Source organism: Coffea eugenioides, chromosome 8 (genome assembly GCF_003713205.1).
Source record: "Coffea eugenioides isolate CCC68of chromosome 8, Ceug_1.0, whole genome shotgun sequence".
In the NCBI taxonomy this organism is placed as follows: Eukaryota; Viridiplantae; Streptophyta; class Magnoliopsida; order Gentianales; family Rubiaceae; genus Coffea; species Coffea eugenioides.
In genome coordinates, this window is record NC_040042.1 from 27,496,049 (window position 1) to 27,568,137 (window position 72,089).

The 72,089-nt window shown below is 36.1% G+C and overlaps 2 protein-coding genes across 2 annotated transcripts; one reads left to right on the forward strand and one right to left on the reverse strand.

Annotated features, from left to right (window-relative positions):
• Nucleotides 1-36,962: 36,962 nt before the first annotated feature.
• LOC113780473 lies at nucleotides 36,963-38,099 on the reverse strand. The gene is made up of 2 exons (XM_027326271.1): nucleotides 37,541-38,099; nucleotides 36,963-37,414 (listed from the first exon to the last, which is right to left on the reverse strand). The coding sequence occupies exons 1-2, from the start codon at nucleotides 38,097-38,099 to the stop codon at nucleotides 36,963-36,965; spliced, it is 1,011 nt and encodes a 336-aa protein (XP_027182072.1).
• Nucleotides 38,100-49,198: 11,099 nt separating this feature from the next.
• Nucleotides 49,199-50,651, forward strand: LOC113781323 (zinc finger protein CONSTANS-LIKE 4-like). The gene is made up of 2 exons (XM_027327242.1): nucleotides 49,199-49,998; nucleotides 50,107-50,651. The coding sequence occupies exons 1-2, from the start codon at nucleotides 49,267-49,269 to the stop codon at nucleotides 50,413-50,415; spliced, it is 1,041 nt and encodes a 346-aa protein (XP_027183043.1). The 5' UTR covers nucleotides 49,199-49,266; the 3' UTR covers nucleotides 50,416-50,651.
• Nucleotides 50,652-72,089: the final 21,438 nt, after the last annotated feature.

Below are 72,089 nucleotides of genomic sequence, written 5' to 3' on the forward strand. Positions count from 1 at the left end.
GAAGCTTGTAGCTTCATGTGGGTAACTTTGGTTGGTTGAAAATTACTTGAGTGGGTTCTATGAAATCCCACAATGGACATGTTGGACTGATATGATGATTTTGGATGTTATTTATGTTGATTAAGTGTTAAACTAGTGGTTATATGTTGAAAAAGTGGAAAGAAACTCAAAGGAAACCAAAGGGAAGAAGTGTCGGATTCTGCCCTGTTTGTACAGAGGCCTTGGTTCGATTTTTTGTGGTTAAATTGCCTTGATTTTGATGTAGATATGTTGTATAGGTTGTCTGAAAAGTTTTCACCAAAAATCACTTGATTTGGTTGGATAAAAGTTACATTTTCGAAACATGTTCAAATCTGGAAAACGTGTACAGAGGTACTCTGACAGCAAACTTTAAATGATCATAACTCTTTGCTCCGATGTCAAACTTGAATGTTGTTTGTGAAATTTGAAACTAGACACTTCCAGTTTTCTAATGGTGTAAAATGCATCCCCTGATTTGACTTGAGTGAACCGTACCAGTTCTTTAAATTTACCTGTCCTGTTTCACTCATGTGTTAGAGAGTCAATGAGGTGCTGGGACTTGTTGCTTGAATTTGAGCTAACTATGGATTGAATTTCGAAACGATTTCTTCTGATGAATTGTAGCTTTATGAATTTAGTTTCCAACACCATCAATCATATGTAATTCTAAGTTGAATTGAATGAGTTATGGCCAAATTACAGAACTGCGTCAGTGATTGAAAACCCTAGTTTTGGCTAGCCGATGGCTTAGCTCGAATTGTGACTTGTTATTTTGAAACTTTTGGTGTTAATCACCTACCAAATGTATTTTGGATACTCCTTAGACCTTTTTTTTATAAATGAATCATGTTTGAGATGATTTCATTGGCCAAAGGTTCGAAAAAAGGAAAATGGAAGCATAAGGCAGAATAGCCTTGTATATTCCTAGAACTTTAGTGGTCTTGTTAACTGACTTTCCGTACGAATTTTTGCATGAAATTTGACAGAGGAGTAGTCCTTATATGGTAGTATAATCATACCAAATTTGGTGCCATTCCATGTCTATTTCGATGCCCAACTGGGGTCCCAAAGATTGTGTTTCAAATCTGGAAAATTGCCCAATGGTCGTCATTTTGAACCAACTTTGAGCTGCTATATCTTGACGCTCAAAACTTTGATTCTTGTTCCGTTTGTTTTGTTTTGACTTTGATTGTAACTCTAATTAAGTTTCAAATTTGAGAGACTAGTTCACATTCTGTGAATTTTTTCGAATTTCCAAAGTTTGCCAAAAATCAACCCCGAATCTGTCTTGGGAGTCCAAATCAGCAACTTGAGGCCAAAATTTGAGTGTCTTCCGTTTGAAACATGGAAAAGTGCCTTCTAGAAACTTTTAGTACTTTGGAAGTAATTTCCAACGGTATAAAGTTTTTCAATTTTGGACCTACAGAGAGTGAGATATGATTTTTTCAAAGAATGCACCTTAAATCTGAAATTTCTGAACTTAAAGGAAATTGAGTTTTAAGTGTAGACACCAAATTTTTTTTTTACTTTATTTTCCATTATTTTTAGTTTTTATTAATAATTATCTATTTTATTTATTAATCTCATGTTTTGTTTCAGGCATTTTTTAGCATTTTGTAGCATTTTAGATTATCATTATTATGATTTATTTTATTTATTTTATTGCTTATTTCCGCTCATTTAGTCGTTTAATTTTATCATTTTTTAAGACTTTTTAGTGTTGGAATTTGTCAGAAAAGAAAATTGTTCACAAAAATATGTTTTTTTTAGATACAAGTTTACTGTTTATTAATTGAAAAAGGGGGGACAAGCTCACGGACCATGAGAAGCATAGGATCCTAACCCTTTCTTCATGTTATATTTCAAGCGGAAAAACACACGAAAATTTCAGAAGTAAAAATGCAGCTTAACTCCATTATTTTCCACCATTTTTCCTTGTTTTTTGTTCACCATCAGATGATCCATAGACTAATTACTTGGCTTCTATCCAAGAGCCAAGAAGGATCTAGATGAAAAATGAATCCAAGGGGGCCGAGAGGTGAACAGCTGGAGGGGCTTTCTATCACAGCCATTAGGTTAAGGGTTTTAGAAGTCTTGATTGATATAAAAGGAAGGGGGGCTCTGGTGACGGCGGGGGGAGAGGGGAAAGAGAGAGAGTGAGGCAGAGTGAGAGAGAGAGCCGAGGAAGGCAAAGGAAAAAGAACCGAAGGGGAAGAGCTACGAATTTGATGACGCCTGAAAATTTTGGAAGAGGGTAAGAGAATCTGGTGCGGCGGCTGGAGTGAGAGATAGAAAGGTAGCTACGGCTGAGGAAGCTTGAAGAAAAGGGAGAAAGCTGAAAGTGGCGAACTAGAGGGAGAAGGAAAAGGCTAGGGAAAACTGAGGAAACCGGGGAGAGAGCGAGTGAGATAAGGAGAGAAGGGTTGGAAAGAACAGAGAGGAGCTGGGGTTGGCGGCTGAGGCTATGCGAAAGAGGGTTTGAGAAGCAAGGGGAGAGTTTTGTGACGACGGAGAAAAAGAAAAAAAATAGCGGAGAAGGTAAGGAGCTCTGAGGGTTGGTCAGATAAAAGGAAAAGCAAGAATATAGGGCAAGCAACTAAGAGAGGAAGAAACAGAGTAGATTGAAAGACGGTGAGCTAGAAAAAAGAAAAACCAGGGAGCAAGTATTCTGCTGAGGCAGCCAAAGAAGGACAGCTTGCGAGCCGGAAAGATGAGACTTTCGGATTGAACGAAGACCCCCTATTCCATCATCCCAGACCTTGATTTTCCCTTGAAAGGGATAAAGGTAACATCTTCCACTGGGTCTGTTCTTAGCTCACTTCATATGGGACGTACTGAAGTTCTCCTCCTTATGTTTATTTCTGTGTGAATCTGGTCGGAGGGGGGAGAAGTAGAAGATTTGATGGGTTTTTGAGGTAGAAATCTAGGGTATCTATGAGGTTGTATCATCGGTTCTTGCTTAAGGTTCATGGTTGTTGTGCATATGACAAACATAACCCAGAAGGATAACATGAAGTTCCGGCAAAATCTATTTTTTCTGTTGTCTCCCCAGTCACAGTCGCCTCCTTTTTGTTGTCGTTTGTGTAGTTTGATGTTTGATTTTCAGCAGTAAAAGGCTAAGTTGTGCATTTCGCTAGCTTGGAAACTGATTGACATGACTTATCTGTATGATAATGAAACCCGGAAGGTTGCAGAATTTTTTTTACAGAAGATTTGCTTGCTTGAATGTTCAATTTCTGTGATTTTGATTGCTCAATATCATGCCTTTGCTGTTTGGTTGAGAAGCTGTCCGTGTTTGAATGAAAGTTTGCATCTGATGAACATCACAAGCGTAGCTAACTGTAGCTGAAAAATTGCAGAATGCTATTTCGATGCTGGCATGATTTTTTTTGTCTGAGTTTTCTGATGTTCAAACATAATGATCTTGCGTCATTGCATGGTCTCTTGTTGGGTTGAGTTTTGTAGGATTGGTTGATGAATCTACATGTTCATTGGAATTCATGAAATGTTTTCATGTGCATGCTATTTGCAGCAGAAAGAAACCAGCAGAATGCATGAGTTTCTTCATGAGTTAGCATGGTTTCCTTATATGATTTTTGCTTGCTTGGATTATGGTAGTTGTGCAGTTGTTAGTTAGTTCAAAGCTTGGAGGATTGATTAAAAAATTTTCTAACCTATTCTTGGTTGCCGAAGCGTCATAGCCTAGGAAGTAGTTGCAGAAGTTCTTTTTCCTTTCCTTCGTTACTTGCATTTTCCTTGTTCAAAAAATTCTGTTTACCAAAAACTAGGTGGGTTGGTTGATGTTTTGTTAATCATGTTAGAGGATTAGAATGTTTGTGTTATAGAAATCATAAAGAAAGGTGCAGATGGCCGAACAAGCAGGTTACTGAATCATTTTTGAGTGAAAAGGTTTCAAGAATTTGCATGATTTTTTTTCTAAGTTTTCTTGTTTGTTTGGATATCGAAGTTACGGGTTGTATTACTTACTTTGAAGCTTGGATGTTGAAGCCTTGTTTAAGTTTTTTGGTTGCCAATAAGCTGCGAAAATTGTAGAAATAGAAGTCAGCTATGAGGAAGTAAAATGCTTCGTAAGCTTTGCAGCAAAGGATAATGAAGTTTCCGAATCTTTGTCTGCATTTCCAGATTTTGCATAACTTCATGATTAAGTTACTGGCTTGTTGAATTTTGTATTTGCTTTGGGTTTAATGTCGAGGCTTTGTTTGATCGGCTGAGATGTTAGCTGCATTAGGATTTCACTTGAGAAACTCAGTATATTGTAGAAACAAAGAAAGCTTGGTTCGGTGGTTTGCTTGAAGCATTTGCATGTTCTTGCATGAAAATCTTTCAATAATTGCACTTTGACCCCTTGGCTTCTAACTAATGCTGCTATGACCCAACATTTGCATGTTCTATGATCCAATCAATTGAATAATTTCCTCAATTTGGTCCTTGGTAGTTTTAATTTTACAACTTCATTGCTTGTTTGCTTCAATTAACTACTATGCTTTGTTTCAATTGCACTTAATTCATGATTTTAGGGGCTTTATGATCAAGTGAGTTTTGTATTTGCACATTTCTTTTAATTTTTCTCAATTAAAGTGATGCCTTGACCTTTTCTTTGTTTTTGGAGGGTAAATAAGTAATTTCACTCCATTAGGGCCCCAACTCAAGGGAGGTACACTCTATCCCTTATTTTTACTTTATTTGACCCTATGTGTACTTATGAGATTTATGTGTTTAATTGCATGCCTTTTGAATGTTTTCATTTTATTTATTTATTCGCTTTAGTCGTCTTAATTTCGTATATTTATTTTAGCTTCATTTTGGTTATTTAAAAGGCATTTAAATGCCAAGTTGCAATAGTTAGGTTTATTTTATTTTATTTATTTATTTTCATTTCCCCCGTTAGATTGTAGTAAGGCCCCCTCAAATGTAATAGCTAGGGTTTTATTCGTTTTCTTTTTGCTTGTGTGACTTGCATGCTTACGTGCTATGTGAAACTATGTGTTTTGCATGCCTACTTGCTTTTAGTATTATATCTATTTATGTGAATGGAATGTACGTTACCATGGCTAGTCCAATGCTAGTCTTGGTCTTCCCTTCGAGCTCTTACAAGTCCAATGCTTGTGAGAGAACGTTAGTTAAAGGGCTAGTGCAACGCTAGACCCTTAGGAGCCCTTCGCGCGTTAGATCATGATTGCATGATAAAATCACTTCATCTCATGCATACTTTTCACTTTCTAGGGTCTTTTATCATTTTGTATGATATTCCCCTTATACGTATAGCCCTTATCCCTAATTTCCCTTATATGTAAATTACTTGCCCCTTTTGTATGAAACATGACATTAGACTTGCATTTCATATAAGCATTAGAATTAGGTTAAACCATTTGCTTGATTAGATAGGAAAAGCCCCTTGAATATGGGATATGGACGAGTTTGGCTTTCTAACCTTAGCACGCTCGTATTCCCTCTATTAAAAGGGAAAATTGAGTCACGAACATTAGTCCTCCGTACCCGACATGATGCACTCCTTTAAGACATGTATATTTGCATAATTATTTTATTCCTTTTCTTTTCTTAGAGTCTCATATGTTTGCATTATTCGTGACTTCTTCGAAGAGTCTTCATTGGGCATCACAATTAATGTGATTGATGCCAAATAAGCTTTGAAGATACATTTCGACCCATCGACACCCTCCTAGGTCTAGGGTTTGCATTCATATAGTACATCCAAATGTGATAAATTTTTATGTTAAATTAAGAAAATCTTTGACTAAATCACGCAACTAGCCTTGGCTAGGTTGAAAGGGTGCCTTGGATTTTTATCCTTGCCTTCCCTTTCTTCAAATGTGACTCCCGAACCTTTTTCTTTGATTTACGTAGACTTGGAGTCGTTTAAAAGGGGTTTTTTCTATTTTTTTCTTCTTTAAAAAATTTATTTTTAGGTGACTTGGTACACCTTAACTCAATACCAAGTGGCGACTCCGATTTTTATTTCAAAAACCCTTTTTAAACTATAATTTGGGCCCAAATCGTCGCATTACAAACCCCATTTAGGCCCATTTTCTTTTTAAATCAAAAACTCATTTTTTCAAAAATCAAAAATCCATTTTTCTAAACTCATTATTTATTTTAAAAAAATGGGGCACGACATTAAGGACTCTTCATTTTCCTTCGATATTGCTTGATCGTTTTACACTTGATTTCAAAGATGAAAATCAGATTTTTCTTGTATTATTAAACCCCACTTTTGAGCCTCGATTTACAAGAAAATTAATGCTCATTTTCGTGATATTTTCTTAGATTGTACAAGTGTATAATCTTCCTTGATAATTGGGGGGTTTTAAGTGATAGTGAATGATAGTTAATTATTGTTTGCTCAGGCACTCGAGGAGACCTTCAAGAGGATCTCACTGAGGACGTCTAAGCACTTGAATTGCGCACTACTTCCTATCTTACTTGGTGAGTGTCAAGTGTGAGAAAGTGTTACGTGCTTAATTGTCGTTAGTGATTAAGTATTGTGAAAATATCGAGTTGAATGTGTACTTTATCGCACTCGTTCTCATTTAAGTGAAGTGTATTTGAATTACTTGAAGTGAATTGCTTAAAGTGAATAGTTAAATGAAGTGTTTCAGTGATTAATTATGTTATGGTTGCATAAGTCGCTTGGAGTGAATCTCCTCGACTCTTAGTGATAAAAGTGGGGGACGCCCAAATCTCACTGGCCGACCTTGGACTCGAGCCGGCATGGGTTTGGTCAGGAACCTTGGTAAGCCATGAGAAAAATATAAGCTTGATCTATCAAGAGATCTTACTTGGCATACTCGAGCAGTATCGCCTTATAACAAAGAAGATCGGGCCCGGTACTGGGGTATGTAATGGTGAATGGGGAAACGAGTAAGTGAAGTTTCTACAGACTAAATACCGACCCAGTTGACGGAGTGTCATTGCGGGGAGGTAATCGATCGAGCAATAGCAAAGCAAGTGGAACTTAGCTCCTGAGAGCTCTTATATCCTTAAATTGTTTCTGTTTACTTTTCTTGCCCGAATTGTTATTTTACTTGGATATAACTGTTTACTCGTTATATGGGATTGTTAATTGGACAACGTGCTTGCATGTGTGTTTCTTGGCCTCACGAACAATTGCTCACTCCGTAGATTTGTTTTCCTTAACAGGAATGGATCTGAGGTGAAACTCGGAGGAATCATTGGGATGAACTTTTGTAATAAGGTTTCGATTGTAATCGAATGGACATCTTTTGGGCAGTTGTAGGTCTTTTGAAAAATTGATGTACTTTGTACTCATGGTATAAGACTGGATATTTGGTTATGGAAGTGACTTTTCTTTATTAGACTTGTATTAACGGTTATGTATCGTTAAGATTGAATCGAATTGTCTTGAGTCCTGGCGAGAGTTGGGCAGGCGTCCTGCGGATACCCTTTGGTTCGCTTTAGGGAGAAATGGGGGCGCCACAAAGTCCGGTTTACCTATTACTTATTTCATAGTTGCCACTCATTTTTCAAGGCATCCCATTTGTTTTTCAACTTTTTATAGTCATAATTTTTTTCTTTTTTTTTGCCAAATTTTTCAATCACATTTTTCCATCCAATCCTATTAAAATGAGTTGTTAGCTTATTTCCAGCTTCAACTTCTTCAATACAAATATCTATAAATTCTTCGCATGCCTTTCTCAAGAAGCTTTTGACATTTTTTATTTAAGATTTAACTGATCTGCATTTCCATTGCTTTCCATATCTTTGAAATATACTTAGTAACAACAGTATTACATCAGGTTCAAAGAGTAACATACACATTTGAACTAATAAACTTGTATATATGGACGAAGTCCCTGAAAACTTCATAATGTGTTTCTCTATACTATTCCAATTGCAAAACTATTATCAAAAAGGGGAAAAAAGAAAAAAAAATTTCTACTGTAAAATTATCAAATCTAGGCATCTTGAAGTCTATACTAACTAACAGCATTTATCCAATATTTTCACCAAAACAACCATGATTAACTCTAGCCAAGGGGCCTAGGAAGTATCTAGCATGCATATATACTACTGCCATGTAAGATAGAATAATATTTGAACAACATAAATTAGCACAAGTAACTACTATTAAAAAATTATCTATGTAGTTTCTTTCCGCCAAACTGTAAGTGTGTAAGTTGATTGAATATTCCAAAATTACTAAACTAATATTTTATTTCATCCCACAAAAATAGTTGTTTCACTTAATTTTATCCAAAGGGAGTTGGTATTGATTGCTCATTTGTTAATCGTCAAAAGGTGGAAAGAAACATTTCTTGTTTCTTATCTCTTTGGCTTTATTGAGTTGCTATTGTATATTTTTATGTGACTTCAAATGAAATAAGCATAAGCCATGTTAAGTTTCAATTGTAAATGGCAAGTTACAAAATTTAGAACCTTTCATGTTTATCATCTACATTAACTGCTTGAAATTTAGAAATTGAAAACAACCAATGATTAGCAAAAAAATTAGAGAAACCTAATCTAGAGATGAAAGACTATTGTTAGGATATGCAAATTCAGCTACTAGTTCATTTGCAACTTGCACAGGAAAACAAATATTTATTAATCAAACATGCCATCTTTGGTTGATATAGTTGAATCATCCAAAAGGATGCAAGCAAATCATTTCTAGGAAATTTGGTTTATAAATCTCCAGGCAAAACCTAAACATAGTTCCAATGCTCAAATAACAAAATATCCACCAATCCCCAAAATAACTTTCTCTATAATATGATAGTGTAACCTTTTGGATATTTAAGCTGACGATGTCTCGCGCGTAGCTTTTTTTGACACTTAACAAGGCTATTAAATAACATTAGCAAACTCCTAAACTTTTGTTTTTGATTGAAATTTGTATCTGGGGTTTAAATTCTCACAAGGCTATGAGACAATACTTTGATATTGTTACACAGAATTATCGATTTGTATGATGACCAACCACCAGTTTCTTATCTTTTATTAAAAAGATGACAAATCTATAGCCGCTGTTGGCATAGAGTACTACTACATTAGTGTATGTTTGATTGCATGCTATTTTGGATACATTTGCTTAAGTAAAATCAAAAGTTTCTTTCTCAAATCACAAAATACAACTATGAGACGTAAGTATGAACACTAGAAACATACATACAACTTCAAAACTTTCTTTAAGACAAATTATCAAACAATTGTGCTTCAATAAAAATAGTCAATCTAAAAAAAATAAGAAACAAAAGTTCTGAAATTTGAGAAGAAGAGGAGAAAATTACCTAATATGGATGCCGTAGAGAGATTTCTTGATGTATTTTCCCGAGATGGTTTGCACTCTCCTACACAAAATGCAAGTTTTCAAAAGTGATTTTTGGATAGAAAAATACTTCGAATATTGTATAGATGTGCCGAAAGTTTTTGAGCTTGTGAGTTTTCTGATTGAGGAAAAGTAAAATCTTGGATAAGGTAAGCCTCACTTGTAAATAGTTCTTAATTGGTTGAGTGAGTTTTCAATTGTAGCTAGTTGAGGGTTAATTAGGAGAGTTGTAAAACACCTTGGCTCAACTAAAAGCTTTTAGGGTAAGAATGGAGTGAGCCTTCGCTTGTACAAGTTGGTTAGCATCACCATCAATTGAAGAAATTATTTGGTTGATTCAACTTTAAGTTGGCGAAACTTGGAAGTTTGTTGATTTGCATTTCTATCTTTTACCTTTTCTTTTTTACTTAGAAATTGTGCAATCTTTGTTGATCTTTATTGAATTAATTGAATCATTTACTATATTCTTGTGAGTTTTATTTGAAATATTTTTATTAGTTGAATATTTGCAATTACTTGCTTGATTTGTGAACAACCTAATTCAACCCCACTCTTAAGTTGCTTGGACTTTACAAAAATCTCGAAAATGAATATAATATTGAAATTCCAAAAATATCTTTCATCTAGATGTATCACTGCAACTCAATACATCTATACATATTTTCATCAAATCTGATAAAAACTGCTTCAACTCTAACGAGAAATTCAGATCTGATATGATATATGTAAGAAATTTCATATCTAAGAAACCAGACCTATGAAATCTCTAGAATCTCTAAAAAATGACCTAAAAAAAAGAAAAAACCCTTACAAGAAAATTTTAGGAGAGAATAAAACTTTTACTAGAAGAATTTAAGAGAGCAAAAACTATCACTAGAAAATTCAAATAGAGATTAATATCTCATTAGGAAACCCAAAAGTGAAAACAAATGAAATAAAACTGGAAAGAGGTTCTCTTTTATGGAGAAATACAATGTTTGTCTTGTCTCTCTCCAATAAGAGAGTTGACAAGTTTTGGATAGAAGAGATTTTGGAAAGCAAAAAAGAGAGAATGAGTATAAAAAGTTGCACTAATTTTGACTCCCAAAACTTACCATTTGCTCTGCTAAATTTATTTTTAAAAAACTAACTTGAAAGAGAAATGCTTGACATTTAACATCATATCATCCCTCATCTCTGCTTCAAATAGCTAAAGACAACAATATGATGCTTACATGGTATTAGGATCTAAGCGCGAAATAAACAACTATTGATATATCAAGTGCATAACAATTTAATGAGAAACAAGCCACAAGTATGAAAGATAACCGACATACAATATTTAACGTGGTTCGGCTCCACCATTGACCCTACGTCCACGAAGAAAAAACCCGTTCTTTATTATAAGAGAAAAACTCTATAAAAAAATACAATTTGAATCCAAAACCAACCCTTATATATCATCTCTTATCTCCCAAGAACCCTCTCTCACCATCCATGTATAAGGCTACATGTCATCTCTTATGTGCCATTGTGTGTCTCTTGTATAGTCTGTCAACTCACCTATTTATAGGTAACATTATTTGGCCAAAAAGCCAAATAATAACAGGAAATCAATTCTAATTCCTAAACTTGCATAGAATAGGAAATAACTTTTAATCCTAAACTAAATAAAATATTCCTTGGCTACTATTTCAAGTAATTAAAACCAATTAGAAAATTAGTTACTTCTATACAAAATAAGAATTCTATCTAAAAGAAATTAAATCAATTTTCTAACAAATCTCCACCCTTGGCGAAAATTTCTTTTAGCAACCATTTCCCTTCAACTATCAAATAATATGGTACTGAACTACACACCCGAATCAATATAGTCCGTGCGGCCTAAGGTCCACCGCCTAGCCATGAGGGGCACCGTCGTGTGTTTTTGTTGCCGTGGGTGTGGCATCGTGCCCATGCCTTGGCTAACGCAAGGCAACAAAAACACACGACGGTGGCCTTAGGCCGCACGACAGCAGTTGCCTTGCGTTGGTTAAGGTATGGGCACGATGCCACACCGACGACGTGAAAATCGCACGACAGTGCTCATCATGGCTAGGCGGTGGGCCTTCAGCAGCACGACAGCCATTGCCTTGTGCTGGCTAACGAATGGGCACGATGCCACACCGACGATCTGAAAAAAGCTTATTCAATTGGCAAATGAACATGTATAGTTACCCCGAGTCCAACCTCCAGTTGACTCGTGAGAAAGTATCTCAATTTACCATCTCCCTTTGCAGGATTTCTTCTCACCACCACTTGCAATCTGGGATCCTCTTCTGTGAGTTCTAACCTTAACCATTGAGGCAATCAAGTGGTAAAATCATCATACTTCTTCCCATTCTCAGGACTGTCTCGCCATATGTGATTTTCAAGACTCTACCTAAAATGAAAAACTCGTTACTATCAAAGTCTTCTGGCGCATGAAAATTAGATCTCTTTGTTTCTTTGAGACACGTGCCACACCACCCAAAAAATATAACCAAAATCTAAAATCCACCGGGATGAAGTATCAACCGTTGGAGGTGTAAGAAAGTCTCTACCGATTCACGTTCAAAATCAATATTGGATTCCACCTTTTTCTTGACCCTTGAATCACCTGCTTACATTTACCGTCAAGTATTTTCATGCTTCTCGACTTCTCATATTTCACCATCAATACTTTTTGCCAAACTATTGAAACGAGCATACCACTCATTAAATTGTTCAATTAGTAACAGCTACCAATCCACTTAATCTTAATAGTTAACTAAGATCCAACCACGAACTTTGTTCTATTGCCCAGTCTAGCAACCTAAAACTCTGATACCACTTGTTAGGATCCAAACGCGGAATAAACAACTATTGAGATATCAAGTGCATAACAATTTAATGAGGAACAAACCACAAACATGAAAGATAAATGACACACAATATTTAATGTGATTCGGCTCCACCATTGAGCGTCCACAGAGAGAAAAGCCGTTCTTTATTATGAGAAGAAAACCCTATACAAGAATACAACTTAAACTCAAACCCAACCCTTGTATATCATCTCTTATCTCCTAAGAACCCCATCTCACCACCCATATATAAGGCTACATGTCGCCTCTTGTGTGCCCTTGTGTTTCTCTTGTGTAGTCTGCCAACCCACCTATTTATAGATAACATTATTTGGTCAAAAAACCAAATAATAACAGGAAATCAATTCTAATTCCTAAACTTGCATAGAATAGAAAATAACTTCTAATCTTAAACTAAATAAAATATTCCTTGACTACTACTTCAAGCAACTAGTCCTAAGAACAAGAAGAAATATAGTAATTTTATTGCATAATTGCCTATATGGTTGGAAATAGAGTTTAGGAAAGAGAGCCCAATGTTGCTTTCAAACTTGAAATGAAAACTCCTGCAGAAAGAGGAATAGTGAATTGATGCATTTTTCACAAGTCAATTGGAGGTTGAACTATTTGTTGATTGAATCAAGTTTGTATCAAAATTGTATTGATTCTAGTGTGTAGATAAGCACCGGATTATTTGTTGGTTGAAGGCAATTAGTTGCTAAAAAAAAGAAAATTTCATCAAGACGGAGATTGTTAGGAAATTTGACTCAATTTTCTTTTGGGCAGTTTTTTATTTTATGTGGGAAGTAAATAGTTTTCAAAACTTTCTATTTACTTACAATACTTGCAACGCAATTCTCTATTTTATATAGGTTTGGAAAGTAGGCTAAGTTATTTCCCTTTGTTACTTTGGTTTTATCAAGTAATGTATTCTACAAATAGGTGGGGTTTAGTATACTATAATATACACACAAAGGAGCCATATAAGTCTTTACATGAGGTGAGAAAGGGTACTTTGAATTGAGAGAGATTGTGTAAGAGTATGGTTTCGGATTCAAATTATATTCCTATGTGGGGTTTTCGTCTTATAATAAAGAATAGATTTTTTTCTCGCGGACATAGACTTGGTAATTAAGTCAAACCATATTAAATCTTATTTATCAATTACTTTTCATGCTTATTACTTGGTGTCATTTAATATTGTATTTTTAACTTTTTAATGATGGTTTATTCCGCATTTGGTTCCCAATACTTTTTTTCATGTAATATACAATAGACTCATGCATACAAAAGCGGCATACAAAAGCAGTACTACCATTCTTCGATTTTCGACTTCCATTTCTCACTACACTTTTTGCCACTTTGATTAATTGGATAATCAAATGTTCATGTTAGGAGAAACCAAATAAACAATGTGAGGTTCAAGTTTTAAACCATAACAATAAATAAATAGAAGTATTCATACCATAGATCTTCTCTTCAAATCCTACTTGAGAGATTTGTTGAAGTCTTCCCTATATATTTCAAGCCAAACATAATTAACCACGTTCATATAAACTCTTATAATAATACATTAGACAAATAAAAATCTGTTGTGAAACTAATAAAATAAGCTATTAAAATAGGGATTGGAGTAGTAGAATAAGAAGTAAAACGAGAATAGCGAACTATTTCCTTATTATTTCAACGGATCAAAGATTGTTCCAAAAGAGATTAGGATACCTCTATATATAAGTAATACAAGATCAAAAGTACATGTTTATTTCAATAGTTTATTGTAACGATAAAAGTAAAAAGGAAATCCTTATTTCTATGATTATTTGTAGCTATTGGGAAAGTGAATGTGTAGTAAAGCTACTGTAAAGTAATAAATTCCAAATTAAAGGGAATATTTAAGAAAAATATAAGGAATTTTTCAAGTCCTCACATATTTGACTTTTGATTTATGTATACTTCTGGTAACTTGTTCATGCATATATTTATCTTTAATCCTATATTCGCGTTTCGACTTTAGATTGGTTAAACCAAATGGAGGGTAGATGTAGTGGCCATGGCCGTGGGCGTCGATCTAGGCAACGCTTGAATGAAGAGGGTAATCATGAACTGGTACCTGAACAGAATCCTGAACCGGGGATCAATCCTAATATTCAGGTGACCGTCGTTATCCAGCGTATGACTGATCTTTTGACTCATGTAGTAGAACATCAGGACCAAAATCCTGTTAATCAACCTGAAAACCTTGATAATCATGTAGAGGGTGAGGATAGAACTCTCGAACGATTCCAAAAGTTCTCCCCACCAAAATTTCTTGGAGGACCAGACCCAAACGTGGCCGAGAGGTGGTTAGAGAAGATGATCGACATATTTGCTGCTTTGCATTATACGGAGGAGAGACAGGTGACTTTTGTTGTCTTCTAGTTGAAGGGACAGCCCGTTCTTGATGGAATGTGATAAGAATGAAGTAGGAGAGAGAGCAAACTCCAAGGATTTGGGTAAACTTCATGAGGGAGTTTAATGCTAAGTACTTTTCGCCTCTAATTCAGGGGAAGAATGAGGATTAGTTCATTAGATTTCGCCGAGGAGTTCAAACTGTAGCTGAATATGAGAGCCAATTTATTAGATTGTCTAAGTTCGCTCCCGAACTAATTGTGATTGAGCAGATGAGGATACGGTGATTTGTTCAGGGGTTAAACATTGAGATTCAAAAGGATCTAGTGGTAACCCAAATTAAAATATGAGAAAAATGCAGTTTTGGTACCTGAACTTTGACGCAAGAGCGGTTTTAGTCCCCAAATTTTGGACGAAAACAAATTTGGTACTCAAACTTTCAAATTTTGAACACATTAAGTACCCTTGACGATTTTTTTCCCCAAATTGTTACGAAAAAAGCCACGTGTCCGGCCAAAATGGAATTAAAAAAGGCCAAAAATGCAGTTTTGGTACCTAATTTGACGCACGGAGCGGTTTTAAATCTCCAAATTTTGACGAAAACAAATTTGGTACCCGAACTTTCAAATTTTGAGCACATTAAGTACCCTTGACGATTTTTTTTTCAAATTGTTACCGAAATAAGCCATATGATAGTCACGTGTCCGACCACAATTGTATAAAAAAAAAAGGCCAAAAAATGTCAAATGCCATTATAATACTAAGTATTAAATTTAAGGACTAATAGCGTAATAAAGAAAAAATCCAAGGACTAAATAACATCACATGAGTCAACAAAACCCAAGAACCGATACAAATGAGCTCCAATTTCAGTACATTAATCTAAGAATCAAGTCATATCAAGTCACAAAATTGTCACAAATGAATCAAGTCATATCAAGTCACAAAATAGTCACAAAATTTGTCTGGAATTGGAGTTCATTTGTATCGGTTCTTGGGTTTTGTTGACTCATGTGATTTTATTTAGTCCTTGAATTTTTTCTTTATTACGCTATTAGTCCTTAAATTTAATACTTAGTATTATAATGGCATTTGACATTTTTTGGCCTTTTTTTATACAATTGTGGCCGGACACGTGACTGTCATATGGCTTATTTCAGTAACAATTTGAAAAAAAATCGTCAAGGGTATTTAATGTGCTCAAAATTTGAAAGTTCGGGTACCAAATTTGTTTTCGTCCAAAATTTGGAGACTAAAACCGCTCGTGCGTCAAAGTTTAGGTACCAAAACTGCATTTTTGGCCTTTTTTAATTCCATTTTGGTTGGATACGTGGCTTTTTCCGGTAATAATTTGGGAAAAAATCGTCAAGGGTACTTAATGTACTCAAAATTTGAAATTTCGGGTACCAAATTTATTTTCATCCAAAATTTGGGGACTAAAACCGCTCCTGCGTCAAAGTTCAGGTACCAAAATTACATTTTTCTCTTAAAATATTTAGTGATGTTATGGAGAATGTCCTACGAGTTGAAAATACGAGGTTGCAAGTTAGAACTTTCCAAACAAGGAAACGAGAATTTCCTAAAAATAGTTTGGGACAAGGGGAAAAGAGTATACCTCCCGAGTTTGGGAGGGAAACTGGAGGAGTAAGACTTCTGGAGATGTCAAGAGGAGCCCCGTCAAGAAGTGATTAAGTCGGATGTGAATAAACGTAGTAAGTTGACTAAAGTAACTAAATTCTAATACACCATATACCGAATACACAAATAGACATATACCCATATAACACACCATATATCAAGAAAACAGATGGTCAAATACACAAATACATGTCAACTTAGACAGATAATCATGTACACAAATACTCAAACTAACGTCATGTAGTAACAATATAAGGGCGAATTAAAAGAAAAGGTAATATGTCGACCCAGTTTCAGTTAAAATAACCCCATCTGGTCTCTCACGTCACTTTCTATCCAACTAGATGTCCGTTGACCTCTTGTACTCATTCTAGTCAAACAAAGCCTATTCATGTTCCCAAAATGCAAGTCTCCAGTACTTAGCATCGCCTCAACTCTAGAGTACTCGGGTACGAGAATCAGAAATAAGATAATTCACATCTCGAGCTAGCCAATCTCAAGAGTAAACTATCTATAATCGAGATTCTTACCTGACGTACCTATTTAGTATCCTCAAATATCATAGGAACCATTTAAGGCCTATAACAATTCATGATTCATAACTTATGCTCAAACGAGCACTTAGCCCTTCATACTTATTCACCACTTAGCCCAAGCTCACTCCGCGCAGAGACCACGCGAAACAGGCTCTGATACCAACTGTGACAGCCCCACCTCACCCTAAGGCAAACCAAAGGGTTTGGCAGACCGCCTGCCCAACTCTCGTCGGGACTCACTCACTCACTATAGTCCTCAATTCAATTACAATATAAATCTCAAATATACATCAAATGTTCCTCAAATTAACATATCATAAGCGAAGCGGAAACTAATTCTAAGCGTGGAACGTACCATCCACTTCAATTCCAAACAGTCACACTAGCCCAACTATTACACAATGAGTCCAAATCTAAACTATACAAGATATATGCCATCCAGTCACACGAATAACGTGATACAAGCGCTTCCTTTGCCTCGAGCCCTGTGGAGGGGACATAAAATATTTTTGGGGTGAGCTAGAAGCTCAGCGAGTAACCAGTAAAATCAGTAATCAAATAAGTTTCACAATAGTTCATTTCAATGATGTCATGAATCAGTAATCAAATATACGTTTATTGCTCTTGTGAGCCAGTGAAATCATTGTACTTAAACATCCAACGCTCAAATTGATCCAGTAACAGTGAAACAGTGATGGGAGCCATTTGCTCCAAGTAAACAGTGATGGAGACGTTGGTGTTCAGCACAAGACTTCCCAAGAACTGAACTCACATGGCACACACATGATATGCAATCGAGTAAATAATGCAAGAAACAGTTCATAAGTAGCTTTGAAAATAGTTTGGGGTCACTCACCAATCACGGCTCAGGAACCATCCATCATATATCATTGCCTTGCTCAAGTCCAAGCCTTATATCACAAACTCAAAGCAATCAAACGCTCTTAAAGTTCGGACAGCACTTCCCCTTAATTTCTTCATTTTTTCAACCTACAAACATTCACCAAATCCATAACTATCAACCACAATCACATATACGGTTAACAAGCAATAAAATACATCCAATTAGGCCACAATATCCTTCAATCAAAGCTAATTAGAAGTTTAAAAGCCAACCATATGAAAATCCCCAAATCAAAACCCTAGAACCGAAATTTATCCCCATAAGCAGAAATTTTTCGCAAACAATCGCAATTAACGCATACAAGTTCCATTTAACACCCTCTCAATCCATCAATCCAAAGCCAATCCATGATTATCATATAAAATCAGAAAAATTCCCAATAAATTAGAAATTGGTCCAACTTGACTTAAAATCATGAAATCATCCACAATATAGCATATGTAACCACTACTAAGCACTAGTATACCATTATCAAACAACAAAGGAACTTTCTTAGCAACTCACCTTATAACTCAAGAAAGGTAGGAACTTAAAGCTTCCCTCCCAAAAACAACTTCACTATCACCTTTAACCCTTCTTAGCTAGCACTTGTACGGAGTAGTTTGTAAATCCACCGGTTAAAACTCAAGATTTGAGTAGAAATTGAAATTAGAAAATAAAGAAGTTTCTTGGTTTCTCTCAAGGTGCACGGCTGAACAAGGGAAGGAAATGAAGATATTTTGGCCAAAAAGTGGGATAAGAAGGAAGGAAACAGTCGGTCAAAACTGGTGACCGACTGTGACACGTCACAATCCGGCCGGTTTCTGGCCGGATTCCAGGCCAGATTCGAGGCAGTGGCTGAACAATTTTTTTTTCAAATTCCTCAAGCAATCCGACCAACAATCCAGCCGGATTTGGTACAAAATATTTTCAGCAGAAATTTTTTTTCTTTCCAAACTCACACGCCGCGTTCGTCCGTACTTCCAACACAGATATATGTATATAATCTCGCACAAATACACGTAATATACACAACCACATGCTCACATTGATAATGAAAACCTTCCTTAGAAAACTTGATTAGCAAATTTTCATTTTAAAAAGGGAAGTGAGAAGAAAAAAGAAAAATACAGAGAAGATGTGAAAATTTTAGGGTTCTCACATCGGACGAGGCCAACAGAGAGGTGCCTCACAGAGAAACTCGGCTTCTACTTCCCGTGGTCTCTGAGGATATTGCGTGGGGTCGAATCAGTTGTTAGAGGAAAGAGAGAAAATGTCTACGCTGTGGTAGCGCCGATCATTAGATTGCCAATTGTTCCGCTCCTCTGCGAGTACGAAGTGGGAACCAGCAACCAACAAAGACCAACCCTGGACAGTCCAAGGTGGACGAGACTAGATCGAAAGTGCTAGCTCAGGTGTACTCTCTAAAGCAACATCAGGCGCCTGACTCGTTTGAGATCGTAGAAGATACTATCCCTGTATTCCACTGTTTAGCTAAGATTTTGATAAACATTGGTGCTACCCATTCCTTTGTTAATCCCAATTTTATGTGTGAAATTGATATGAAACCTGTTAGATTGCCATATGATCTAGAAGTTAGTACCCCTACGAGTGACCAATGTTTAGTCACTAGTATGGTTTATGAAAATTGTGAAATTTGGGTTGGAGAGAGGAAACTATTGGGGAATCTAATAAGTTTAACTAGTAAGGGGTACGATGTTATATTGGATATGGATTGATTAGTTAAGTATGATGCTCAACTTGACTGTAAGAGAAAAGTGGTAGAATTTCGCATACCTGGGGAGGCGATTTTAAAACTAGATGTAAGGGGTAGATTAGCCTCATCCGCACTGATTTCGGGTATTTGGGTTAGGAAATTATTGAGTAAAGGGGTGCAAGGGTTCCTAACTTTTCTTATAAATACTCTGACCGATAAATTAAAGGTAGAAGATGTACCGGTGGTGAAGGAATATCCGGATGTATTCCCTGATGAGTTAGAGATTTTACAATTTAAGATTGACTTGTTATCGGGGACATCACCTATCTCTAAAACTCCCTATCAGATAGCACCTGCTAAATTTTAGGAATTGAAATTGTAGTTGCAAGACCTATTGAAGCGAGGGTTCATTCGAGAAAGTGAGTTTCCATGGGGAGCATCTGTACTATTTGTTAAGAAGAAAGACAGGAGTTTAAAGTTGTGTATAGACTACCGGGGGTTGAATAATATGACAATTAAGAATAAATACCCACTGCCTCATATTGATGAATTGTTTGACCAGCTGCAATGAGCAGTGGTATTTTTGAAATTACATCTCCGACAGGGATACTATCAGTTGTTAATTAGAAAGAAGGATATATCAAAGACTACTTTTAATTCTAGATATGGGCATTTTGAGTTCGCAATCATGCCCTTTGGATTGACTAATGCTCCTGCCTCCTTTATGGATTTGATGCATCGGATTTTCAAACCCTACTTAAATCGATTTGTAGTTGTGTTTATCGACCACATTTTAGTCTATTCAAAAATCCAAGAGGAGCATGAGCAGCATTTGAAAATCGTCTTGCAAACCCTAAGAGAACACCAGTTATATGTCAAGTTTAGTAAATATGAATTTTGATTGGGAAAAATCTCTTTCTTAGGACACGTGATTTCAAAAGAGGGTATTACCGTAGATCCGATCAAGGTAGAGGCAGTAATTGAATTGAAGAGACTAGAAAATTTCACTGAAATTCGTAACTTTCTAGAGTTGGCAGGTTATTATCGTCGGTTTATTAAGAACTCAAATCTTACCGATCCTTTAACCAATTTGACGAAGAAGAATGGCCGTTTTATGTGGGACGCTAGATGTGAGGCTAGTTTTCAAGAATTGAAGAAAAAATTGACCATGACACCAATTTTACTAACGAAAAGGATAGTTTCACTGTATATACCGATGTCTCGAGAGAAGGATTGGGGTGCGTGCTAATGTAAAATAAGAATGTCATTGCCTTTGCCTCTAGAAAATTAAAATCTCACGAACAAAACTATCCAACCTACGACTTGGAATTAGCAGCCATTGTTTTTGCCCTTAAAAAGTGGAGACATTATCTGTATGGGATAACGTTTGAGGTTTATTCTGACCATAAGAGGCTTAAATTCTTATTTTCTCAAAAGGAGTTGAACATGAGGCAGCGTCGATGGATGAAATTTTTAGAGGACTATGATTGTACAATTAACTACCATCCTGAGAAGGCTAATGTCGTATCAGATACCTTAAGTCGAAAGACTCAAGTAGCTGGGTTAATGGTCAAAGAGTGGGATATGTTAGAAACAGTTAGTGAGTGGAACCCTCGTCTTGAATGTCAGAAGGTGATTTTTGAAAATATTAGGGTAACATCCACTCTAATAGATCGAATCAAAGAGGTCCAGAAGAAGGATCCAATGGTACAAAAATGGATGGAAAAGGGGAAATTGCATGATTTCAATTTGAGTCCCGAGGAAATTTTGAAATATCGAAATCGAGTGGTGGTACCCAAGGATGAAACATTGAAAAAGGAGATTTTGGAGGAAATTCATTGGTCGAAATATACGATCCATCCGAATAGTAGTAAGATATATCAGGATTTAAGAAAGTTATATTGGTGGGACAACATGAAAAAAACAATTGCCCAATATATGCAAACTTGTCTCGGTCTGCCAACAAGTGAAAATTGAATATCAAAAATCTCTAATTTACTGTAATCTCTTGAGATACCCGAATGGAAGTGGAAAAATATTAGGATGGATTTTGTCTCCGGCTTATCATAGACACAAAGAGGTCATGACGTCGTTTGGGTGATCGTCGATTAGTTAACCAAGTTGACCCATTTCTTACCTGTGAACATGAAGTATACCATAGAAAAACTAGCTCAGTTGTAGGGATAAAATTGTAAGATTGCATGGAGTTTCGGTGAGTATAGTCTCGGATAGGGATTCACGATTCGTCTCTCGATTTTGGCAAAAGTTGCAAGAAGCCTTAGGGACCAAACTAAATCTTAGTATCACATATCACTCCCAAACAGATGGACAATCAAGAGGACCATTCAAACTCTCGAAAATATGTTAAGGACCTGTATCTTAAATTTTGGAGGCAGTTGGGGCCAGCACATAATATTAGTGAAATTTACCTATAATAACAGCTACCATTCGTCTATTCAACTGGTACCGTATGAAACTCTTTACGGGAGAAAGTGCCGATCACCGATTTATTGGAATGAAATAAGGGAAAAGAAGGCATTAGATCCAACAACCATACCTTGGATGGAAGATGCACATAAAAAGATCAAATTGATACGTCAAAGACTTCAAACAGTTCAAAGTCGGCGAAAGAGTTACGCAGACAACCGAAGGAAAGATTTGAAGTTCACAGTTGGAGATTTTGTATTTCTTAAGGTCACACTGTTGCAAAGTGTCACGACGGGTAAAGGGAAGAAACTTCAACCAAGATTTGTATGACCCTTCAAAATTCTCCAACTAGTTGAAAAGGTGGCATACCGACTCGAGTTACCATCGAGTTTGTCTAAGATTCATAACGTCTTCCATGTCTCGATGTTCAAGAAATATCATTCTGATCCGACTCACATTCTACAACCAGAGGAAATTGAGATAGACGAGTCTCTCACTTATGACGAGAAACCCATGCAGTTACTCGACCGAAAGGTTAAGGAACTAAGAAACAAGCAAATTCTATTAGTGAAGATCCTATGGAGAAATCATGGAGTAGAAGAGACAACTTGGGAAGTAGAAGAGAAAAAGCAAAAGAAATATGCTAAACTGTTTGTTAATCAAGGTGAGAAATTTCGAGGACAAAATTCTTTTAAGAGAGAGAGAATGTGAGGACCCGAAAAAATTTTCTTATTTTATATTATTTTATTCTATTTCTTTTCATGTATTTTTTTTATTTTACTTTATTATCTTAATTTCCTAGATATTTTTATAAGTGAGTATAGTTTTTAAATCATTTTTTTAGTATAACTTAGTTCATGTTACATTAATAGCGTATTATGAACGTGAGACCCGCTAGTGCGGTAAGTGCGATAAAATTTTTAACGACTAGGTGAATTTTGCATAAAGGGATATTAGTTTATAAGTTGTTAAGGGATAATTAGAAGTTAGTTAGATAAATTAGTTTTGGAAGACAAGAAGATGAGCATAAATCTTAGAAAGGCCAAGTGTCGCGAACCCGTTGGAAGTTGGACTTTGACCAAGGTTGTCTTAACTTTCCTAAAACCAATTTTGACCAAAAAATTGTCTTCATTTCTTCTAGTTTGGCCGAACCATTGAGGGAGAGAAAGGGAGAGAAACTTCATCTTCAATCTCAACTTTCTTGCTTCAATCTTGAGTTCCAACCATAAATTTTGTAAATACTCCATAAAAGTTACTCACAAGAGAAGATTAAAGGTGTTGGTGGAGTGATTTTGGAGAGAAAAGCACTAAGCTACCATTTTTCTTGAGATTACAAGGTACTTTGGCAAAAAAACTTCCTTTTTCCTTCATATATGTGTAAATTAGTGGCTTAAGGTTGTAGTTTTGATAACTTTATGAGAAAATTCATGGTTTGAAGTTGTTGTGGCAATTTTCAGTTTTATGGTGAATTTTCTACTCATATGTGATGCTTGAGGGTTGTCCATGTTTTGGTAGCTTTGCTATGTAAAATATTGAGCTTTTATATGTTAGTTTGACTTGCCTAAAGAAAATTTCAACTTGTATGTATAAATTTCAGCTTAGGGTTTCCAAGTTGAGCTTGATTGTGGTTGGTTTTTGGAGCTACCAATTGGCTATATATGAAGGGTATTGTGACCCTAATTAAATGTGTTTTATAGTTTATGGTTTGTATGTGCAATTGAGGTTATTTGAGATGAGATTGGTACTTGATTGTAGGAGGAAAAGTAAAGAAATTAAGGGGAGTGCTGTCCAATTTTTGAGACCATTTGGTTCCTTCGAGTTTGGAGTGGTTTTGGGTAAAAATGAAGGGTTTGAGGTTGTTCATGTCTTTAGAACCAACTGCTATCTTTTTCACTCCAAAGCCACATTTTTGTACCTTTGCACTAGTAGTTAACTTGGATAGGCATACGACTCATAGTCGAGTCTCAATTGTGCATTCCGTTCCCTAAGTTTTGGATGTGGGAATCATAATTGTTTTACCTTGGTTGTTTTTAGGACATCCTGATGATCAAGGGCATATTTCGGAAGGAAATTTTTGAAATTGTTTTTGCTTGATCTAGTGAATATACCACTCGCATGACTTGTTGCTTAATTGGTTTACTTGTACTTGCAATTTGTGACTTGAATAACTGTGACTTCTGTTTATTCTGGGTGAAAGGAGGGTGTACTTTATCACACTCGTTTCTCTTGCCGGTTTGACTGGTTATTGTATAAATTTGAATCTGTTATTTGTGCACGATTTGATGTCGTTTGGAGGCTTGTATCCAATGACCTTGCTGTATTATCTGAGGTCAAACTTCATTGATAGTTAATCGAATCGAACCAGCAAGGGTTTGGGTGAGATAGATTGACGAACCATGAGGCAATAACAACCCCTCTGATATTTGGCACACTCGAGTATTATCACCTCTATTTCTATTTGGTGTTCGGACCCGGTAAGGGGTATGTTTAGTGGATGGAAACTGGTGTAAAGTGGGGTCTACTGTCATGGTTGTTTCTCTCAATGTTGACGGAGAGTCAATGAGTTGGGATCAAGTACTGTAACGGGAATTTGGCTCTTGAGAGCCATCTGTATCCTTTCTATTTGAATTACTATGTCTGACTGAGGTGTTTATTCATCTCCCTATTTGGTATTTATATTTTATTGATTACAAGTGAAGTTCCATGATTCTTGACTGTTTGATCTTTTGGTACCTCATTGAGTGAAAACTCACCCCCGTTACCTTTGTTTTCCTTACAGGGGACAATATTTTGGAACCGTGATTTTGGAGAAAAGAGTAGAGCTAGTTATAGATATTTATTTTTTATTACACTCCTCTGTAATAGTAAACCCTCATTATACTTTGATACCTTATGTATATTTTGGCTTGTAATGTAAGTTGAACCGTAGAACATTCTGATGTATAAGATCTTGTTCTTGTATTTTAAGTGTTTTGGTTAAGTACATATATCTCTAGAGTTACGTGTGTTTTACCTTTGTAATCCTAACGAGAGTTGGACAAGCAATTCGCTAACCCTTGGAGTACGCCTTAGGGGAAGGTGGGATTGTCACAAACCTATCGATAAATACTTAAGTTATGGAAATATTTTTTTATGTGAAGATCGACACTTTTAGGTGAAGATCCCTGATTACTCAACACATTCACACTCAAATCACTTGATTACTCTTAATTTAAGTATCTTTTTAAGCGAAAATCAACATTTTTAGATGAAGACTCTCGATTACTCAGTACAAGAATCATTGGAGTAAAACTCTTATTTCACCTTTTTTTTTGAAGAAATACAATCCCTCTTAAAGCAATATCTATAGGATAGGAAGAGTATCACCTACTTGACTGTATCAACCACTTAGTTGTAATTTAAGTAAAAAGGAGAAATCTCATTAAATATGTAAATACAAGTTTAATTCTCCCTACTTTACCAACTATACTTTTTAAAATGCAAAATTGCTAATCATATAATAACTAATTCCAAGTCATATGTAAAATGAATTATTCAAAAGTACATTCCCAACTCCAACAAGTAAAGGAGTTAACTTCTTGAGGGTGATATTTTGTTGACTTTTTTCGAACTCTTTGGGCTTTTGGAAAAGATTTTGAAAAAATTTTGACAGAATTTCCCCTTATAACTAGGCGAAACTCCCTGCCAGCAAACCCAAATTGGAAAAAAAAATTCACTATGGCAAGATTTCCAAAACATAATCCAACATTTCCATCATAAATTCAATCAATAGTCATTACCACATAATCACAAAAATATAGAAAGTATCCCTTAAACCTTTCCCTTCCCACAGTGTTCTTAATGTGAAGGATTGAAAAGATAAAAGAGAAAATAATACTCGCCTTGTTTAAAGTAACTGTCGAGCAAAATCAAGTGGCAATGTCCTCCTTAGTCTTAAAGACAAAAAAAAAGACTAGACAGTAATCAACAAAAGTTAAGGCATTAGTTCAGACTAGATAAACTAAAAAGGAAAAATGAACAGATAAACATTCTACAACTACATCAATGGTCACAAAGTCAAAAGAAGATTGTCTCTCAAGTGTCTTCATTTCCTTGGCGAGGTTGTATAGCAAGATGTCATTCAATGTTTTAAAGATGCTCAGCATTTTGGTAATTCTCCTGAATACTTTGATCTACTTTAGTTTCAATGCACAGGAGTATATCCCAAAGTCGTTGCAACATAGAACGAAAGTTACCTAATGGCTCTTGAGTTGTTTCCTCTTGAGACTGTTGTTGTATGCCACTTGTCTCCCCTCCTTGAACAAAAGCTCCAACAAAATCAGTAGTTATCTTTAACTTCCGGCAAGTAACCTTTCCAAAAATGTCTGTGGGATACATCAATGATTGAGAAACATTATTCAGAGCTACTCGCTTCTTCTCAAAGGTTAGAGTGAGATAACAAGCATATGGTAAAGCATGCTTAGCATCATTACTTCGGGCAACCGTCCACATGTGATTAATAATAATACTCCTCAAGGACAAACCCAAAATATTGCCCAAGCCGTTGACCATCTTATCTAGAAAATAAATATCACTTGCTCGAGTTTCATTGAATCCACTTGACTTTGGAATGATGTTGGAACCACAGAGGTAGATAAATGAACGATGCTCTTCCTTGAATGAAGAAGTAAGAACTGCAGATCGTTGAGAAACTCGAGCAGTAGAATACTCACTCTGCAATCGGGCAAGTGCCTCAGAGATCTCCCAATCATCACCTTGCAAAGGCTGAAATGCCTTCTTAAATTTAAAATCAAACCCTTCATCACTAACATTTAACCAATCAAAGGGATCAGTTCAAGTGAGAACTATATTTTTGCCTCTAACCCAAGTTTTAATCTATCAGATGCCCGAATATGATACTTGGTCTTGTCTACTGCATTTGCATAGAATTCTCGAACTAAATTTATGTAGTAGTAGTTGGGTAGATTAAAGAAACCATCCCATCCAAACCTGGTGAACTGAGCTTTAATGTAGTAATGTTTCTCAACATCCGACGCAATATCCTTCTCTACTAGCACTTTAGTCTTGAGCCGTTGATTATACCAAGTTTCGTTTGCAGCGGAGGTGAATTTAGTTCTATCATATGGTGGCCCCGTCTCTTGTTCTTCTTCCTCAGATTGCTGCTCTTCTTCTCCCTCGGTGGAAGTTGGTTCATCTACAAGCAATTGTCGCTTTGTTTTCTTTTTAGTTCGAACACCCTGAATGTAGATGCGGAAGCGACATTTGATTGCTTAGGATAGCCCGCAGCATTTTTAGAACGCACCATGGTCCTAAGACATTGGAATATTTTCCAAGGAAATTCCAAAAATTAAGAGAATCATATTCCTCCGAAGGAAATCATCACCAAATAACATAAATAATCCTAATCATATATATTATACTCTCAAAATCTCATAATCAAGATAACCTATGAGTTCAAAAAAAACTATTTCAAAGTATACATTTATCATTATCCCTCAAATTCACAATTAACAAGTAGCTTCATATAGTAAAAAATAAGTACTTATACATGATAAAAATTGCTCTACAAGGCTAACGATAAGTATAATGAAACTAAAATCAAGAAGTCCTCATGAAAATTGCCTATTAATCAAAAAAATCAAGAAATAGCATTTTTCTTAATTCCTCTTATTGCATCAATGTCAACCAAAATAGGCAATTTAATATGCTTATGGAAGTTAAATGAGCTCAACAAATTATCAAAACAACAACAGAATTTACCAAATATTCACCAAGAAATTCTTCCAAAAACTCAAGGAAATTAAGCAATGGTGAAATTTAAATGAATCAAACGAAGTCAGAAAACTCACTTACAAAATTGAAAATTGATGAAATACAAAGCAAATGATGTGAGATGCCCCAAAATTCTTGCCCCAAACAACTCCCAATTGAAAGGAAAGAAATTCTATAACCCTAGATTCTTTGGACTCAAAGCTTCAAATTTTGTTGGTTTTGATGATGATTTTAGCTTGAATATTGTTCACAAGATGTTTGTGGCTAATTTGGTGATGATTTTAAAGGATTTAAATGGTGGAAAGTGAGGATTTGAAGAAGTGGGTTTGAAATAAAGAGATTTAGTTGTAATAGCAGAAAAGGAAAATGAAAGGAAACCCTACATATTGTTTCTTAAAACAGGTATCCAGCATGAATCCCCAGGCGGATTCATCACAGTTTCTGCTACGGTTTCAGACCAGTAGCTCAAGCCCTTTTTTCATATCCCCTGTCATAACTGTGAGCGGATTCTCCTGCGGTTACTACCGCAGTTTCATATCAGTAGTGCAAATACAGTTCTTTTTTCACACTTTGCACTAATACTCTCCAAATCAACATCCCTTCATCTAAATAAGATCATTTTACCCTTTTTTAGTGCCAACTCACCTCGTTTACCATACCATAAGCTCAAACACGCATATACATGCATTATAAACAACAATATACTCATAGTATAAGCAAGAAACTCTCTTAATGCTTTATTCAAGAGCGTATATGCAATGTTGGCCAAGTTTGCGACTCTTCTTGACTTTGCGACCTACAAAATAGACAACACACAAATTAAACTATATAAAAATAAAATACAAAAAATACAAGAAAAATATTAAATCGTTGGACTGCCTCCCAACCAGCGCCTTGTTTAAAATCGAGAAGGTCGATTTTCACCATTCATCTTCAATGATTTGGCGAATTTTTCAAGGAGTAAATCACTCCTTTAGGAACCTTCTCTCCGGCCAAATAAAGTTTCAATCTTTAACCATTCACTTTTTTTTCTTGGCAAAGCCCCGTCCACGGGGTGGGGATGCCAGCCCCTGATTCATTAATGAGAGGAATTACAGAGGGGACCTAGTCTGTTAAAGAGTACTCGATGGGGAGCTAGCCCTTTACACTCCGGCAACGTGGAAATGGGAATTCTCTACTATCTAAGCCTATCGATACCCTTATTTGTCCCGGAAGTTGAGTATGTGAAGTGCAATATAGCTCCGACGCAAGGCGTAGGCCCGCTAGATTGTCTGCCGCAGAGTTTGCCTCTCTTACCACATACGAAATAGACGCCGACAATGAAACAAGGAGACCACTTATGTTCCTTAATGTATTGCACAATGGCCACTTCGACACACCGCCTGCCTGCAATAGGTGAACCAGACTCTCAGAATCCATCTCCACCAGTAAAGATCCCGTTACCAACCCTGTGCACAACCGAAGGCCATGCAACAACGCCAAGCTTTCCGCCCCCAACACATCTGTGTCTCCAAATTCCTTGTGAAAAGCAAAAAGTAGGCGGCCATCAGAGTCTCGGAGCAACCCACCCCTATAAGCCCGATTTTGGGTGACACTGCCATCAGTGTTCAATTTGACGCAAAACTGCGGCGGCCGTTTCCAGGAGACCACAGTCACCTCAATGTGACGTGCCAAGCAGATCCCCAACTGTGCCCATGGATCCTCATGATCGCCCCTAAAAAGACGCTTCGAGAGCTTGTTCACCAATCCCAGCTGTTCCACGAAACTAGCAATCGAGGAAACTACCCCGCGAGCTTCAAGACATACGCCATCAAACCGCGCTCTGTTCCTGGACTTCCATATGAACCAAAAGATTAGAATGGGAACAATCGTCTTAATGTGTCCCCGCGATATCACGGGACTCGAGCCAAACCACAATGAAACCACCCTTGACACTGAAGATGGTTGAGGCTCTAGAATACCAAACCTCCTTTGGAAGATGCCCCAAACCTCCATCGCTACCGGACCCGTGACAAAAAGGTGACCTAAGGTTTCTTCGTGTGAGAGGCAACACGCACATCTTGACGCCATTGGTATTCCTCTTTTCTTCAGATTCGTCTCTACCGGAATCAAGTTTCGCACCACCTTCCACGCCAGGAAGGACATCTTGAGTGGCACCATATTGCTCCAAAGCAGGTCATCCATCAGGGTCGGGATGCGTTTCTGGCGAATCAGGTCCCAAGCAGATTTGGTCGTGAACAATCCGGAGGGAGAAGCCGCCCAAACCATGTGATCATCTTGATTGGGGTATAAGTCGACATTTTGTATTTGCTGGACGAGAGGGTCTGGCAACCAGCTCTTCAACAGACTTATTTTCCAACCCCCACCCCCATAGAACTCTGCTAAGAGCATATGAGGCGGGTCACTGGTTGGGACCAGCTCTATCAATGGGGATTCAAGAAGCCATCGATCATACTAAAAATCCACAAAGCCTTTGCCCACACACCACCTAATGCTTCGTTCCGCAACGTCGCTTATGCTCGCCAACCGTCTCCACAACGGCGATGGCTTGGTGACCCGTGCTTGGGTAGGATGACAGCCTTTGATGTACTTGGAATACATAAATTCCGCCCAAACTGAATCTCGCTTCCGTAACCGCCACCAGAGTTTGCAAGCAAAAGTAGAACTAATGTCTGCAAAGGAGCGAAAACCTAGCCCTCCTTCCTCCATTGGGTAGCAGAGCTTCTCCCAAGACACCCAGCGTATTCCCTTGGACCAAGCGTCTTTATCCCATAAGAAACTGTTACAGATCCTGCTCAACTTCATTAGGACGGCTTGCGGTGGGTCCAACACTTGCAGCAGATATATGGGCATAGAGATAGCACATGGCGCAATAGTATTAGCTTTCCCCCAAATGAGAGAAGTCTCGAGCTCCAATGGCAGAGACGGTCCCGTATCCGTGCTACAATAGCGTCAAAGAGAATGCATTTGGACTTTCCTCCAAAGCATCTAGACCGGCCTCCGAGCAGCGGGTGAAAATTAAGATGTCATCTGCAAAGGCAAGGTAAGGAATACGCGACCCCGAAGAGGTAAAGAAAAGGCTCTCGTCCTGACAAAATAAGTGATGCAAGCCCCTCCCTAAGAACTCCGCCACCAGTAAGAACAAGGTAGGGGAAAGTGGATCTCCTTGACGAACCCCCCTTGTTGCCTTAAAGAAACCCGCAGGGCTTCCATTGATCAGAACCGAAAACCAATTATTTGAAAGAGTACGAAAAATCAGGTCCACGACCCACTCATGGAAGCCAAACCGTCAGAGTATAAATATTAGAAAATTCCATTCCACCCTGTCATAAGCCTTCTCCATGTCAAGTTTCAGCATCAAGTTCGGACATCTAACTCTCCTGTCAAGATCCAAGGCTAATTCCTGCGCAATGAGAATGTTGTCAGTGATGCTCCGGCCAGGTACAAAGCCAGACTGCCAGGGAGAGATGAGCTGAGGGAGCAAGAGATTGAGACGGTTCGTAAGAATTTTGGAGATGATTTTCGAGCTGAGGTTGCACAGGCTGATAGGCCTGAACTCTTGCCATTTTGCCGCTCCTGCCAGTTTTGGAATTAGCACTAGCAATGCACTAGAGAACCCCTTGGGCTGTGGAGCCCCCTTGAAAAACTCCTGAACTGCCTCCAACAGCTCTTTTTGAATAATCATCCAGCACTCTTGATAGAAACCCGCACCAAACCCACCCGTTCCTGGGGCGCTTTCCTTTGACATGGAGAAGATCACGTCACGCAGTTCCTGCATCGACAGTAATTGTTGGAGACTGGCATTTTCCTCTTGACTCACTGTAGGCAGGGAAAAATTTATAGTGAGGTTGGTCCTGCCTTCCCGCTCAGATGTAAACAACCGTTCAAAGAAGTGGGCTGCCGACTCCTTAATACCCTCTTCATCTTCAATCCACTGCCCTGTATCGCCGTTGACCCGTGAAATGAAATTAATGCTTCGTCGCTGCTTGACAATAGAGTGAAAGAATTTTGTGTTTGCATCCCCTTGCTGAATCCATTTGATGTTGGATTTCTGCTTCCAGTATTCACACTCTATGGCCAGAGCCCGTGTGTGCCGTGCCCGAGCCTCCCCTAATCTCGCCTTGGACACATCATCGCGGACTTCATCGAAGTCTACATGCCGATCCCGCAGATTGGCTTCCGCTTCAAGCACCGCCTGAAAGATGTTCCCAAAAGATCGTTTATTCTAGTCTCGGAGGCGCCTCTTCACGTTGAGAAGCCTCTGGTGAAAACCTATCATACCGCCTCTGTTAACAGGGATAAGCCAGGCTTCCTGTCCCATTTCCTTGAAATCCAACTTCTTAGCCCAGACATTTGAGAAAATGGAAAGACGAGCTCTTCAACCCTCTCGCACCACACTTTATCAATAGTGGAGCATGGTCAGACATACCGCGGACCAGGTGAGATACTTTAGTTACTTCGAAAACGTCAGTCCAAGTTTCATTTGTTAATGCCCTATCTAATCGCTGCCATACAGTGCCATTTGACCAGGTGAAGGGAGACCCGACAAAGCTGACATCCGAAAGGACACAGCATCGTTAAACTCCTCCATATTATGACCGTTTGGAAGGGACCCACCAGACCGTTCGCTTATATTGGATATCACATTGAAGTCTTCCGCCACTAGCCATGGGCCTGTAAACTGCTCCTTTACCTCCTCCATGACTTGCCATAGGTCCCTCCTGCCTACCCTCGTGCATTTGGCGTATATCGCTGAGAATTGCAAAGTAAAACCCACCCATGAAATCTCCATATGTACCAGCTGATCACCCAACTCGTGGGGAACCAGCGTAATGTCCTCATTCCAAAACACCCACATTTTGCGATCAAGAAAAGATTGGGCGTTAGAAAACTTCAAGTAGCGGCATAAAGACGGTAGAAGATCCACATTCGCCATGGGTTCCAATAGGACTAAAAGGCGAATACCATTTTGAGTACATAATTTGTAAAGAAATCGCTGCGAGCCCGGGCTATACCCCGTATGTTCCAAACTAGAAAGTTGATTGGGCTAATCATGAGAAATGAGAGAAGATTTAACTTAAGATAGAAAATGTTGCAACTTCTTATTATAATTGACCGGGCGGCCAGATTTTTTTAGCTAACCTGTTAAGGAGTTCAACATCCTTTGCGTCAAAAACTGCACCACGCGGCAAGTGAGGGTCGAAAAGTTTATCAATTCGCAGCTGGCCCATGGATCTACACATTAGTTGTTGGGAATCCTCAATCAAGTGCAGAGCACAATCCATTGACATGCTCCTACGCAGAGGTTTTGTCTGCCTTGGCGATGACGGTACCAAAAGATTTGCTGATGCAGTCCGTCACAGCGTCTCACATGTGAGCTGATCCGCGGCTTCCCCCAACACCGCAAAAGCGTTGGAGAGCGATATGGGTTGAACATCGAGTCCAGGAACTATACTCTCACCCTCCTTCATCCTGGTTTGCCCCCCACTTGCCCGTTTCTCCTTCGCAGGCGCACATGCCGCCGCAACCTTATGTAGCTCTCGTACCTCCGACGTGTCTCTCACATCAACTTGGGTCGGCTGCTGCAATTCTTCATCAGGTGCTGGCAGTAAAGGGGCCGCACGTCTCAACACTTCTGAAGCACTTGATGACTCCCCAAGGACCAGGTTGGGTCCAGGCGTTGGCTCAGCGAGCATCAAACCCCCGCGGGACTGCTCCCCAGCAGGAGGTGTAGCTGTCACCAGCAACTGCTGCTGCGCATCAGCTGCTAGAGTGGTCTGAGGCAGCGCAATCGTTTTGCCTTTGTCGACTTGAGGCTTTGGGACGTAGACTTGGCCAGGTTTGGTCGTCTTCTTACTCTTGCGGGCAAGCTTCAGCTATGGGTTCTTCAAATAACAGTCAATATCAAGGTGGCCAATTTTCTCACAGAAGGAACAGTATGCCGGCCATGTTTCGTATTCGATTTTTTGCCATTGTCCACCCTCATCGTCACCTATCCAGACCCTCTTGATTGGCCGCTTGGCCACATCCACCTCCAGCAAGAGGCGCGCTACCGAAGGACGTTTGAGAGACAAGGTCGCAGAGTCTGCTTGCAGTGGCCTCCCAAGCAACGAACCAAGCTTTAGCAGGTATTGCTTCTCGAAGAGGGGCAGTGGTAAACCCAAGAAGGAGACCCATATCGGCACGATCGAAGATTCTTGATTCGCCTGAAAATCCAGCGTCCACTTCAAAATTGTCATTGGGGAGTTCTGCACGAACCAGGTGCGGCGGACGAAAATCCTGGTATAGTCCTCTGCCATGGAAGGCCGAATGAGGACGTGCTTGGGGTCCAACAAGCCCACATCGCAGGTACCCTTTAAGCCTAGGGAGATAAAGAAGGGCTCTAATTTTCTCCATAGGTGGCCTGCTGAAAGCAAATCTTCCGATCAGAGCATTGCAGAAAGGCGCAGCTAATGCGGACATATCTTGTTTCAACAGAACCAAAGCTGGCTCTCACGGTGCAAACCCAGAGCGCCCACTTCTGGTTTCTGAGAGGCCGCCCCTGAAACAGCGGCTGCGAAGGACTTACCTGGGGGTAAGGGATCCCCGGAGGAAGGAACAGGCGGCTAGGCAGCCGCCATGTTGCTGAAGAAAACCTGGAAAACCTAGCCAGAAAAGTCGAAGCAGATAGAGAGGGTTTTTTTTTAACCTAGCCATGTTCTCCTTAGAGAAGAAGTCCTTAATCATTCACTTAAAATGTGGTATTGTTTTCACCCTTAATTTCCACTGCTCCATATGGAAATACTCGAAGCACTTCAAATAGGTCAGACCATCGAGACTTAAGTTTGGCAGGAAACAATTTAAATCGTAAGTTATATAATAACACCTTTTGTCCCTCTTCAAAGTGCTTAGAGAGGATGTTCTTGTCATGCCAAAATTTCATTTTTTCCTTATAAATTTTGGCATTTTCATATGAAGTTAAGCGCCACTCTTCCAACTCACTAAGTTCAAACAATCTCTTTTTACCTACAAGTTTAAAATCAATATTAATAACCTTAATAGCCCAATAAACTCTATACTCTATTTCTACAGGTAAATGATACTTTTTCCCATAAACAAGTTTATATGGAAATATTTCCAATGACTTTTTAAATGTCGTTCTACATGCCCACAAGACATCATCTAACTTTCTTCACTAGTTTTTTCTTATTCTATTCATGATTTTCTCCAAAATGAGCTTAATCTCCCAATTCGCCAACTCTGCTTGACCATTGGTTTGAGGATGATAAGAAAGCGATATTTTATGTCACATACATATTTAAACAATAAAGTGTTAAATGATTTATTACAAAAATACTTACTTTCGTTGCTTATAATAGCCTTTGGGACACCAAAACTATAAAATATGTTCCGTTTAATGAATTTAAACACAATTTTAGCATCATTAGTGTGTGAGGCAATAGCCTCCACCTATTTAGAGACATAATCAACTATTAAAAGAATATACTTATTATTAAAAGAGTTAGGGAATGGTCCAATGAAATCTATGCCCCAAACATCAAATAATTCAACTTTCATATATGTAGTTAAAAGTATTTCATTTTTCCTAGAGATGTTACCAGTTCTTTGGTATTAATCACAACTCTTGACCCAATTTCTAGCATCTTGGTATATAGTAGACCAATAAAAACCATTTTGTCATACCTTTGTTACTATTTTAGTTATACTAAAATGTCCTCCTGTTTCAAGAGTGTGATAATGCAATAAAATGCTATATACCTCTTCTTTGGGAACGCATCTTTTAATTATACCATTTGTACAATATTTGTAGAAGAATGGCTCCTCTCAAAATTAATACTTGGCATCATTTATGAAATTCTTTTTTTGGCGAGCATTCAAACCATTTGGTAGCACTCCACTAACCACAAAATTGACTAAATCAGCATACCACGATGATTTTTTTTTATAGCCAATAAGAATGCAACTGAAAATTCCTCTTTGATAGGAATTTCATCTTCTTGTGGGATATTCTCAAGTCTAGAAAGATGATCCGCAACTAAATTCTCAAATCCATTTCTATCCTTGATCTCCAAATCAAATTCTTGCAATAATAAAATACATCGAATTAGTTGGGACTTTGTATCTTTCTTATTTAAAAGATATTTAAAAGCCGCGTGATCGGTATAGACAATGACTTTAGATCTCATTAGGTAAGATCTAAATTTATTCAACGCAAATATCACTGCAAACAACTCTTTTTCGTTATCACATAATTGATTTGAACCTCATTAATATTTTACTTGCATAGTAGATGACATGAAATCTTTTATCATACTTTTGACCAAGAACGACTTCCACCGTAAAGTCACTAGCATCACATATCAATTCGAAAGGTAAACTCCAATCTGGTGATGCTATTATTGGTATGGAGACAAGTTTCTTCTTCAACCTATTAAAAGCAAATAAACATTCATTATTAAAGTGAAAAAGAACATCTTTGGTAAGTAAATCATATAGAGGTTTAGCAATTTTGAAACAATCCTTAATAAACCATCGATAAAATCCCGCGTGTCCAAGAAAGTTGCGAATGCTCTTAACAGTGATCGGTGGAGGCATCTTCTCAATCACTTTCACTTTTGCTTGATCTACTTCAATATCTTCTGAGGAGAACTTATGGTTTAGAATAATACCTTCACAAATCATGAAATGACATTTTTCCCAATTGAATGCAAGATTTGTCTCTTTACATCTCTGTAAAATTAGATCTAAATTATTAAGGCAATGGTCATAGATAGACCCAAAAACAGAGAAGTCATTCATATATATTTTCATGATTTTCTCGTTAAAATAAAACAAATTACCATTATGCATCCTTGGAACGTGGCAGGAGTATTGCACAATTCAAAAGGTATCTTTCGAAAGACAAAAATGCCTTAGGGACAAATAAATGTAGTTTTCTCTTGATCTTCTGGTGCAATAACTATTTGATTGTATCCTGAAAAATCATTCAAGAAACAATAAAAGTCATATCCCATCAACCTTTCTAAAATTTGATCAAGGAAAGTAAGAGGAAAATGATCCCTTATAATAGCTGCTTTTTATAATCAATACAAACTCTCCAACCCACTATGACTTTAGAAGGAATCATTTCATCATTTTTACCACACACTATAGTTATTCCACCATTTTTAGGCACGACATGAATCGAAAAAATCCAAACACTATTAGAGATTGAAAAAATTATGCTTGCATCAAACCATTTAAGAATTTCTACCCTTACCACTTCCTTTATGTTGGGATTTAACCTCCATTGAGTTTCCACCACCGGATTAGCATTTTTTTCCAATAAAATCTGGTGCATACAAATGATTGGACTAATTCTCTTGATGTCAAAAATTATCCATCCTAAAACCTTTAGATACTTCCTCAAAACTCATAAGAACTTGTCAAATTGCTCCTCGTCAAGGGTTGCATTAACAATCACCGGCATTGTTTCTTTCTCTCCAAAAAATGCATACTTGAGGTGGTTGAGAAGCGGATTGAATTCGAGCTTTAGAGTTTGCTCATAAGATGATGGAGGAAATCTCTTGCTTATCTCTAGGCTTTCGTATGTGTTACCTCTTTTGTAAGGGACTTGTGCTTGCAAATAGTTAATCATTTTTTTAATTTCCTCTTCTTGCAATCCTACATCATTTAAACAAAATTCAAGAGGATCATAGTTAAGATTAACTTGACTCATTTTTTGTATCAGTTCTTCACATATGTCAACGGAATAAACATGATCAGTAAAAAAGAGATACTTTTTCAATTTACTCAAATCAAATTCCACATTTTCTTCGCCAATTTGAAACTTGAATTTATCACGTTTAATATCTATTATAATATCTGCAGTGCCAAAAATAGTCCACCAAGAATAATAGATATATTGATATTCTCCTCCATATCTAAAACAACAAAAATTAACGGGAATGATCAATTTTTGTACTTTATTGAGCATATTTTCAAGTATACCTAAGAGATATCTAATAGACCTGTCAGCCAACTGCAAAGAGATGTTAGTGCGTTTTAATTCATTCAATCCCAATTGCCTAGCAACAGTTAAAGGAATCAATGAAACACTAGCACCAAGTTTGCATAGTACTTTAGAGAATTCTACATTATCAATAGTGCAAGGAACCGTGAAACGCCCCGGATCTTTCAACTTTGGTGGCAATTTATTTTGTATGATGATACTACATTCCTTTGTTAATGCAATAGTCTCGCTATCCTCTAATTTTTTCTTTTTGATCATTATCTTCTTGAGAAACTTTGCATATGAGGGAATTTGCAAAATAGCATCAATAAATAGAATGTTAATATGTAATTGTTTAAAATTGTTGACAAACTTCTCAAATTCTTTGTCAACTTTTAATGGTTTCAATCTATGTGGAAATGAAACTGGTGGAGGAATTGGAATAATCTCAGAAACCGATGGCTCAATCACTTCTATTTTGTCTTTCTCTTTACTTTTCTTACTCTCCTCTACTAATTCACTCCCCCGCTTGTCTTCTTTACTCTCATCTTCTTTCATTTTCTCAACAACTGGAGGTTTACTCAATTACTTACTACTATGGAGAGTTATAGCTTTCATGTGCTCTATTGGGTTCACTCGGTCTTACTAAGTAACTCCCCTTGATTCCTATTATTGATAGCATTGGCTATTTGGCCTAATTGGACTTCAATATTCCAATATATATTGGTGAGTTGGTCCATGCTACCCTCAATTCTTTCGAACTGTTGAGTAGTAGTGCTAACTAACTTTTCAATTTTATCATTGGATGCATTTGTTAGCTTCTCAATCGTCAACTCCCAAGTCGGTCTAGACTTCATAGGTGATTGCTTTGGTTGAAAGCCCTATGGGTTCATTGATCTTAGTTGGTTCCCTTGATCCTTCCATCCAAAGTTTGGATGATTTCGCCACCTTGAATTATAAATATTGGAGTGTGGGTTGTTTTGGGGTGAACGGTTATAATTGTTGAGATATTGAACCTGTTCAATGCTCGCACAAATAGAGTCATTGTGATCTCCTCTGTATATAATACAACATGCAACATTTATTCCTTGATTAGAATTAGAACCAACTTGCTTATCAAGAATCTTAGCCACATTATCCGTTTTGATACTTAACATGTTCAATGTATCTACCTCAAGCATACCTGCGGGTCTCTTTGTATTATCTCGCTCGTTGGCCCATTGGTAATTGTTGACAGCCATTTCCTCAATCAGTTGTTGAGCTTCCTCGGCTGACTTACTCATCAAAGCTCTTCCCGCTGCTACATCTACATGTGTCTTTGTCGGATAGGTGAATCCATTGTAGAATGTTTGTATTATAAGCCAATCGGGTAAACCATGGTGAGGACATCTTCATTGTAACTACCGATAATGCTCTCAAGTTTCGTACAATGTCTCTCCTTTCTGTTGACAGAAACTCGTTATATCCATGCAAAATTTAACAGTATTACCAGGTGGAAAAAACTTATTAAGAAAAGTTTTTGATAAATCAGCCAAAGTTGTAAAAGTATTAGGAGAATGAAATTGTAATCAAACCTTGACCTTGTCCCTTAGTGAGAATGGAAACAATCTAAAATTAATTGCATAATCACTAACATCGTTAAACTTAATTGTATCACAAATTTCTAAAAATGTAGACAAATGAGAATTTGAATCTTCGGTAGCATTCCCTCCATATTGAATTGTTGCACCATTTGTATAAGAGATGGTTTAATCTCAAAATTATTAATATTTATCATAGTTCTCACTATCCTTATTTGCAAACCATCACCTTCCGATAATGCGAAATCCCGTAATACTCTTCTATTCACTTCTTCAGTCATAGGTTCGATTGGTGGAAGTTCAATTATTATTTCTCCTTCTCCTTGAATTTCCACAGTTTCCTATAGTGTTTGCCTTCATTGTCGCCTTATAGTCCTTTCAATTTTTGAATCCAAAGGTACCGTTTCATGTAGCACACGGTGCATGCACTACAAAGATAAAAATGAAAAAAATTTTACCACAACTAAACAAACCAAGTAAAACAAAATAGACAAACTACTCTATCTACTAACTAAAAGATATTCACAATATAACACAATATTTAGATTAATAAAGCTCATTTAGTCTTAATATTGCCGTGATTCCATGACAACGGCGCCAAAAACTTGACAAGATTTATACCTGCGATTTAATTTTAATCCTAATCTCCTAATTGATTACAAGTGCACGAGTCGTGAACTATAGTACAAGGAAATAGGGTCGAATCCCTAGAGAATCACTTTTGAATTACTAAGGCTTTTAACTTAGTCTATTATCTAAACTTATCAAGAATTTTACCTAGTTTAATCAACCAAAATACTAAAGTAAAATAAAAAAAGTTAACAATTTGAAGTAATTCAATTAAACACAAGTGTCCTAGAGTATAGAATCGACTAAATGTGCCTAACTAGGAATGAAATAGCCAATTACTACTAATATTCTTGTCTTGCTAAGATTGCATTTCACTCAAGCTATCGGAACTCGCTCTCGCCAATGAACCGAACTTAGCCTACACTAGAGTTTCCCTACTTTCGTAGTGAAATCTCAAGTATAAACTAGATCAAGCACAAGAAATATCATAAACATCCACCTAAATATACCACTACTTTCGTGTGTCTACTCCTTAAGCTCCACTTATTCTATTTCTATCATTGTTAACTACTCTCATATATTAACAACAGCTAAAATGACTGGTAAATGGTGATCAAGCATTCACAAGTGTTAAAACAAGAATAAGAGAACTAGCAAGTATAAGATATAGCAATAATCAATTAGATCTAACCATAATCTAGGCACAAATAGTTTCATCTAACCCTAGAACAAGAAGATTTAGTTCGACATAATAGATTCAACAACAAGGCTCATGTCTTTAAGGTAACTAAATATTATTGACACAACAAACAGAGTAAAGAGTAAGAAATGCTTATTCAAATGAAGAAACAAGATCTTCAAATTTCATTAATCTTTATTGCTATCAAAAATACATAGTACATCAAGAGTTCTCCAAGTTCTCCAAGAAAAGATGAAAACTAGATGTAAAACTGTCTAAACTAAGCTTGAGAGAGAAAAGAAGAAAAAGTTCTCTTCTTCTTGTCCAATCTTCTCTCTCCTCAATTATATATTTCTTCCTTGCTAAAAGTCAAGAAAAGGAAGCTCCTAGATGTCCCAAAAGGTGATGTACAATTGTCCTCTTTGGGTCTTATCTGTGAGGACCAAAACATTTTCACATTTTCTCAGTATTATTTTATTTCTTTGATTATATTTTATACTTTCCTTGGAAATATTGAATTTTCTATGCATTTTTACAAGTAAGTACAATTTTAAAATCACTTTCCTAGTATGAGTTAGTGTACGTTGAGTTTGAAGTGTATTATGGACGTGGGACCCGCTAGTGCGGTAAATGCGATATATTTTTGACAACTTGTTGGAGTTTGGTTAAGTGATATTATTTTACAAGGTGCTAAGAGATAATTAGAAGTTACCTATATGGATTAGCATTAGAGAGACAAAGAGATAAGCTTAAGCAAGCAAGGTGCCAAGTGTTACAAACCCATTGGATGTTGGATTTGACCAAGACCTTCTTAACTTTCCTAAAATCAATTTTGACTCAATTTTCTCTCATTTTTCTTGTGTCTTGGCCGAACCTCTTGAGGAGGAAAACAAGAGAGAGCTCTTCAATTTCTAGCTTCCAAATTTGCTCAAATCTTGAGTTTCAACCAACCAAATCACAAACCACACCATACAAGTGATCATTAGGGAAGGTTAAAGGTGTTGGTGGAGTTGTTTTGGAGGAGGAAAGATTAAGCTCCTACCTTTCTTGTGGTTTTAAGGTATTTTGCCAAGAACATCCTCTTTACTTCAATTAATTACTTATTAGTGATTTTTAGTTGTTTTAGATGTTGTTTTGTGGAAGATTAGCACTTGAATGCATGAATTCCAGATTAGGGTTTCATTTTTTCACCAATTCTGCCCGGTACTGTTACACCTAGTTAGAGGCCGATTTGACCTTAGCACAAAACATGAAAGTTGTAGAGAATGATATTTTATGGTAGCCTGAAAAATTTCAGCTCAATCGGAGTAACGTAGCCTATGAAAAGACCAAAATACCCCTGCTACCCTGTTTCTATCCGAACATGCTAATCAGCTTTTGTAATTGGTTGTTTTGACCAGGAATACTACTGATTTGGTTGTTGATGTCTGTTTATGACTTATAGACTTATATATTAGCTTTCAAATGGCTTTGGAATCACTTGAATTGGAGTCGTATGTGCTGAGATATGATTGAATGAATCAGGACTGCTAGTTGAACTGCGAACTGGAAAATCTGGGGTTATTTTGGTAAATTTGACCTAGATACATTGCAAACTAGACTGAGTGGCCTTCTTCAACATTGTATCCCTTTCTCTTAGCTTCGAAACGGTGTACATTGCACCTCAATCCGACTAGTGTCGCTTCAGTTGTGTTAGTTCCACTAAGCAACAGCAAATCTGCCTTTTGTTTTCCAACCTAAACGTCATTTCCGCACATGTCCTAGCTTGATTTGGTAATCATATGACATTGAGCCTATTGAGTGGCTATTTATGTTGTGTGTAATGTTGGGATTGATTGAGAAAAATAATGAAGCCATAAATGGCTGGAAAATAGGTAAATACAAAGGGCGTGCTGCCCAAATTTTCGCTCGAGGGCTAAGTTTCTATTTGAACTTGTATATTTTTCGTTTGGCAAATACTAATACTATGACCGTTTTCCATCTTAAAACATGATCCTTCTTTAATTGGAAACTCCAAATGTGTACTTACTCTTACCCAAATAAAGAGGAGTGGTTTAGGATTTTCTTGGGTATTTTGACTTCTTCTTTTTTCATGAATTTCATTAACACCTTTAGTGTATACTATCTACTTGAATATGAGATGATTCCAAAACGATTTCGAAAACAGTATTTCTTAGCCTATCTAGTTGGATTCCGACTTGTCTTTAGTTTGGTTTTACGTTTGGTCTACGAAACCCTAATTATTCTTGTCCACGGGTCCAAATGTTCTCGTTTCACTTTAAAGTCTTTTATACGTTCTACTCATCAATTGTTGAGTTTCTTTGATTTCACCTAATTGTTTGTGTTAGATGAGCTGTAATATTCTTTCTCGTTTAATCTTAGGTTTTCTCGGTGACTAAGGATAATATCCGGAAGAATATTTTGCACGTTGTTTTTCGTACATAGGTGAGTGTTCCTTGTTTGTTATATTCTCCTTGACTTCATGACTTGTTGTTATTGTTTGATAATGTGTTAAGTGTTTCCAATAATTTCCAAAACGAATTTTCTAGGCGAGCGTGTACTTTATCGCGCTCGACCTAAATGAAACGCAAAATTTTCAACAATTTAATGATTGATACATTAGTTGTGCATGATGTAAGCCTTGTAGCTGAACTGGGCCCTGCCCTTCGTTACCGATCGACTCGAGCCAGAAGCGGACTCGATCGGGCGATATGGTGACCCTGGGTGTGAACGTTGGTATACTCGAGTATTACCTTGTAGGTTGGTGGAGCCTGGCCAACGTCCAAGAGGGGGTGAATGAAATGAACGAACGAATACCAATGCAAACGAGGGTTTTACTTACAAAAATACATTTTTAAATGATTGGAAGAATAAGGGGAATGACAGGAGAATGAACGAACGAACGAACAAACGAATGGCTCCCTGTGAGCCCGTATCCTTTTAATGTATGTGTTATTATCGCTTTCCATTGTAAATGTTTCTTGAATTATTGATTATCGATGGTTAATGTATTGGCTTTGTTGTTGAATATGTGTTCGGAACCTCACTGAGCTTTTAGCTCATTCCTTTAGTTTTGTTTTCCTTCACAGGGGAAGACGAACAAGGACGAGAGCTGTGTATCGACTAGCCTAGTCTAGTTTCATTTTGTGATGGTTCTCGCCCTAGTGCTTGGCACGGGCTGGTTGTATAAAGAATGGAGAACCTTTGTATATTCGATGTTGTACTCCCTTTTGAGATAGAATGTATATAAGTTTTGCTTAAGTTTGGATTGTTGTTATGTTGTTCCTGTGGTTTTATTCCGGATTTGTTTGAGAATCGACTGAGTTCCGGCGAGAGTTAGGCAGGCGGTCCACCGAACCCTTTGGTTCGCCTTAGGGGGAGGTGGGGTTGTCACATTATCAAGATAAAGAAAAAGAAAGAATCCATACAAGTTGACAAGCTGCAGCTACCATAAATCCCTGGATCGAATCCCTGCAGGGATTCACCAAGGGATTGAGCAGAGCAACACGAATTGAAGTTCTGACGACAAACTGCGGGAGTAATCGCAAACGGATTCTCTCGCAGTTTGTCTCCCTTCCTTTCTTCTTCTTTGTTTCTTTTTTTGACGCTCAAACCTTCCTTGCGCCACTTCCGTTAGCCAATGTTGTGACTTTTTTAGTTTCGAATCTTTGCTAATTTCAGTTCCAATTAAAGTTGATCATTTTACCCACAAAACAAAAGACGTTTTGCATGTAAATGACAAAAATCATAACTATTCCATTTATTAGTTTAAAGTGCAAGTTAGTGGCACAAAATGGACAATTTATACCAATTGATCTTACAAATGGACACAAAACTAATATGAAATATATTCAAAAAGAAGATAAATTTAGCTCTTATCAGCATGAACAACCATGGAAAGCCATTCATCTAAAGATCCATATAATCAAAGAATTCTAAATCTCCCATTGAGACCATTAATTGACTTTAATAGTGAACATTCACTTAATCTAAACTATTGAGAAACTTAATTAGGAATATACAATTACATACTAACGAGTAGTAGTTTAAAGAAGAAGAAGAAGAAGAAATAGTAGTAAAATTCCTCCATTGAATTATAGTTCTAAACTATATATCCTAATTAGAAGATTGGGAACCTAAGGATTTACAAAGCAACACTTCAACCTAATTGAGGAAAGATCTAAGTTAACAACATGTAGAAAAAAAATTTAATGATGTAGAAGACACATATTAACAGATTAAGCCATATATAGCATGAAATTAAACATTTAAATTACTAATCAAACAAAATTCAACCACTGAATCATACTTCTAAGTTACGTACCCTAATCAGAAGATTGGGAATCGAAGGATTTGCAAAGCAAAACTTCAAGGAAAGATCTAAGTCAACATTAAAATAGCCAATTAAACAAAATTCAACCACTACATCATAGTTTTAACTTCTAAGGTACGTACACTAATCAGAAAATTGGGAATCAAAGGATTTGCAGAGCAACACTTTAACCTATTTGAGGGAAAGATCTATAAAGCTTAAGAACTTTTAATAAAGCAGAAGACATATATTAACAAACTAAGCCATATATAACACAAAATTAAACACTAAAATGTTGAACAAAATTTCACAGATTAAATGAAACAAAATAACATGAGATCCAAATATGAATGGAACAAATAGAAAGTAAAAGCAGAAGTTTTGCCAAAAAAACAACGTTGAATAAAACAACAAATAGAGTTAATTTCTAGCAAAGCATAATTTATAACTAAATAAATGTCCAAGTTACAAGAATATGAAGTTGAATCTATCTCTTGCAAAAGCTTGATTTGCAATACATGTAAACCCTGTAAAAAAGAACGACAAATAGCTATACCAAACTTAAAAAAAAAAAGAGGAAAAATTAAAGAACATAAAAGCGTGATTCAAATGCATAAAAGCAGAAAGAGACAAAGTAGGAGAATGGGTATGAGGGCAATGTAGAAAATTTAGTCGACTTAAAAGGGCAAAAAAGAAATTAACAAGCCTGCATTTCAGCTTAGTGAAATGGAAGAATTTGAAGCAGAAGAGTTACATTTGTAATGGATAGCAAAATAAATAACTTCCCTAGTTCAAACTAATTGCGTCTCAAGAACTTTGAATGATTAGTTTGCATCCACAAAAACTATCTGTCATTTATAGTCTGGAGGTCCAGTCCTATGGACTCGGGGCACGGACGGTTGCAGGTGCAACCGTCCCTGCCAATTTTGGTCATTATCAACACCATGTAACTTTCTTTGTACATCGTGTAACTTTTTTTTCACAGGATGTATTTTCACAACAGATAGTGGTGGGTCCCACACTTGGCACGGAAATCGAGTTACATGGTGTAATCTCAGCCGCACAAAATTTTGAGGGCCAATCTTGGCCCTCAACCGTGCAGGGACGGTCATCAGTCCTATACAAGTTAGTTGGACTCTTCCCTTCCCCTATAGCATAAAAGAAATTTTTTTTTAAAAAAAAAGCTTACATAGACAACTTACCAATCACATTTAAGGGCAAACAAGTAATTCTGCATGAATACTAACCTCTAATAATGCATTGACACGTGCACAAAACATTATATTAGTGCATGTAAGTTGAAAAGGCCATTTTTCACCAACCCGAACATTATATTTTTGTACAATTTACTTAAGCTATTTAACAAAAATAGTTTAAATTATTAAGATAACCCTAAAAGGGGTGGATGAAATCTTGTGAACAATAATCCACAAGCTCCTTTGCGTACGTATAGGAAACCATTTTTCGACAAGAATAGTAATCAACTCAAGAGTATAGATTTAAGCTCGATACCTTTTATCTCCCTTCTCCCGTCCTCCCCCCCCCCCCCCTCTCTCTCCCTTCAAACTTTGGTTATTTGCGCTGCTAAAACCCAACACCTTATAATAAACCCCTCAAAATTCAGCTTGGCAATTTCATTTTGAAGTTACACTCATTTTACCTCAAAATTTATTATCTTGGAACACATGCCTTCTTTCATTTATAGATGTTTATGAAAACATTATTTGATCTTCAAAAATGGCGCCTTTCAATATTGTGAGAAGATAGATCAACTAATTTGATGAATGTATAACAAGGAAGACGAATCACGAATTTAGATGGGGTGTGTGTTCAAGCAACTTAATTGCACAGCTTGTCAATTTATTCGACACATTGAACAACAAAAATTTTCAATCGTTCTATTAGATAATTATTGTTTTGATCATGTTATCAAATTTTATAAGATTCTAATATTAAGTGTAGCTAATCAATTCTATGAAGAAACACAAAATTCTAAAACAGTGATTTCTTACAACGTTTGCCTTCAGTAATCTGTTACACAAGATACTTCTGCAGCAAGGCTAACGTTGAATGAAAAGCCGCTGGCCTCCTCGCTAGTGGATTTTGTAAAGCAAGCTGATCAGGGATGAATGGATCTGAAATTGTTGATTTGCTTTGTCTTTTCAAATCGATTAAGGTTGTTATAATTTGTCATTGAAGTTGAATTGATTTTCAATCAACAAATGCTACTAGATATGTTCTTGAGTTTTTTTTATTTAATATAGAGTATCCCAAATTTTGTTGCGGTTAATAAAAAGAAGAAAGATATTTATGGCAACTTTTTTATTGGTCGAATTTTTAATCTATCAGGTCAAAGTTTTTAAAGGCACATGGATCATGGAAATATGACATAAATCTATCCTACGGTATATAAGGAGATTGAGTGGTGTTAAAACATAGAGTTGGTGAAAGTTGACCATTCCTCAATCAAAAGCTAGGTAAGTTACGGTACGTAATGAATAAATGCTCACAAAAGAGTAATTTAGGTAAGATTCTCTCAATCATGACAACCTCAAGAAAGACCAATAATTATTCGTGCTGCAAGAGTCAAAAAAATTGACGAATTGAAAACATGAGAACCACTCATTGGTACCGTGACTAGTGCCTAAAACTAAGATAACATCAGCAGCATGGTCTATGAGCAGGTTGATATAAGTAAGTGAATAATGACGCCTTCTCAAGCCCAATTTAACTAGTAGGATATTAGCGACATAACTGTGAGGTCTTGATTAAACTATCAAGTCTCTCCTTTTCTTTTTTCCTTTATAAGGTTTGGAATCATTTTTTATACTAATAATAATAATGATGATTATGATGATGCATTAAAGTCAAAAACATCAATATTTATAGGAAATCCACCTCTATGTGCAAATTTTGAAGTAGGTTTATGTCCCAAGTTTTGTATCTAAACATATATACAAGAATAGGGATAAGAAATCTAGTTCTTCAAGAAGCTATCATTTGCCATCAACAAGCTTATTTTTGGTTTGAATTGTACTTTTTTGAGAGCTTTTGTAGAAAAATTTATTGTAATACTTTTTAAAGATATGTATGTAAGGTAAAAAAAAGTGATTAAAATATTTGATAAGAAATATTTTCATGAAAATCAAAAAACTTTTTTCCACAAAAATGGAATCCAAATAAGGCTAAAAGGGATTTTAGAATTTCTAAATTCCATAAAGGTTAGAGAACTAGGAAGGTAATGCATTAATTTGCATTCATCACATATTTGATTTAAAAAAAAAAAACAACATTCCATTCAACCCTTCTCCCCACCTCCTCTCTTCTCCAACTTTTATCCTCCTCTAGTCATCCTCTCATAAACCTTCCTCTAAGGGAGGAAAATCACAGCATGGTCTCCCTCCATAAATCCCGATTTAGTCTGTTTTTCTAATAAAGTCTCTTCAAAATTTTTGTAATGAGAGTTTCTGTTTTTCTAGGAGTTTTTAGTGAGAAATTTCTTTCTCCTAGGGATCCTATGGAGATTTTTGTATTTTTTTTCTTATTATGTTGTTAAATATGAATTTATTTCAAATCTCATCGTCAAATCTGAAATTTTCTTGGCTCTTGAATTTAGTTCGACAAATCTCATTATCATTCTTGGTGGTAAAACCGTTGATTAGTAGATCTGTCGATTGCAACATGTATAGAAGGAAACTGTAGTGATTTATCTTAGAATATAATTTTGAAATTTTTTACATTTTTCAAATCTATTGTATTTGTTAAATTACAGATTATAATTTCTAATGCATGTTTAATCTACCACTATGGCAGTGATGCAAATCAAATTGTGCTGGACAATTTTCAACAATCCACTAAAGAAATTTGCTGTTTATTAAAACCAAAAAAAAATCATACTCTATTCGGTTTTCACATAATGCATCCAACTTTTTATCGTTATTACACCGCATAACATGGAATGTTTCAAAATTACACAATCTTTCTTACCAACTTTAATACGGAGCAAATTTAGCAAATTAAATTCCACGTATTTGTTTATATTTTCTCCCAAAAAATAAATATAGAAGTAGACAAAAACAAAAAAGGTTTTAGTGGTACAATGCGCTTGTAGAAATGCCCCTACAACTGTGGCAAAAGCCAGACCGCTCTAGAAACATCACGCCATTCCGATTTGTAAACACCGGCAATCCCTTGGGACCCACTATAGCAGCACAATCAACTTTTCTGGTTTAGTATTTTGATACAGATTTGACAAAAATCCAAACAGACCCTTCTGTACTAACACGTCTCTTATCTTGTGGACCCTATCTCCATAAAAACGACATCCCCACCTCACACCAAACGACAATCCTCCATTTTCCAACATAATTAAAACGCCCTTGTATTTTGGCTAAGCTTGTTACACTTGTTGAATCTCCATTGGCTATCACACGGATTGCCCCTGCCCACTAGGACATCGTGATTGCCCGCTTTATTGTCCGAAAAAGCAATAAAAGAAAAATTAAAAACAGTCACCACTACACAGCACGTCTTCTCTCATTTTCTAGTGAGAGAAAATTTTTAGATAGAGAGAGTGGAGAAAAAATGGGTGCAGAAGGTTGGAATTTAACGGCTAAGCCGTGTGACTCGTGCAAAGCGACGTCGGCCAGCGTGTTCTGCCGGGCGGACTCGGCGTTTTTATGCCTCGCCTGTGACTCCAAAATCCACGCCGCGAATAAGCTAGCCTCCCGCCACGGGCGCGTGTGGGTTTGCGAAGTTTGCGAGCAAGCCCCTGCAAGTGTGACTTGCAAGGCGGATGCTGCAGCCCTATGCAACGCCTGTGACCGCGACATCCACTCTGCAAACCCGCTTGCCCGCCGCCACGAGCGGCTTCCGATCAGCCCCTTCTTCGACTCGGCCTCGGCTGCCAGGTGTACCGGAGCTAGCGACGAGAAATGTTTGCTCGACGTCGGCAACGAGGCCGAGGAAGCGGAAGCAGCTTCGTGGCTGCTACCTAACCCGAACTGTAATAAGGATTTAGAACCGGATAGTCCGGAGTACAAGACTGCGGACTATTTGTTTACTGATATGGATCCTTATTTGGATATGGATTTGATATCCGGTGATCAAAAGCCTCATGTCATGCAGTATCAAAACCACCATCACAATCATGTTCACCAGCAGCATAACTCCGATGGAGTTGTTCCAGTGCAGAACAAGAATGATCCGACCCATTTACCCGGTCCAGTTGTGGATGGATTCCCCACCTATGAAATGGATTTTGCTGGATCTAAAAGTTTTATGTACAACTTCAGCTCTCAATCCATCAGCCAAAGTGTATGTGATATTTTTTTTTTTATTTTAGGCCAATCAGTTAATATACAGTATTCAGTTTTGACCAAAAAAAATTAATATATTCAGTTTATTTATTTTTATTTTTGGCAGGTTTCATCGTCTTCCATGGAGGTGGGGGTCGTACCGGACCACAATGCGATGGCGGATGTATCCAACAATTTCTCAAGGAGCGATGCCGTTCCGAATCCGGTCTCCGGCGTGGATAGAGAAGCGAGGGTTTTAAGGTACAGGGAGAAAAGGAAGAACAGAAAATTTGAGAAGACGATTCGGTATGCTTCGAGAAAGGCCTATGCGGAGACCCGACCCAGAATTAAAGGAAGGTTTGCGAAGCGGGCGGAAGTTGAAATTGAATCGTTAATAGTTGCTGATGCGTCTTACGGCGTCGTTCCGACCTACTGAATTGTGAAGTAAAATCAAATTTTGGGTGGATTTTACTTTTTAGCTTAATCACCTTTACTTCTCTGCTCTTTTTTGTTTTTTTTTTCGGCTTTTGGTAGCTGAGGCTACTTTATCTTTTGTTGACTATGTGGATTATGGTTAATGTATTGTACATATTTTTAATCCCCTTTTTTGTTGGTCAAATCTAATCAGCATTTTGGTGGGATTTGGCGATGAGAATGAAAATTGGCAACTAATTGTGCCTTGTTGGGTTAAATTGGGAGAAAGGATTATGAGGTGTAAATTCGGATTGCGGTTTTAAGAAGTAATTTTAGAAAAATAATATTTTGCCATCTTTAAACATTTGATATATATAAAACAAAAAGTGATCACAAAAAGTACTCTTAAAAAATTTTCAATAAATATATTTTTTTTGGGATAAATTTTCAATAAGCTTTGGCTCTGTTCTTTTTTTGGGGGAGGCAACACAAGACAGGTTGTGCTCAATTGAAATAGAAATTTTTTATTTTCTATTTAATTTAAAATAAAATGAAGATGTGAAATTTTTTTGAGAATTTCTTCTAGTTAAAATATAATATATATATATATATATATATAAATAAGATAATAGACTCCTGTGTAATGGTTTCTGCTCGGGGTTTACATAGATTCATAATTATTGTTATACCACCATCAAAAAAAGATTAAGATTTTGTTTGGATTGTATTTTTTTAAATTTTTTGTAAAAAGTGTGTTCACAAAACATATAATAATTTTTTTAAAAAAAATTATAATCCAAACATATTCTAAATTTCTCTGGACTAAGTGTGTAAGTCGAGAATTCAATTTTATTTGTCGAGAAAAACAAAAGAAAATAAAAGCAGATGTTAAAATATTCATTTGTCTAGTCATCTTTGTATATCTGTTAATTTTTCATATAATTTTTTTAGACTTCACTCTCAGAGAATAAGATAGGTTAGATTATAAAAATATTATTAAAAAATTTTCAATAAACGACTTGTCTGACTTCCCTCTTATATATAATGTTTTTCTTTCCCTCGATTTACGCAAGCTAGAGGCATGACTGAACTTCTTTGGGAGAATACAAGGAAAAGATTAATTTATTGGTGTAGAATCAAAAGGTATGTTGCTATTGGTGACTTGGATATGCTGTGGTAAGCTGACTATTGTTTATTTAAATACTTAACTATTGGTGACTATTGTTTAATCAGAAGGTATGTTATCTAACGTGTCAATCATCTTGTTGATTTACAGTCCCAGTGAAAATTATCGGTGGAAGCCCTTTTCTTTTCATATGGACAGATTAAGGCAGTAGTTCCTTTGAGTACTTTGACTACGGGGGTTTGAACTAAAATGATTGCCAGCAAATGATAATGAGGATTATTACTCAAAAGAAAAATTGATGCAACGACTTTTAAGTCACCGTCTTCTTCCTCCAAGAAAAGTCACTCTCTTCTTTACTAGCAACCTATTTGATGATATTTCATAATGCATAGGAATTCTGGGATGTTTACGAACGGAAATCTATGAGAAAGTGAGGCACGTGTTGTGTTTGGATTGTATTTTTCATCATTTTTCATGGAAAAATTACTGTAGCGATTGGATATATGTGAGGAAAAATGTGATAGAAAAATGTGATCACGGAAAACGATAATATTTTCCGACGGAAACAAACAATCCAAACAAGGTCTAAGATTATTATCTATATCTGCATATCAAGTTTCTGAAAAGAGGAAATAATCCGTTTAAAGATTTTGTATTCTAATGGACTACAAAGTCGATTAAGACGCTAAATTTTTTTATGGAGAGAAAAAAATTTTCCTTAATTGATTAAAAATTATCCTCATTTTTGCAATTCCATAGACGTATAAACATATTAAAACTGTACCAGCTTAAACTTCAAAATCAACAAAAGAAAAGTGCTCTATCATCAACATGACGTGCCAAGGGGTTGCAGCTTTTCTACCTTTGCGAAGCCAACCAACAATTTCTACATTAATGCAAGAATAGTTTCAGAAACCTCCCTTAAGGTCTGTTGCAATATTACTTGATACCCCTAAATTTTGAAAAAATTTCACTTACCTTTCTCATTTTCAGCTTTTTGTAATGTTATCAACCCAATTCAAAAAATATTATTAAGAAACTCATATTTGGAGAGAGGAAATGCTTTAATTCTAATAGAAAAAATTATACAAGTAGGTGTTTTTAAGGCACAAAAGATTACTATTTAAGCGTGCGTTCAAGCTAAAATATTTTTCTTTCACTATGAAGTGTTTTCATTAATTTGAGGAGTTTTATGAATTTTAAAAAAAGAACTTTCTAAATTTTTTGTATAGACAGATGACTTGAGTATAAAAAACAGACATAATGTTTTTAACTCATTTGAGGTGTTTCCAAAAAATGTAAAAGTAACTTTCTTTATTAAAAAGTATTTTTAGATAAATTTAGAATTTTATAAAACTTATAGAATTTTGTTTAGTATTTTAACTTTTTGTCCAAATCGATGGCTTGAATATAAGAGAAAGATAAATTATTAACAATATTTTTAGAAACTGATTTGAGGTATTTTCAACATGCAAAATGTATTTTTTTCTAATAATAACAATTTTTCTTTTGTATTTCTTGTCCGGACCGATAACATAGAAAATTACAAAAGGTCTTTCAATTTCATTAATATATTGTAATTCTTAAGGATTTAATTTGATTTATTATGAAAAGTAATGGTGCACAAGCAACGGGTAGTTTTTGAAAAGAAATGTTTTATATCTCTCAAACTAAGTTTTTAAATCATATCTTTTGAAATGGATTGATAAAGTTAAAAAATGCTGAAAATAAGGGAGGTAGGTGAAATTTCTTAAATTTTAGGGATCTCAAATGATATTAATATAAATATGAGAGGAGGTTACTAAAATTATCTCTTAATGCAAAATAAGAAAACCAAAGAAAAACCAATTTAAAAAAATATTTTGGGTCTTTGAATAATTAAGTGTAATTAAGAAACTAAATTTGTTAAATTAATGAAACTGTTTTGATAGGTGTCTATCAGTGTGAAACCCACAGTGTCTGTCATCCAATGGCAATTCTAACCTATAAATACAAAAATGTTTACGTCATGAATGACGTAACGAAAATCAGAGAAACGTGAACCACAAATTATCACGGATTTGACTTCAACTGTTCAACTCAACTATTAATGCTCTGGACCCCACCATATGCTTCTCAGTCAATTTAGAGAAAACCCAAGAAAGTTGAAAAGGGCAATTTTATGCGAAAAGGGCATAATTGACAAAAAAAAAAGAAGCCATCAGCTTCAGCAAATTGACAGGTGGTATTTGACTATTCGGTATCTACTATCCAGTGTAATAAATTAATAACACATGGTCCATGGATACATAAAATAATATTACTAAGACAAAAAAAAGTAGTTTACTTTCAAAAAAATATACACCACAAGCATATTACATGGTCCACAGATTATAAATTGATTGGTCCACGAGATCTCTCATCTCATATCCTTAGTGCTTATCCTGTTGTGAGTCACTACTCATCAGTCATCAGTAGTTCAGTACTGAGATGCATCAACTAGGGCTGCTTGATTTCTCTTCCGTCCTTTCTAGGAAGAAATTCTACGAAGGGTTATTGTGGATAAAGACACTTGGGATAAAGATATTTGGGATAATTTCAGCGGCTTTCCTTGAGTTCCGCGACAATTCACTTAACCTCTTGAACTTTAAAAGATATCTCATTTGCCTCCTTTATTTTCATCTTTTTTTTTTATAGCAGTGTAAACTCATTTTAAAATATATTATTAAAAAACTTATATTTGAATAGAGAATTCGTGTTCATTCCAATGTTGCCCTTTTCTTGTACATCTTTTTTGTTTTCATAATAAAATAGTTAATATCTTAAACTTTTAAAACTTTGCCGTTATAATTTTGTAGCCAAGAATTATAGGATGTTAACAAGATTGAAAAATATTTTAATAGTTTTCATATCATTAGTTGACACAATATATATTAAATTTAGAAATTCACAAACATTTTTCAGTAAAATAATAACTCCTTTTGGTCTTCGAAAACATATAAAATGAGTTTTTAAATATAATATAAATTTATTCTATTTTTCAGAAATTCTAATAATTTAAAAAACTTATCAAATTGATGGTAAACACTTTGCAGTTAATAATATTTTTTGGTTTGAAAGCACCTCAAATATACTCTTAAAAATAAATTATTTATACCTTAAAACACTTACTGTTATATTGTATCCCACTAAAATTGCACATTCAAACAATATGTCTATTAATTTCAACCTTTTCTTAATACACTTTTAATTTTTTCAAAAAAAAAAGTAGGATGAATAAGGGCACGTTTGGAATGAAATCATCTTCTTTATCCAAAAATGAGTTTTTTTAAGGGTTATTATCATTTTATCCCTAACCTTTATAGCTACTATCACTTTACCCCCTAATGTTATCCTTTAGTCAGTTTACCCATTTCCGTTAGCCAACTCATTGTTACTAATTTTTAAGACGAAAATACCCTTAAGCCTTGAAGAACTTGTTTCTTCTTTTTTTTTTTGCTCATAGTATTTGCAATTGTCTTGATTTTTTTTAAATTCCTTTTCTCTTAAAATGATATCCAACCTTTTTTTATTCTCTTTTTTCTTAAATCGTTCACAAATCCCTTAATTTTTATTTTTTTTATTTCTTATTTTATTCTCTTAATTTCTTGTCTACTCTACCTACAAGGTTATAATATAAAATTTTTTTGGACATATTTATATTTTTTCGTAAGTGTAAAAAAATCATCTGGAAATTCTTATACTAGAAACTATTTTTTACTTTTTCAGGCTGATAGATCCTTTTTGCAAACTTTCAAAAAAAAATTTGAAATTTCATATTCCAAGTGACAATGAAGAAGATTAACGACTGTTGTTAGATGCTACCATCAAATAAAAAAAAAATTCTATTGACCTTGAATGTATTCTCAATATCAAGTTTAGCTAGCTGTTACATATACATAAAGCATAATCATTGTCTAGTTGTGACAAAAAAAAATCATTCACTATCTGTCATTAGTGGGAATCCATCAAAATTAATAACAAAATATCATCAATTCATCCAGAAAGAAAAGAACAAAACATTATCTTCAAATTGTTGACCATTAGAAATATCATTTTTTGCCAACTGGTATGCTGGACTTTGAAGCAACACTTGACGATCCTTGGCTGGATAACAAATGGACTCCATATCTAGTTTGCACCTTGTGAACCTAAAAGAAGATGTGAAAATATGAAAAAGCATAACCGTACAACCAACACTACATCACTGGAGTTTATTAAATTGCACAAGGCTTCAATATTCAAACCTGATTTCCAGCATTGTAGTTTTTACTGCTTGAAGTTCTAAATGGAGCTCCGGTCATAATATCACCACTTGCTTTGTCAGTCATAATATCAGCACTTGCTTTCTCACTCATAATATCACCATTGCTTCCTCTACCAGCTCTAATAGTAGTCACTCTGCCTTCACTTCCGCTCTGACTAGCACACTTTGTAGTCACCATTTGTGGGGAAATCTGCAATGAATTTCATTTGTAAGTGATGATTGTACTGATAAAGGAAACTAGGCAAAAGTGAACAATTTTATCATTCTTGAGTAGTGAATAAAAGTTGTTCCAGTTGACATTCCCACACCATTCTAGTTGCCAATCCCACTCAATGGACCATAGCTAACACCTTTGCCACGACCCCTTCCCATCTTAGTTTCTTTACCTCTACTGTAGTTAACACTTAAGCCACGCCCCCTTCCAATAGCAATTCCCCTATCTCTAACATTGCCTGTACGTGCAACTTGGGAATTTTTTGGTTGTATGCTAGTTTCTTGTGAATTGTTACAGGTAGCTTTTTCAACCTAGAACAAAAAGATAAAGAAATAAGTTAACAAAAGCTGAAACTTGTTGAATTATGAATCAAATAAAGCTGGTTCACTACTTGTTTTCTTTTCCTAACTGTGAGAACCCGTACTTTTCTTAATTGCTAATATTAATTACACGCTTTTCCACATTTTATTTATTCGAAAATTGTGAAAATAATTTTTATGAGTAAATATAGTTTTTAGATGAGTTTTCTAGTATCGGTTAGATTTTTAGAAAATAAGAATGTATATCGGACGTGGGACCCACTAGTGCGGAAAGTTCGGTAAAATTCGGCCAACTAGGTTAAGATTTGGATACTGGGTTTAATTTATCGGTTGTTATGAGATATTTAGAGGTTACCAAGTGGTTGGTGTGAGAGAGAGAAAAAGTTAGGCAAGTAATTAATGAAAGTGACATGTGTCACTTAGAGATTCATTCCTACATTTGACTTACTATTCATCCTTTTACCATTTACTAAATAAACCCAAAAATTGACCAAAAATCTTCCATTTTTTCCAAGCTTGTGGCCGAACCTCTCTACAAGGAAGAAAGAAAGAAAAAAGCTCTCCAAGGTTTGCTTCAATCTTGCTCCAATCTACCAAATCAACCATTGAATCTTGGTTTTGCTCCATAGGAAACCTTAAGTGAGTGATAGTGAGGTGTTTTGTGGAGTTGTTTGGAAAGCTAAGGTGACTAATTGCTCTCTCTCTTGTTTTACTAAGGTGAGTAGTGAAGGACCCCTCTCCTCCCTCTAATGATGCTTAATTCATGATTGGTGGTAGTATAAGATGCACTTTTATGGATTATATCATGATTTTTGGATGAATTGGTGAAGTTTTGTAATTATTGGGGATTTTTCTGTTTTCATATGAATATGATTATGTGGTCATGTATGATGATTGGAAATGATATTTAAGGAAGCTAGAAGGTGGAAAAAGTGGTTAATTGCAAGCAATTTCTGTTTTGGAAGAAAATTGAAAAGTTAGGGTTTCATTGTTCTTCATTCTGCCCGGTACTGTAGCTCATAGTTAGGGGCCGAATTGGCCTTGGATTAAAACATGAAAGTTGTAGGGAATGATATTTTAGAGGTGTCTGAAAAATTTCAGGTCAATTAGAGTAGCGTAGCTTGAGAAAAGACGGAATTACCCTTGCTGCCCTGGTTTTACCCGAAATTGGGAATTGCTTCTGTAATTGGTTATTTTGGTTGGGAATGCTTCCGAATTGGTTGTTGAGGTCTTCTGATGAAATGTATCCCTGTTCCTTATATTTCGGATGGCTTTGGAATTTCTGGATTTGGACTTAGGTAGCCTGATTTATGATGTTTGCACCAGAATGCGATTTGTGAACCTATTTTTGCGGTTCTGATGTAGTAGATTGCATTTTTGACCTGGTTACACTCAAAACTGGGCTGAATGACCTTCTGAAACATTGTAGCCCTATATCTTAGCTTCGAAACGGTGTATCTTGTACCTTCATCTGACAATTGTAGTGCCTTTGGTACTATTACCGCAAAATGATGTCAAAAACTATTTTTTTCCGGGTTAACACTTACTCCATTTCCGGATTTTTTTGGTTTCCTCTATTTTGCTTGTGTGTGCTTATGGAACCCTATTTTGGTAATCTTTGGCGTTTGTTTATGACTCGTTATCGAGTCTCATTGTACTTGTTTGCACATTTTAGGGCGTGACGGTGGTTCACGACGTTCCTTTGACGGAAGTGCATGAAATATCACTTTCGAGCTTGGTGAATGTACTACTCACTTGTGTGTTACTATATGACTTTGATACTTGAACTTGATGAGTTAAATGTTATTGCACCATCGATATTGATTGAAGTGAGGGTGTACTTTATCACTCTCACTTATTTCTCATGTTATTGGAATGTTACATGAAATGTTACATGAAATGAAAAGTACTTGACTTGATGTCGTTTGGACGAGTATCCAACGATTGTGATTGTTACCATTGAGCTCAACCCCATTGGTAGTTGATTGAATCGAGCCGGCGAGGGCTTGGTCGTGCCAATTAATGAATATTGGGGAAAGTTATATGGAATCTTGTAGTATGCGAGACTCTCGATTCCGATATACTCGAGTAATACCACAGTGCAAGTGTTTGGAGTTCGGGCCCTGTAGGGGTATGTTCGGTGGAAGGAATGGAAGTAAAGTGGAGTCTACGGTTGGTTACTCTTAAACATTGACGGAGGGTCAATGAGCTTCGATCAAGAATGCAAACGAGGAAAAGGGCTCTTGAGAGCCGCCCGTATCCTTTTATCACCACCATTAATGTGTGCCTTTGCTTACTTTTGATGAATTGAACTGAAAAGTTTTATGCTTATGTGAACTTTACTGCTTGAGTGGTATTATCTCACTGGGCGTAAACTCATCCTATTCCTTTTATTTTCCTTACAGGAAAATAAATACTTTTGGACTGCAATTGATAATTGGTTGCCGAAATGAGTTAGTTGGACATATCTTTTGTATAACTCATTTATTGAAACCCTAAATGTACTTTTGGGACCGTTTCTCTTTTGATTTGGCAAACCAGACATGTATCCACTTTTGAATACTTTTGTATGCCACTTTGGCTTGTAAATGCTAAGTTTCAAGATGTGAATGTTTGCTTGATATTTGGTTGGGTTCTGACGGGTCGGTTACTATTCATGACCGACTCCGGGATTTCATTTTTTTTTATTTTTTTATTTTGACTTGTTTACGCTCGTTGTAAGTTCCGGAACGTATTAGCTCGCTCTATACCGAACCGTTAGTCCTGGCGAGAGCTGAGCAGGCAGTCCGCCGAACCCTTTGGTTCGCCTTAGGGGAAGGTGGGGCTGTCACACTAACATACAAGCAGCCGGTGTTTTTGCAACTCCTTACATTGTGATTTGTATGACCACAGTGACTGCAATGAATTGGTATGCCTTTTTTGCTAAGTTTGTTGGATTGCTGGTTCTCATCGGTCATTTTCTTCTTTTCTTTGTTAGCCTGCCGAGTGCTTTTCTGATAAGAGGGGGTGCCACTGGATCTGTATTTGATTTCACCCACTTGCTTTCATCTGGAACTGGTATAATGAGGTTCACGTAAGCCCTCTTATACATGTCAACTGTGTACCAATCATGAACAAAGTCAGCTGGCTCACCATCCCTATTCACAATTGCCACACAAGCATGAACACATGGGATACCTGTCATTTCCCACTCTTTACATGTGCAGCTACCTTCATTAATGGAAACTATATAACTCTTAGTAGGTTAAGCAATTTCCCATATCCCACTTTCTGATTCCCAACTTTCAAAAAATGGCACATGAGTCTTGTGGTTCTCTAATTTCTCAACTATTCTTGGGCAGATTTTGGACTTAACTCTTTTAATCCATTGTCTTTTCTCATGATACCTACACATGATTTGTCTTCTAATATTCTCAAACATGGTCAAAATAGGTTCTTGCCTTGCCTCCTTAACATATTGATTGAAGCTCTCGCATATGTTGTTGGTTAGAAGGTCACACTTAGTTCTACTAGAAATAGTGTGTCTTGCCCATAAGTTTGTTGGAACAGCTCTTAACCATGCATGAGCTTCAGGTGATATTGCTTGTAATTCTCTCATACTAGCCTCAAATCTGTCTGGTACATAGGCTCTAGCAGCCGCTCACATGATGTTCCTCAATTGTTTATCTTTGAATCGTAGCTTAAAATTGGCGTACATATGCCTGACACAATATCTATGCTCAACTCTAGGAAATCTGTTCTCCATTATCTCAATCAATCCCTGTAAACAAAATACGTAATTAGCATCATGTGTAAAATAAAAGGGAAAAAAAGTTGTCAACTAAACCAAAATAATAGTTGACTAACCTTTTGTCTATCAGAGATGAAAACCCAACCTCTTTCACTTGGTAATCCAATATGATCAGTTAGTAGGTCAAGGAACCAGCCCCAGCTATCTTTGCATTCAGACTCTACTAGTGCCATAGTGAGTAGACACATTTGATTGTTAGCATCTCTACCAATAGTAGCCATCACCCCCATTATAGATTTTATATGACAAGCATCTAGTCCTATCACAGGTCTACATGCAACAATAAAGCCTTCCTTTTGAGCAAAAAACATCACAAACATTCTCTTGAAGATAGGATTAGGGCACATAGGCAACCTCTTAGTTACTACAACAGCAACAGAACCTGGATTCTTACAAATTATTGTAGCACAATAGTCCCTAATTCTCCAATATTGCATCTTATGATCACCCTGGATCACCTTAACTGCCTTACTCTTAGCCCTGTAAAGTTGTTGGTCAGACACATTCATATTATACTTTCTTTTCACTGCCTTCTTAAGTACATCAATTTTTAGAGATGGATTATCAGCAATGTCTCTAATAAACCTTTGGGCTATCCATTTTGCATTAGCACTCTTGTTCTTGTAGGAATGTGGACATTGATGAGGAGTTCCATCTAGTGTTTTTATTTGGAATTGTTTGGTATCCCTATACTCACTGGCATACACTCTCCAGCCACAATTTCTTTTGCAAGTGATCACAATCCTATCATTGTCATTTCTTTTCCAATTTATCTCAGACCCATTTACTATAGAATGATGTCTTATAGCAAGCCTAAAATCTTGCACATTAGTAAATAGATTTCTAACTTCTAATTCAGGCTTCTCCATGCCCCTTTCAATATTAAATTCAGGAAAATCTTTAGGTTGTTCTTCATCAGATGAGTTTAAAGCAACAGCCAATACTTCATCATCACTGATAACCTCTTTCTCTAACATTTTTCCCTTCTCCCTAGAGGCAACATAAGCCTGGTACTCCTTTGCAATCAACTGAGCATATTCATTATAATCTGGGAAGTTTTGCTGTTCATTTGTATCCTCTAAATTTTCTTCCCCTTCCCATGGTTCACACTCATCATTCAATCTATCTCCATCAAGAAAAAATTCAAAATTAGAATCATCACTTGATCCTCCTTCTTCAGCATGATACGTTTCGTCAGAAGAATCACTATCCTCATTTTCATTTTCTAAACTCTCATGATTTTGAACTCCAGCACCATTTCCCTTATCATTGGTAGCATTTCCAACTTCAAGGTGCTCCAGATGAGCACTGTTGTCAACCTCATTATTAAGCATAGGTTCCTCAACAAAAGCATCATTATCAATGTGACAGCCCCACCTTCCCCTAAGGCGAACCAAAGGGTTTGGCGGACCGCCTGCCCAGCTCTCGCCGGGACTCAGTCGTTCACTTCAGTCCTCAATCAAAAACCAGAATAAAACCACAAGAATAAATATAATGACGATCCAAAACTTAAAGCAAAATTTATATACATTACTATCTCAAAAGTGAGTTCAAACATCAAATAAACAGAGGTTCTCAATTCACCATACATCCAGCCCGTGCCAAGCACTAGGGTGAGAACCGTTACATAAATCTGAAACTAGTCTAGGCTAGTCTATACTGAGCTCCCGTCCTTGCTCGCCTTCCCCTGTTAAGGAAAACAAAACTAAAGGGATGAGCTAAAAGCTCAGTGAGGTTCCGAACACATAGGCAGCATTCACTACATATAACCAGTAATTCAAGATACATTTATGATATAAAGCGATAAACACAATTAATAAAAGGATACGTGCTCACAGGGAGCCATTCATTCGTTCTCCTTTCATTCCCTTATTCCTCCAATCATTTGAAAATATATTTTTGATAAGTAAAACCCCTCATTTGCATTGACATTCGTTCATTCATTTGATTCACCCCCTTCCCGGACATTGGCCAGGCTCCACCAGATTTCAAGGTAATACTCGAGTATACCAAACAGTAACCTAGGTTCACCATATCGCCCGACCGAGTCCGCTTCTGGCTCGAGTCGATCGGTAACGAAGATCAGGGCCCAATTTAGGCAAAAGGATTACATTCATGCACAAGTAACGTTTCAATCATTAAATCATTGAAAATTTCACATTCATTTAGGTCGAGTGCGATAAAGTACACGCTCGCCTAGAAAACTCGTTTTGGCAATCATTGAACACATTTGACATGTCATCAATCATTCATACAAGCCATGAAATCAAGGAAAATATAACAAACAAGGAACACTCACCTATTTACGCAAAATAACGTCCAAAATATCCCTCCGGATATTACGCTCAATCACCGAGAAAACCTAAGATTAAACAAGAAAGAATATTACAGTTTGTCTAGCAAAACAAGTAAGTGAAATCGAAGAAACCCGACAAATGATGAGTAGAATATATAAAATGACTTTAAAGTGAAACGAGGGAATTTGGACCTGTGAACGGAAATAACTAGGGTTTCATAATCCAAACGCAAAACCAAACTTAAAAGGGTTATAAAATTTCCAACGGAAAACACTTGAATCAAAGTCAAGTCGGAATCCAACTAGATAGGCTAAGAAATATTGTTTTCGGAATCGTTTATGTGGTTCAAAATCAATATACATTCAAGTAGGTATTATGGACTACATGTCTTGATAAAAATCATGTGGAAAAGGAGGACAAAACTACCTTACTTTTACACTTAAAACTTCACTTAAAAGTTGTTCACTCGTGGTCGAGAAAACCCTAAGTCATACCTCTATATTTTGGTATGACGTAGTAAATAAACATTTGAAGGTTCAAACGGAAAAGGTATCATGTTTTAAAATGGTAAAACGGTCACATTATTTGCCAAACGAAAATATACAAGTTCAAATAGAAACTTAGCCCTCGAACACCTTTTGAAAGAACCGATGAAATTTTCAATGAAACACGTCCAACTCGACACAAAACACCTTTGCAAAACCACTTTAACTCATTTACAAGACAAGAAAATAAACGGACAGCATTTCCCCTTTATATTCTACATTTTCACCCTACAATCCAAAACCCATGTTCATAGCAATTCAACCACAAACATCCATACAACTCATAAACAATAAAACACATCCAATTAGGCCACAAAACCCTTCAATCAAAGCTAATTAGAAGCTCCAAAGCCCACTATAAGAAAACCCCCAAATTAAACCCTAGAAACCAGAATTTATCACCTCAATCGTAAATTTTCCGCAAACGATCGCAATTAATGCACAAAAACTCCATTTAACACCATTTTAATCCATCAATCCAAGACCAATCCATGACTATCATATAAAATCAGAAAAATACCCAATAAATCAGAAAATCACCATAAATTCCTTCAACCCATGAAATCTTTCGCAAAATAACATATCTAATCACTACAAAGCATCAAGATATCATTATTGAAACAACAAGAGGACTTTCTTAGCATCTCACCTCCACTCAAGAAAGGTAGGAACTTACAACTTCCCCTCTAAAAACAACTCCACTAGCACCTTTAACCCACCTTAGCTAGCGCTTGTACGGAGTAGTTTGAAAATCCAATGGTGAAAACTCAAGATTTGAGTGAGAATTGAAACTAGAAATTGAAGAGGTTTTCTCTTGTTTTTCTCTCCAAAGAGCCAGTAAGAGGGAAGCAAAAATGAGGAAAAAATGCAGCCAAAACAAGATATTTATGAAGGAAAATAGCTGGTCAAAAGTGGCTGCCGGAGCTGCCACGTCACAATCCGGCCGGAATCTGGCCGGATTCAGGGCAGTAGCAAAAATCATTTTTTTTTTCAAAACCCCTCAACAATCCGGCTAGAAATCCGGCAAAGAACTGGCCGGATTTGCGAACGGATTTGGCCCTTCAGCTTTTCACAAAAATTTTTCCTCTTTTCCGGATTCAATTGCCGCGCTCAATCGTACTTCCAACACATACACATATATACAAATCTCATACACAAATACACGTATTAACAAAACCTTCCTTTGTTTAAACCAATGGTTAACAAATTTCACTTTAAAAGGGAAAATGAGAATAAACCAAAAGGCTAAGAAAATATGGAAATTTTTAGGGTTCTCACAATCAACACAAAAACCAACATATATCTCAATCATATTGTGGTTCCTGTTGAATTCAAGCATTTCTAAGACATTATTGTCACTGTTAAATAGTCTAAGCCCATGTAACAAGTCAAATCCAGAAATCTTATAGTGCTTCGGAAAGTTTTCATCCACATTAATTTTTCTCAAGTAGCTGAGAATTTCAAAATATGACATGAGATCAGGATCAATGTCAAGAAAGTGTGCTAATTTTCCCCCCACGTACTCAAACACAGGAGCATGGATAAAATGGCCATCATAGTGAATCTTGAAAGTGTGCATACTTGTGGCTCTGAAAAGTCAGCTATATGATACATCCAACTGAAATACGCATAAAAGTACAAGAATAGAAAAGCCTCGGGTCATTGATTCACAATCTACTAATTCATAAAAAGTCCATATACTTGGCTAGGAATATTTTTCTGTAGAACAATTGGTAGGTAGGCTAGGACTAATATAATATTAGTTATTGTAACCAATAAGTTGTAAGGCTGTATTTCCCTTGGATTTCAAATCCAATAACGTGATTGATTTAAAGATTACTACCTTGGAACAGCTAAATCATTTTAGCATATTGAAATGATCAACATGCAGAAGACATATTACATTACATTTTGGGTATTTTGAGATGTACCTTGTTTTATTTTTCTTTCACACCAACAATTCTCAACTCCTGCTACAAAGTCTTTCGATCTGTCTTTGGATTTGTTGATCACTTCATCCTTTGATCGTCAAAGAGCAAAGATGAAAGGTTAAAGAAATTTAGGGTTTTAAACACTGTAAAAGTTTCTTTTCTTCGTTAAAAGAGAATGAATGAGAATGAATGAGGGAACCCTCCTAAGTTCCCTCCTAAGCAATAACTCTTTCTTTTTCCCTTTTTTTCCTTTTTTTTATTTTCCTACATAATGTGCCTTTTTTCCCGCCCATTGCAATTTTGGAACAAAATGGGCATTTTTGTCATCAACTATTATTTTGGGCTACATATGTCATTTCATCTAAATTATGTAACGCCGTTTGCTTTGGTCATTAGTCTTGGGGGTAAACTGATTAAAAAATAATATTATGGGGTAAAGTGATAATAGCTATAAAGGCTAGGGGGTAAAATGATAATAACCCTTTTTTAATAATTTATTTTGAAATGGGTTGATAGTGTTATCAAAAATAAAAAATATGGGAGGAAAGTGATATTTTTTAAAATTCAGGAGCACTAAGTGAAATTGTTAGAAATCTTAAAGTGTTCCAAATGTATCCTAAGATACTATGTGCTAGATGGGATTGTGATTGACACAATTCAAAATTGGGTTCCATATTGCAATATTTTTTTTTTCAAAATCAGATGTGTTCACACCTACACCATGTCTGTTGAGTTTGCATGTTCTACAAAAATTATGTTAGAATCAAATTGCTGAAGGAAATATTCTTTGCACTTGTGAATAGGTGAACTACATGTTTCTCTTCCCACAGGGGATGACAAGTGCTTATGACTAGTTGACACATTACAAACTATAATCCCCAATATGTCCCTTGTAATGGAAATGAATTTCCAAATTCATTGCATATTACATACAATTCTGTCATGTAGATCATTGTGCCTATTTGATGTCACTACGTTTTTTAAACAAAAATGTCATTGATAAATTCATCAATCTAAAATGAGATAATTAATAATCGCAAGTACTAAAGAATGTATGTATGGAGGATCGATATCTATATATATATATATATATAATTTAGAAGAGTTAGATTGGATGGTAAAATGAGATGAGTTGTAAATATGAGGTTCTGAGTTCCGATCCTCTCACTTACAATATATAATATACATACATACATACATATATATATGTGTGTGTGTTTATATATATATTTCAAATTTGAATTTACATTATGTGATATATATATTTTATACTTGCTTGTGTATACACTAATAGTACATCAAAATTTTACCTAAAATTAGTATACTTCTTAAAATTACAAAAAAAGTAGTAGTCTAAAATGAACACATGAATATTCCTATTTTACAACACAATAATTTTTACATAGATTTGCAAAAAAATTACTGAAAATAAACATACAAAAGCAAGCTTTCTTTGAATTTGGCAGTTATGATTACCAAAATTATTATTATTATTATTATTATTATTATTTGCCGTGGAAAGGCAAGATTATGCATGTCCGCATAGAGGAAAGAGGGTAAAATGCCTTGAAATTTTTTTGAACAAAATTTGGATACATGATTATCAATTACTTCCCGAGTCATAAAGCCCACATTCGAACAAGAATACAAGAGGCAAGAGGGCGAACCCGGGAAACCATCCTTGCATGCCGTTCAGAGATTGCCTCGCTTGGCCAGGAGTTCATGCAACCGAACTCAACGAACTGCCGTGAGGGTGTATATGAAGGTGTTGTTTATAAATCACATCTTTAATGTGGGACAAACCAATATTCTATAATTAGGAGTGAATGATTAAATGATAGTCTGACACTACACCACCAACAAATGTATCTTGCCGCTTCCTACTGTTTTGGTGAAACAGAAAAATTCCCAGATCGCCAATAATTGAATTCAGTGTGAGGAAGAACCTCTATATCTATTATTCAGAAAAGAAACTTAATTTAAGTAGATCCTTTTAAGCAAAAAAATTAAGATGTAGTTTAGTCATTCATAATGATCATTAATTATTGAACTATTTATTGGTAATCAGATGATTATTATGATTATCAACATTTCTGATGGCTGGGCATCCTTGGATATCATACATTATATTGAACAAAAAGCTTCTCACTGTGGGCACCTAGACCTGTTCGGACCCTATTAGCCCAAACGCCCCGTTCAGACAATAGACACCTCGTCTCAGTCATTCCCAGATGAGGTGATTGGTGAGATCACCGGGAATAGACATTTCACCTCGTCTACACCTCTATCCAAAACACCTCACACCTTGGCTGTTTACATGACTTAGGACTGACGGTGATGTGACTGTCAGCCACCCTACTGCTTAGACCTACAACTGACACCGCCGCCCTAGATTGTCTTATGGTGACTGATAGTGGGTAGGTCTCATCATTCCACCCCTAGCTCCCTCTACTATAAAAACTTATCTGCCACTTACAAATGAGGTATGCAAGCAATAACCCCACTAACGATACTTGTAACTCCCGACCGGTATCTAACTTTAGCATTGGAGTGAAACCGAGGGATATATAAGACCTCGACCATCTCTATTTTTTGGCTAGTGAGCTCGTGTGTTGTTGACTTGGCTCGTTCAACCGGAATTCATCTTATCATAAAATTTAACAATTATGTAGATTCAAAGTCAAACTCATAAAAATCATCAATGACCAAAAACTATAAATTAAAATGTTTTCCCATTTATTTAAATTAAAGAAGTACACAAACCATTAAATGATCACTCCAATTAAACAAAATACAACCAATTTTCTTTTCATAATTCTCTCAAAACTGGTACCATTCTAAATAATAATCACTACTTCACAATGGGATCGGCCAATACATATTAAAATTAGATGTAGTTTAGTCAATCAAACTGTCATTCATTTTGCAATGAAGGGGGATGGTAAGATGGAAGGATTGTGACTAAGAGGTCTTAGATTCAAAACCTCTCACATATCAAAAAATACAATGAGAGAATTCGAACCCGAAACCTCTCATATACATTCATCCCTCTACCTCTCCCCAAAATAAAAAAATGATGATTAACTGTTCTAATGTCATAGCAAGTTGTATATCGTACTGCATATACAATGATGTACTATTTTAGAACTTCGATTTACTATTTAATAAAGAGTTATCTCTTATATAATCAACTAATAACAATGTCAAATTCTCTCCATAAAATAGATGAAAAGTATTAATTTCTCCAGTGACATGCGTATTTTTTAGATTTCTTTAGGAATTTTCATTCCAAAAATGTAGCTTCACAAGTCAATATGATTGCATGGTGGGTTGAGGAAATGTGAGCTAAAAGGCTTACGTGGGATAGAGACTGAGTTGGACTCTTTAGTGCTAGTCCATTTGACACGCTTTGATGCTTTATCTAAATGGTCTTTATGTTCTACATTAAGAGATATTCGAAGGATGCTTGATGAGTTGCAAGCTGAGATGACTCATGTGCTTCGGGAGGCAAATTGAATGGCTCATGCTCTTGCATCCTTGAACTATGGTTTTGATGCGATTTTTCCGTATCTATTCGTTTAGTTATTGCTTTCGATAGGTGTGCAATTCCTCAGGTTAAGTTGGTCACTATGAAGGAGTAGTATTCCTTGTTTTTTTTTTATTTCTATTCTTTAGCTCAAGTGTATGTTCTATAAACTCGTTTGTAATTTTGTTTTGGTTTTAATAAATGTTGGACTGGCACCCTATCCCTGTGTACAGGGTTTGCCGTTAAAAAAAAAAGTCAATATGATTACCGATCATCAAAGACTAAACAATAATGGTTTTTTCTTGTGGGCCATAGAAGCACAATATATATTCGAGTAGCGCATAAAGTTTTTTTTTTCTTTTTTGAGATTGAAATGAAGAAGCACAAGAAGCATTATAGGACAACACGAATTAGATGTATTGCTACCAACATTTGTTCTTCATAATTTTCTCTATATAAATAGTAAATGAATTGTGGTATTTGCTTCCATGGATTCCTATGCTGTTCAATTTAGAATTCGGGTAATGTATCATATGTGTAAAAGTGAGAGACTATGAGCCCATACCAAGTATGAATGCAAATCTGATTAATAAAAGAGAAAACGAAAATTGAAGGAGAAAACGAAAAAATGGTACGAACAATAGAGATCTCCCGAAGAATAAAATGGAACATAATTCTTAAGAAGAAAGAGGGAAATGTAGAAAAAGTTAGGAAATTTTCTGTATTACTTTCTCTTACAATTATAACGGTATAATACATAGGCTTTACAACAGGGGAATAACTACTCTAATAACCACCTAATCATACCTTTAATTAATACACATTAAATATAAGAAGATATTTACAACTACTACCTAACACCTAATTCACTCTAACACACTCACAAATTGATGCATAAATATCATATATGCTCAACTTACCAAGTGAGATGTAGAACCTTTTTAGCTGGAATAGTTTTTGTGAGTATATCGACCAGTTGATTTTCAGACTTCACAAATGGGAATCGTATCACTTTATCTTGAAGATTTTGCTTGATAAAGTGTTGATCTACTTCAATGTGTTTAGTGCGGTCATGTTGAATTGAATTATGACTGATGTCGATAACTGTTTTATTATCACAAAATAGGTTCATTTCTAACTTTGGAGCAAAGTTGATATCGATCATCAGCCTCTTGAGTCACAGGAGTTCACACACACCCTTAGCTATTACTCTGAATTCAGCTTCTGCATTAGACAATGTCAACACATTTTTTTCTCTTACTCCTCTAAGTAACTAGGTTGCTGCCGACAAAGGTGAAGTAGTTTGAAATTGATTTCCGATCGGTGGGGTCTTCAGTCCAATCAGCATCAATGTAACTTTTGTTATTGAGATGGTTATTTTTGAAAAACAAAAGATGTTTCCCAAGTGAACTCTTCAAAGATTGAAAGATTTAGAACACAGCTTCCATATGTCGATTATTAGGGGAATACATGAATTGACTGATCACACTAATATCATATGTTATATCAAGACGAGTATGAGATAGATAAATGAGTTTACTAACTAACCTTTAATATCTTTCTTTACCAGTTGGCATTTGGTATAGATATTCCCCAAATATGTGATTCTATAAATAAACTATGTGTCAGTGGGTTTACAATTCGGTAATCTAACTTTTGTCAAGAGATCAAGTACATACTTTTGTTGACAAAGAAAGATGCTTTGTATTGATTTTGCCACTTCAGTTCCGAAAAAGCATTTGAAATTTCTTAAGTTCTTCATCTCAAATTCTTCTACTAACTGATCTTGCAACTTTGAGATATCCTCTTTATTATCTCCTATGATAATCATATCATCGATATACATTATTAGAGCCATTACCTTTCCAAACCAATGTTTCAGTAATAAGGTATGGTCTATAGATAATGATACTTCTTCATAATTAAGGTAATGAGTGTTTCTATTCATAAAGAGCTTTTTGCAAATGCCAGACAATAGTTGCCTTTGAAACCATGGAGTGTCCAGATGGAATATTCATATATGTATATATATATATCTCTTCTTCAAGGTCACCATGTAAGAGAGCATTTTTCACATTCAGGTGATGCAATGGCCAATCTAAATTGGCTGTAAGAAATAGCAAAATTCTGGCTATATCCAGTGTTGCAACTAGTGAGAAGGTTTCCTGATATGTGCCGATTTTTTCTCTTAACCACTCTATTTGCTGTAGAGTTTAAGTGTAGGAAGTTTCATGTATAAGGCTATTAGTATTGAAGAAATCTTGTAATGGTCGATGTAATAATCTTGTAATACTTTCCAAGTATTGAAGAAAACTTCTCTCCCTATTGTAAATCTATTATCAGATCAAAAAACTTTGATTGTAACTGAAAATTGTGTACGAATCATTGAACAAAATGATTTAAAAACATCAATCACTTCATTTTTAAGCTTTAACAGATACAACCAAGTCATCCAAGTACAATTATTTATCAAGGTTACAAACTAACGAATACCAATAGATGAAATAATCAATAATGGTCCCTAAACTTCGAAATGCACCAAAGTAAAAGGAATATTACATTTATTAAGGCTGATTGGATAGGAGACTTTATGACTCTTGATCAGAATAGAAGTCTCACATTTCATATCGACAATACTAATATTAGAGAACAAATTAGGGAACAAGTGCTTCATGCACCCAAATGATAGATGTTCCAAACACTGATGCCATAACTGGATCTCTCGATTTTTAGTATTATTGGTGCTTCTCATCTAATCTGCTCTTCTTGGATTGAAATTATCTATGTAGTATAAATCCTTTTTCCTAATACCACGACCGATTATCTTTTTGGTGAGAATAGCTTAACAAAGTCAAACAGTTGGATATATTAATGTTACATAATTAAGATCGACTATTACTTGACTAATAGATAGTAGCTTATTTGATAGGGAGGGTATCAGCAAAGTATCAAGTAAAAAAAGAGATGATGATAAAACAACAATGCTAGCCCTTGTAAATGGATATTGAACACCATTAACAATAGAGATCATTATTCGTCTCCGCTAAGTAACACATGAGAAGTCGTTCAGATCAAAGGTCATATAATCAGTAACCTTGAATCAATAACCCAGCCACTATCATATCAAGTCATTCGGATCAAAGGTCATATAATTAATAACCCTGAATTAATAACCCAGCCACTATCATATCAACTAAGTTTGTACATACCTTGATACGTACAGGCTTTTGAGACACCGACATGAGGGTTAGAAAACACTTGGGTAGTGTTAAGAGCATCTATTGATTTCACTATATCAATAGCTATAGTGGCCGCCTTTCAAGAATTTCCATTTTGATCAGTAGCATTCAATCAATCAACTCGTCGTTTTCATCCTTTGCATTCCTTCCACCACGTTGGATACCCATGCAATTTGAAACATGTATAATGTGTTTGTCCTTTCTTGTTGCGATGAGTATAGTTGTCCCTATTGCTTGGAATTTTAGTTTGAGACATCATAATCGGAGTACCTTTCACTCTCTTAGATGCTATAATAGAGCCGATTGTGTTATTCCCCTTGTCGCCATTATCGATTATCTACTATTCTCATGTTGGACAAAGGCAAATGCTTCCTCAGCTGTTGGAAATAGTTTCATTTGTAGCATGTCAATATGAATCTTATC

What these genes read in the sequence shown, in the direction of transcription:
- LOC113780473 (XM_027326271.1), bottom strand. Translation starts at nt 38,099, where the DNA reads ATGAAAGAAGATGAGAGTAAAGAAGACAAGCGGGGGAGTGAATTAGTA. An exon ending in GTCTATTAGATATCTCTTAG is followed by an intron (nt 37,415 to 37,540) that starts GTATACTTGAAA and finishes TTGGCACTGCAG; the next exon opens with ATATTATAATAGATATTAAA.
- LOC113781323 (XM_027327242.1), top strand. Translation starts at nt 49,267, where the DNA reads ATGGGTGCAGAAGGTTGGAATTTAACGGCTAAGCCGTGTGACTCGTGC. An exon ending in CTCAATCCATCAGCCAAAGT is followed by an intron (nt 49,999 to 50,106) that starts GTATGTGATATT and finishes TATTTTTGGCAG; the next exon opens with GTTTCATCGTCTTCCATGGA.